Source organism: Anoplophora glabripennis, unplaced genomic scaffold (assembly GCF_000390285.2).
Source record: "Anoplophora glabripennis isolate ALB-LARVAE unplaced genomic scaffold, Agla_2.0 scaffold87, whole genome shotgun sequence".
Lineage (NCBI taxonomy): Eukaryota > Metazoa > Arthropoda > Insecta > Coleoptera > Cerambycidae > Anoplophora > Anoplophora glabripennis.
In genome coordinates this window covers 695,608-767,696 of record NW_019416928.1, presented here as the reverse complement: position 1 = coordinate 767,696, position 72,089 = coordinate 695,608, and the positions used below count along the sequence as shown (strand labels likewise).

At 34.5% G+C, this 72,089-nt stretch overlaps 3 protein-coding genes across 3 annotated transcripts in view; 2 read left to right on the top strand and 1 right to left on the bottom strand.

Annotated features, from left to right (window-relative positions):
* Window positions 1-12,265: 12,265 nt before the first annotated feature.
* LOC108907199 lies at window positions 12,266-53,166 on the top strand. Its single transcript, XM_018710767.1, has 13 exons — window positions 12,266-13,494; window positions 22,919-23,127; window positions 37,849-37,925; window positions 41,717-42,083; window positions 42,437-43,118; window positions 43,529-43,752; window positions 47,105-47,429; window positions 47,484-47,612; window positions 49,686-49,746; window positions 49,799-49,975; window positions 50,029-50,182; window positions 50,238-51,158; window positions 52,280-53,166. Exons 1-13 carry the CDS (start codon window positions 12,845-12,847, stop codon window positions 53,146-53,148), a joined length of 4,845 nt encoding a protein of 1,614 aa, XP_018566283.1. The 5' UTR covers window positions 12,266-12,844; the 3' UTR covers window positions 53,149-53,166.
* A 10,540-nt stretch (window positions 53,167-63,706) lies between these two features.
* On the top strand, window positions 63,707-64,511 carry LOC108907188. The gene is made up of 2 exons (XM_018710746.2): window positions 63,707-64,036; window positions 64,095-64,511. The coding sequence occupies exons 1-2, from the start codon at window positions 63,813-63,815 to the stop codon at window positions 64,342-64,344; spliced, it is 474 nt and encodes a 157-aa protein (XP_018566262.1). The 5' UTR covers window positions 63,707-63,812; the 3' UTR covers window positions 64,345-64,511.
* Window positions 64,512-68,887: 4,376 nt separating this feature from the next.
* The window catches only part of LOC108907170 (general transcription factor IIF subunit 1), a 6,513-nt gene continuing 3,311 nt past the window's right edge, over window positions 68,888-72,089 (bottom strand). Inside the window, exon 10 of the mRNA XM_018710715.1 lies at window positions 68,888-69,250. Within this exon, the coding sequence (XP_018566231.1) occupies window positions 69,046-69,250 (205 nt within the window). The 3' untranslated portion in view covers window positions 68,888-69,045. The remainder of the gene's footprint in view (window positions 69,251-72,089) is intronic.

Below are 72,089 nucleotides of genomic sequence, written 5' to 3'. Positions count from 1 at the left end.
TGTCAAAGACAGAAATATGTTTCTTTCAAACTTACTGTAAGTTTGAAATAATAAAACATTACGTATATGGTTGTAAATAAACGTATATATTTCAATAAAATAACTTAATTTTATTGATTAATCATAGCATTATTTGACTAAATGTTCAAAAACACCACCATTGACCTTTAAACTTATTGCTTCGTCTAAGAAAGGCCACTGTATCTCTCCTGATTTCTGCATGTCTTTCTTCAATAAGGCTGCAGTATTGATGATACGTCGAATTAGTAGCCTCTCGTGTGTTCAGTCTAACTTTGTACACTTCATTTTTGAACCAGCCTCATAAACAGTAATCTAGTGCAGTGAGGTCTTTTTACGAGATGCACAATATTTTCTTGTTCCTCTAAACCTTGTCGATGAGCTCGTTCAGATGTTATATACTAGCGCTGGGAAGCTTTTTGGTTTCCGACAGTTTGTTGAAAACTCTGACATTTACATCTGTGCTGTTGAAATCGTTGATGCTATTCTTTAACAACAGGATTAGCATTTCCATTACAAAAACCACAAACAAACATCATATTTGCATACTCTAAAATAAGTTCTTGGCATTTTGTGATTGTAACACTTTAATTGTACAAACGTGTAACAAAATGTTAAAGTATTGCAACAAAAAATGACAATGATAAATATACTTCTTTTAAACTTGGATTCCTGGAGTTTGGTGCGATTCTCCTCACTCTGTATAGTGAAAAACATAACTCGATAGTATGAGCCTACTGTGCAGATACAAAAAATTTAAATAAAATTTGGAATACATGGTGTTAAATGGGATGAGGCAAGCTCCATTTTCAATCGAACGTATTATCTTTGGGATTTGACAGAAACAACTAATGGCGTCATCAATTATATTTTTTCCGGAAACAAACCCTAATTTTTTTCCTGTTAAAAATAAACAGTATAAACAACGTAGAGTGCAAGTCACTAATAAATTCGGTATATCAAATATAAAATTGTTAAAAAATTGCGCATTCGTGTCGATTAATATTATAAGATTTTCTTTTATCAAGAAAGTAGCTTAATATTTATAAAATGAAATAAAAATACAAAAGTTAAGATTATACTAAAAAAAAACTAACAATAATGTCTGCAATAGTTTTGTTTCAACACACCAAAAAATTAATTTGTTGCGAAAGCACCCTGTAGACGTATTTTTAAATCAGAGTAATATTTTATTCAATATAAATTTTAAAATAAAATCCAGCATTTTGAAATAAGATCATCTTTTTAAGTAGAACAACGTGCCATACATTGTACCATTTCCTTAAATAAAAATCGAATATCATCATAACGCTCTATTTTTAAAAAAACTGCACACACGTGCTGCCCTGCAGTTCTTTTACGACCGTCACATGCATGGAACGTTTCGAATTTCAAACATTTTAGTCACCGATATGTATACGTACAAAGTTATAAAAGAAACAATGTCTTGTAAAAACTTGTTTCATAACCTTTAGTTAAATATTTTTGTTCTATTTCTATTTTTAACATTCGTCCAGGAATAGCGCGAGCGTTTCTTTATAAGATTTTAGGCTATATCAGGTTTTGCGAGATTGTATTCTGTTTCGGAATGAAAATTTGGGCAAATATACAGTATTTGCCTTTGCCGTATATATAATTTACACATTTTCTTTACATTACTCATTCTCTTTTTGCATAGAACTGAGAATTGAATAGACTGAGAATGTACGAAATTATGAATTTAAAATGATTCATCTCCAGCAAATATTAATTCAATGTTATTTTAATTCCATAAATTAAAAAATGTTGTAAATAGTGCGCAGAAGGAAGTTATCAATTCCGGATTCTCTAATCGATTTCAGGATTTGTTTTTCCAGGTGCTGCCATTGCGGTATATTTTCTGCACGATCTGAAAGGAAAGCCAATGATCGAATAAAAGGAAGACAAATAAATCATATAATTGATTTTAAATAAAACTGTTTTGTAATCAGTCTTGGATAATAAATTCCTACATCAAAGCAGCCAGTCGATTTTAAAAGTATTTTGTTCCTATTATCTATCGATTGGATTTTATTTTTGGAAAAGCGAGCGTTTTCACGATGAACATAAAAATGTGTTTGCGATATTAAAATCGAATTTTGTTTTTATCCCCATTTTATTGCCTTCGTAAGATAGCAAAAGTAGTGGTTCAATTATATAGCTTTGATCCGAAGCAGAGAGTTGTTCTAGTGTTTACAGCTATAACAATCTTTTATATTTAGTAAGGAGCAATACAAGGCAACAGTAGCGGATTTTATAGAGGGTAATTTTAGAATATATTTGTATTTTTACTGTAAAACACATACCTATATTTATTATACATGGCATTCGAGATAGACCGATCAACTCATTTAGAGGGGAAAAAAAAGAAAATTGTTACCTAGACTTTCATAAGTGGAAAGGTAAATGAGCTTATAATAAACGAAACAAAAATAAATGCGTGAGCAAAATCAAGAAGTTTCTGAGATATTCATGTTTTTCGGCCTGAAACACTTTTTTTTCAAAGAAAAATTCTACTTAAAAAAATCATCGTACAGATCACCCAAATATGGACCCTTTGAAACAGATACCGTCTGGACTAATACCTTAAAAAGCAGAAAAGATAGGTATAGGAAACCATTTTACAATTCGAAAGAGAACAAAATTATTCATCAGGTTGCGAAAAAATATACAGCGTGTTCCATTTGAAAAAAATTAATTAAGATGGTTTAAAGTTGACTAAATTCGCCATTAAATTTCTACCACCCTGTATGAAATTAAATAATTTGTAAATTATGGCAGGGAAGCTTAGAGTTTTAGTTATGTCCCCTATAAATTTTATCGCTCTAACTTTATTATCGTAAAATACACATCTTTTCGAATTAGGCAAAAAATTAAATATATCAAAAACGGCTAATATAATAATAGGAAACCTTTATGAAAGTTCACCTAAAAATTGACGTAGAATCCAAAATTGCAATAATATACAGGGTGTTCCATTTAAAATAACGAATATGACGTCAACTTCCGGTATAACCGGAAGCGTTAGGTGGACGCCATTATTTTAATTGAGAAGGGCATGTCCGAAAACACTATTGCCCAAATTTTCAAAATTAAAATCGAAGTCTCTGAAATATGTCTAATATCTCGTCACCGTCACAACTTTTCCAAAAAAATTTGCGGTGTGAGAAATGCAGTCAATATCGTACAAAAAAATTTTATAAAATCCTTATAGTTTCCGAGAAAAAAATTATTGAAGTTGTGGTACATTCAACCATTACATAGATGAACGACTATAGTCTCCAGCCTCATTTGCAATACGCAAGGAGAGCCACGTGGCCTCAGCGAGTCCGAATACTGAAATCCGATTTTACAATCGTCGTCGTTGCGATAGTGTTTACTGTGGTGGTGTTTACAATAGTTTTTTAGTAGTTAGTGTCAAAAATGGTAACTTGGAGTTGATGGATATCGTTTTAATTTATGGTGAAACAAGACAACATTTTTGTATTATGGTGAAGCATTTGTGTTATGGTGAAGCAAGACATCATTTGTGTTTACACGTCGGTGGATAAAATTTTGAACAGTTGTTGTAACATCAGGTATGTCAAATTATTTTATTATTTAAAACTAAAAATTAATTTTATTAATTAATAATAACAATAACGGCAAAAGCAGTTGAATTTGCTGATATAAAATATGTAGGTGCTATAAAATTTTTTATTTCTTTCCTTGCGAAAGTTTTTGTCCGTTTTTATCACACTTTGCCGCCATGCTGGTCGCATTGTGCGAGATCAGGTTTTACAGTGTACCAGTGCCGTGCAGAAGTATATTTTTGAAACATTTTCAAACTGCCCTTTTTGATTTTTTCTTTACAAAATTGTATTTGTAAGAGTTCCCTGTACGTCCAATTTTTTTTTTTTGATAAGTTCTGAATCACCCTGTATAGTAGCCATACGGGACAACTTCTAAATTGTCCCCGAACAGACAGAGATGTGCACAAAGCATGGAAATGAAAAAAAGAAAAGAAAACATACAAACTGGCACAATACATTATTTTTACTCTTTTCTAATTCAGCCGCTTCATCAGCCTAACACCTAAAAAAGACCAAGAAACATTTTTCATTCATTTAACCAATACCCGCAGTGGCGTATTTTTTTCTTGGGAAAATAGGACGGCATCTTCAGTAGCACGACACTGGTTACAGCCACTAGGTTGATAGGTATTACATTCAATAAAAGATGAATACGTTGTAGTAAATATCATTCAATTCCATCTGCGTTTATGTATTTAAAGTGCAATCAACCTGTATAAATCATTAGAGTTTAAAATTGACCTTCTTATTTTTAGATTCACGATCTGCCACTGCCGTGCACTCTTATTTAATTAAATATTTAAGCACTTATTGAAGTATTTTGAAGATGTGGAGCGGAAACGATAAATTTCGGGATAAAACACCAAGCAACGTTTCTCAAAAAATGCAGTACCTAGTTCCAATACGCTCCAATAAATCAAAATCCAGCTTTCTATCACGCTTAAATTTAGAAACCATAATGTGGAGCGATGACAAGTGTTGTAAAATACACAGCACTATTTTTGAAATGGTTATATGAAAAATTCTGTAATAAATCTACTAATTTATTTTTACCCAAAATCAATAATGAAGTACAATTTTCGATATATTTTCACGTAGTAACAAATTTCAACTAAGAAAAGAAAATAAACAATTTTGTGGAAATGCGTAGAACACATGGCTGTTGTGTAACAGTCGTCCAAGGAAAATACGATTTATGATTGAAGCGTGGATATGAATTTTCGAATTATACGGCAAAATGGAAGACAAATAATCGATAAATTACGTTCTCTTTTTCGTGTATCATCAAGATAAACAACGATGGAAGGAAATTTCGTAATCCTTAATGTCGTTACACGAGAAAATAATGGTATTAAAAATGTACAGAATTTGGTACTGTTGCTTGTAACATAACCCTTTGAAGCACACATTTTCCACGATAACGTAGTGACATTTCCGCCACCGATCCCTATGTTTTCGGGGTCGCTGATTACGAATGTGAGGTCAAAAATACAATTTAACAAATGACAGCTGCCAAAGCGGTGTTATATTTACGGAGCGACTCGAGATCTTGGACTATGTTGCTGAATTGGTTTTTCAGGAAAGTCATTTCCGAGGATTTTTGGGAGTGGGAATTTCTTTGACATTGAAAATACCTCTTAACAGCCGACTGTCAGAATAAAAAGAAATCAATATCGTTAAAATAATAATATCCAAAGCGTTTTAAGTTGCTGATCTCGAATTTGATTCAATAGCCTTGAAACTCATTCTTGGTGTTATTCAATGCAATTTAATCTGTCATTTTGAGAACATCATGAGAGTTGAACAGAGGCATTTCTGATGCCGAATTAAAATTCTGCAATGCCAAAGCAATATTTTCTAAGATCTTGAGTCACTTCGTCAATATGATACCTTTTTGGCAGCTGTCAGTTCAGTAGCGGCACGTGACATTGAGAATAGGTGAAGCATATTCACTGATTGACTAAAAAGAAAAAAAAGCGCCTCAGGCGATAATTTTCAAGGTCAAACGGCTTTAAATGAATCTGGACATTTTTTGTAATATTATCGAAAAACTGATGTTAAACACGGCATACATAAAACTTTTTTAAATAAACACTTCCACACAACCACTTATACTCCGAATACCAAAAAAAACGGGGTTCAAACGTTAAATTGAGAATAAATAGCTAAAAATTGAAGAAGTTGAGGTGGTAACTTTATCACTGTACAGGGTGATTCAGAACTTATCCAAAAAAAAAAAAAAATTGGATGTACAGGGGAGTCTTACAAATACAATTTTGTAAAGAAAAAATCAAAAAGGGCAGTTCGAAAATTATTTAAAAATACACTTCTGCACGACACTGGAAACTGGTCCATTGTAAAGCCTGACTAAGCACAATGCGAACGGTATGGCGGTAAAGTGTGATAAAAACGGACAAAAACTTGAAGGAACTTTGCAACTAAAGAAATGAATAGAATTGTATAGTATCTATTCCCAAATATTTTTGGATAATTTGTGGATCACCCTGTATGCCTGTATCGCATAAGTTCCTGTTATGGTTTCAAAATGTTTATATGTATTATTCAATAGTTTTAGGATACTGAAAAAAATATGTACCACAGATTATTATACAAAAAACATTTCTTTAAACAATTATTCAATTAGTTAAAGTTATAAAAGCAATACACGTACATGTAGGAAGAAAATACAGTACAGTACAATATTGAAGTAAAACGCAAACATTGTTAAAGTGTAGTATTTGAAAAACACTGTTAAAGGTGACCACAACATCCTATGGCCAACAAATTGCAGTTATCAAGAGCTATTAAATAAAACATTTTGGTACCGTATTGATATCTTACAGTTTTTCAAACAAACCAATTGTAATTTGTTTTGTGGAATTATTCACAATAATGTAACAAAATTAACGCTAATATAATAAGAGCCTAAAGGCCACATACAAATACAAAATAAAAATAGAGAACCAATAGTAAAAATCTATTTTTTAAACAATATGTCGACATTTGATTTTGACTTTAAACCAATTCTTTTGCGCATCAAACAGAATCTTATCTTCTTTTTCAATATCTAACAATTTTAAGAAAAAACTTCTGTACGCCATTGAACATAATTGATAGGGGAGGTCAGGATGTCTTGTACACGGATTTTTCGAAGGCTTTCGACCGTCTTGACCACGGTTTATTATTGTCGAAACTAGATTCCGGGGGGTTGGGTTCTTCATTGTTGGAGCTCATGGCCTCTTACTTATCTGACAGAACTCAGTTTGTCCAGATTATGGGAGAAAGGTCAGTGGAATTTGCTCAATCCTCAGGGGTTCCACAAGGTTCTGTCCTGGGGCCCTTGTTGTTTGCGATTTTTATTAATGATATAGCATTGGATCTGGATGTGCGTTTCCTATTATATGCGGATGATATGAAGATATTTTGTCCCATAGCCAATGAACGTGATGCACGTAATCTGCAGAGAAATTTGGATTTGGTAAACTCCTGGTGCGCTGACAATAGATTACCTCTTAATGTGGCAAAATGTAACGGCATGTCCTTCAGTCGGCAGTTGAGGCAAATTTCGTATGACTACCGATTACACGGGTCCAGTCTAGTTCGGCCAAATATTATTAAAGACCTAGGAGTCTATTTCGATCCAAAACTTTCTTTCAGGCAGCATATGGATTTTATAGTTAAATCTGCCTACAAGAACCTGGGTTTTGTCGTGCGGAATGTGGCGGGTTTTCGGAATCCCAACACTTTTAAACTGCTATACGGTGCACTGGTCAGATCTAGACTGTAGTATGCGTCTTTGGTTTGGACTCCTATTTATTCTATTCATGTGTCATGCTTAGAAAGAGTTCAACGTCGGTTTTTTAAACTAGCGGTGTTCGCGCTTGATGGTCACTACACGCCGAGGGGCTTTCCGCAGGAGGCATTTTTCGAACGCTTCAACATGTGCGGTCTCGCAGAACGCCGAAAAATGTATTCTGTTATATTTTTGATTAAATTGCTCAATAATTTAATAAAATGTGAGAATTTGTTGAGGCTAGTAGATTTTCATGTTCCTCGAGTGAATGCTAGAAATAGGCATCTTTTGGAATTAAAAAAAGGTCGAACCAATTTGTACAAAGCAGTGCCTGTTCATCAGATGTGTGCGAGCTACCTAGAAGTTGAATCACGGTTAGATTTATTCTGTTCTACCATCAGTTGTATTAAGCAGGTTTATAATGTACGCAACTGATTTTTATTTTGTGACTTTTATTGTACTTTAGTTTTGTCTATTGTCTGTTTTTAATTAGTGACTGTTATTTTTTTTCTTTTTTAATGTTTTTTAACTTTTATGTATGTATCTTTGACACTCTTCTTTGTTGTTTCTTTTGTTTTACATCATTTTGATGACTGACTTCTTGCTTCTTCTCCTTATCCTGTAACTGGGCTTTATCGCTCGTTGGATATTGTATTGATAAATAAAGATAAAATAAATAAATAAATAAATAAATAAATAAATAATTAAACATAATTTCTATTGCTTATATTGATTCTTATATATCATTAAAAATTTATCTCAAAAGTAAAACTTCCATAAAAAACATTTTTGGGTCGAAGTAAATTGATTAAAATTCAATTACTTTTCCTCGGTAATCTTTAGACGTTGTATGATCACGGTTTCCTGACACACCCTGTGGAATGGATTCACATCTTTCCAAATAATTATTAACCAACCAAAAAATCCATGCTTCAAAAATGTCACGAAAAACAATTTACAGTGCTGTAGTGGCTAGTACTTCGAAATTTTTATGCACCATAAACACGTTTAACAGCATTTTTTGCATTCCCGAAACCGTTTTTGACTAAGGAGGTTACGCCAGAAGAATTAACGTTCCAACTCCGTAGTACTTAAATCTAAAAATAACCGCACTTCGGCACGAATTAGAAATCTTAACAATAACATAAAAACAGAAAATTATCGACCGCTTGTAAATTGTCACCTTGTATTCGTTTCAACGACACATGTAAATAAATAGTTCAGAGTTAGAATAGAAAACGGATGTGTGTATGAGCAAAGGATACTTCACCATAGTCTTCCGCCTCATATCATTAACTCAATGTAACTTGTTAAGAGGGACATTCGAAATATTTATAAATGTAGACCTATTTTCAAGAATAGTTTTCATAAACATATTTTTTCAACATCACAATATGGTTTTCGGAAGAATTGTTCCACTATCAAAGCTTTATTGGCAGTTATAGATTTTATAGTTGATGGATTTGATGAGGGCTCCACAACTAATGCTGTTATATTGATTGAGCATTTGATTGCGTTAATGTGGAAATATTAATGGTAAAATTGGAACATTATGGAATTCGTGCGTGGTACTGCTTTAGGATTATTTAAATCATATTTAACAAATAGGACGCAATATGTTTATCTCAATAGTGTCACTTCGGATTCGCTGCCTATCTCATCTGGTGTTCTGCGGGGATCTGTTCTAGGTCCACTATTGTTTCTTCTGTATATTAATGACCTTCCATCGTCATTGGTAGAAGCGAGATGTGTCCTATTTGCTGACGATACCACTTTACTTACCAGAAGAAACGTGTTTTTGTGTGATGAGGCACTTAATAGATCTAAAGCAGTTTATTAGCAATAACTTAAAGTTAAATGAATGTAAGACCCATAAGTTATTATTCTCTACTGATAGGCGGATTGGGAAAATGGAGCCGGTAAAATTACTCGGCGTCACTCTTGATGCTAGTTTGTGTTGGTTACCTCATATTCAAAGAATTTGTTCCAAGTTGTCATCACAAATAAGGCCATATTTAGATAACACTGCCATGAGAATGGTATACTTTGCTTTGATTCATAATATTTTATTTTATGCTATTGTTTTATGGGGAAATTCACCATTTTTGACTGACGACCACTCTTAAATCGTGAAAACCATTCGTAACATTCTGTACGACCCAGAGAGTGTTCTTCGTAAGCTTGTTTCAAAAATTGAAACGTTTGCATGAAAGTTTTTCCCAGATTCACGCAAAATTTTGCTTTCCATCCTCACTAACATTTAAACAAGTTGCACTCAAATAACAATTGAATAGAGTACAAGAACATGTCGTTATAGAGGCGGTTATGTTTAATGCAATCCCGCCCATCGCATATCACAAATTATCTCCATTAGCGCGTAATTTAAAAAGTTTGACTATTTTCTGAACAGACCTCGTACAAAATTTCATCAACTTTGGATAGTAATTAGTTATAACCTTTATGATATTTCATATTTACGGAAACTAACTGTTTTATAGTACGTTCATAAAATCTATATAAAATTTATTGAAAATGAATAACCTCATTATAACTACATAGATAAATCTGCGCGTAAACAGATTTCAGCGAGGCGTAGGCAAAATTTTTCGGAACAATTACGCCAATACTACAGAAAAGAAAACGATAAGGCATACCTACGTATTCATACAAAAGTAAAGTTATCCGCTGTTTTGTGGATTATCTTTAAATACAATTGTACTGCAGCAGGTACTATCAGAGCTATAATTGCAATTGCAGTACTAAGGGGTAATATATGTACACTGTACCGAACATCAACAATTGGTACGGAATACACTAATGACATACGATGGCTTCACAAGTACAAGTCTTGTGGATTCAGTTCCGGAAACCTTGCAGACTAAGTATGGAGTCTACCACGTCCTATCAATCGTGACCAAAATAATTATTTAAGCCATTTTTTGCATGTAAAACTAAATGAATTGGGGCATCATCATATACGAAGTATATAATTTGTTGCTGATTCACAAGTTGAAGAAATAGGGAAAATATGGACATTGTTAGTGTAATATTCACGTTTGGGTAAAATAAATGTTAATATATCTCCTTAAATCTTGGACCACACCATCATGGTATGAGGATTCTCATCTGACCACTGATGTGTTTTATGATATAATTTTTTGTAAAGCCTGCTTCATCAGTTAATAAAAGAAACCTGGAGCTTCAACTAATTTGTCCAAAAACGATCTACAAATTTTACTCGTGCAGTAAAATCTGCTGAACCAAAAACCTGAACAGGGTAGCGATACAACAACTTGTGTATGAAGCGTGAGCCACAATATTTGAGTAATGATATGTTCCATCAAGGCTAATCTTCGTACTGATGTTTCTGAATTGTCCACCTTATAGATTCTTCAACGGCAAGAGTTTGAACCGCATGATGACGACAGGGGGTTTCATCACGACACATTTTCTGGCTGAACCAATCTTACTGGTAGGTATTTTTATTATAATTATATCGCTTCGAACATCCACATCACTCGTCAACATATTGCAAAGTTACAAATACAGGCGCCTGCAATCCCAATGACAAGAATTACCTATAGAGTATGAAATTAGTGAGTTTTTAGAAGTTTACTAAAAAAATTACCTTTGCTGTCAGAAAGGCGGCATCAGGTGCTTCAGTGAGAAATCTAATAATATCCTCTTCTGAAAATACAGGCGATTTCTTGGGTCTGTAAGAGGTGTTCTTTCGCTTTAGGTATGCAATTAATTTATAGTATCTTCCAACGTCAATATTTTCTTTTAATTTTAGGGTTGCCTTTAACATTGAAAAAGTAGACTGGATGCCTTTTTATTATCCTCGTACTCTTTAAACTATGCTAGTAGGACATTTTCTGAGGCATTGATGACGTTTTTTGTAAGACACCAATCTTTAAAAACTGTGTATGCTTTTACGTAAAGATGTTTGGACTTTTCTGGCAGGAGTTGGTTATCAACATTATCTGCCATTTTCCTCACTTCAGGGGGTGTGCAGCCCATTTCACTTTCACTTTCCATGATTTATAGCTTTAAATTAAATGAATTGCAAATTTCTTTGTGCGAAATGTCAAATTAATTGCAAATTTATTTGTGTGAAATGTCGCAAAGTTTGATTTCAAACAAAAGAGTACCCACTTGATTCTTGTACATGATATCAGCAAATTTCGTTAAACTAACCTCGATTTAAGGTGTAGTAGCTAGTATTGGAAAAAATACTATATAAATCACGGTAGAGAATAGTGCCATTATAGCTTCGGCACCTAAAAATCCCTCGCCTGCGGCTCGGTATTTTAATCTTGGTGCTTCAGCTATAATGACATACTTCTCTACATTGGTGTATGGTCTATTTATGAAAGTCAACTCCTTACCTTTAAAAAAACTACACTTTTTGAACGTGTATGTATTCTTGAATTTTACCATCGGCTTCGCCATACAAACAGAAAAACAAATTTGGAAAAAACTGGTCTACCACAGTTCCGAAAAGTAATTAAAACAAATATTTCCACCGTTCTAATCCGCTACATTATTTTTTGACACTCTATACAGAACGAAGTTAGGCTATGAAGGGTCGAGTATTCTTTCAGTGATAATTAAATATGACAAGTGTGACGAGGCGAATAAATTGCAATAATAACAGTTAAATTCCGTTTACAGTAGTTGAAGTTTTTGATATAATTCCAAACATAGAAATATCGCGTTAGAAATCGACAAAAATATGATATATTTTTGTAGTTATCCATATTATGGAAAAAAAGACGCCGTGGCGCGCCACTGACAGGTTTCAGGCCAGTCTAAGTATATCCAGATACAAGTACGCTTAGCGTCGCTCTGAGCGTCGGTCCCGGTCAGTCTCATCGCGGTCCAGACGTCCTCGGCGTCACGGTGCCTTAAATTTCTCGGAAAAACCCAAACAATCATGTAAAACTGCAAGAAGTAAGTGGCAACGAGAGTGTAAAAATAGTGCCCGAAAGAAATGGTCGTTTTTAGTCCAGAGAAGTTCACGAAATGCGGCCCGCGACACATTCTGTCTAGTAGAGGATATTTTTAAGATACGTAATAAAAATAAGTGTCTGAAATATCGCCGCGCTCGATTTGTTTTTTATAATGTATATCGCGGCGGTATCCTAATTTCATTGTGTTCCTACCGCCTCCAATTACTCTCCCAACCCGTATAAATATTTTGATAGCGCGGAGAACGTATATTCTACTTCCTACCGACACTTTTCTCTAAGTTTACGCTTATAAATTTTCCAATAGACGGTGTGTAAAAAATTGCGCGTTTGCGTTGACCTACATTCGCAACGGCTAAATATACTGGAAATTCACTTTCAATCTCGAGCAACCCGAGTTTTCCAAACCGTCTCGCTATTAGGGTTTTCGTAACAGCGGTTCTCTAGCCAAGCATTTAAAAAATGTGAAAAAAATGAGCGACAACATTCCAACGGACGCCAACAGTGCAACGCCTCCCAAAAAACAAACGAAGAAACTAAAATATGACAAGACTAAACTGCCAACTCCGCCGCCGGACCCCACCAGGTCTAAGGACAAGGAAAGGGACGTTTTCGAGTACCTGGAAACGCTCATCCCCAATTACACCAGGAGCACGTCCACTTTTGCACCTGTTGTTGCCACGGAAGAAGCTTTCGACCAATTGGAGAAGCTGTACAAGCTCATGGAACAGATGCTGGAATTACGCGAGCAAAATGCCAAGTTGCATCGAAGAATACGCGACCTGGAGCATTTGAATAACCTGGAAAAAATGCAGAAGCAGTTGGAATTGTCTGGGGCGGAAAAGGATTGTCCAGAATTGGACAGAGATACGGCTTTTGCAGAGACGATTCTGGAGTCTATTCTAGCGGATTCGTCCAGGAAAGATAATAAACAAAAACTAGCGACGCCGACTAGACTCAGACCGTCTATACTCAGGAAGCAACGAAATCGAAGTGGTTCTGGATCCACAGACAAACAAGTGACATTAGACGCTAGTACAACCGTTCAAGAAGACGAAAGCAGTGGTGATCATGATAAAAGTGCCAAGGTTTCGAAATGGACTAAAGTTAAAGCAGCTTTTAGGTAAATATAATACTCGCAGTTATTTTTTTCTACAAATCGTGTCTACAGAGTGTCTGGTAAATATCTACTGATCTATGTACGTTCCTCCTCGGCGATATCGCAAACACCTAGAGATTTACATGTTAGGTTCTGATTTTGTATATTTTGATAAAATGTTGGTGTAGTATATTTACTGATAAAACTCACATGCTGTTTCAAAATTTTGGCAGATGTCGTGCCATCAAACTGCAAATTTAATTTGTAGATACTCTCAAGATTTTTCTTTAAAAAATGTGCTCCATATACAGGATGTTCTGAAAGTTCGTCAGGAAACTGCGGATGGTGATTCTACGGATTAAAATAATAGCAGTATGTAACGAAAATTTTTTTCGAATTGTCAATTGTTTGTAAGTTACAGCTAGGCTTGCCAGATCTCCGGTTTTTGATGGTACATATTCGGGCTCCAGGTTAACATGTCATTTCTCCGGGTTTTGTTTGTTGCGGGAAAAACCCTACCCCCCAAATCCATTTGTTTTAGACATTCGATTTGCCCGATTGCAATTGCAGAACCTTTGAGCACGTCCTTTTTTTCGAAAGCAATTTGACTCCCAGATTTTCTAAGACCTTTTTTTTAGGCATCAATTTCTCCGGGTCTGTCATGAAATAGATCTGGTAACCCTAGTTACAGCTTGTCAAAGTTAATTTTTTTTCTTTTTCTTTTTAAATAACTTATTTAATTCAAGTTCGATTAGTCCGTCATTTGGCACACCCACTAGGTAAATGAAGCTCTATTGGACCAGTCAGAGAAAAGTTTCATTATGCACCGCTAGAGGGTACTTTACCTAGAACTCAAAATTTGTTTTATTCATAACTTTTTTCTCTTGTACATAAATGTAAACATTATTGAAAAGAGTTGTTTCTCTTTCCAGGCAGAAAAAAATATGCATAAAGCAGGTATGTTTGATTTTTCACCATAATAAATTTTTCTTCGGCTGTGTAATAACGTTGTGGAAAAATAAGCTGAGGATAATGAATTTACTAATAATATTTTATTTACTAACGAAGCTGGTTTTGCAAGAAATGGTATTACACCTTGGCAACTGGATTAATTGCAGTAAGAATTATCAAAAATTTGATGTTTAATAACACTTTAATAGCGATTAATAGCGATTTCCTGTTAAACGGTTACATTAATCGACTTGAATTAAGAGTACACATTTTTTTTCTGATATTATTTCTCTTTTCAATAATGTTTAAATTTCTGTGATATCTTGCAGGAGAAAAAAGTTATGAACAAAACAAATTTTGAGTTCTAGGTAAAGTCCCCTCTACCAGCGCATAATGAAACTTTTATCTAACTGTTCCAATAGAGCTAAATCTACTTAGTGGGTGTGCCAAATGAGAGACTAATTCAATTTGAATTAAATAAGTTATTTAGGAAGAAAAATAAAAAAAAATAAATTTGACAAGCTATAACTTGCAAACAATTGACAATTCGAAAAAAATTTCATTACATACTGTTACTATTTTAATCCGTAGAATCACCTCCCGGAGTTTCCTGACGGACTTTCAGAACACCCTGTATATTTCGACAAAATAAACAGTTTTCAAGAGAAATCAACTTTTGAAATGCCCAGCAATAACTAGAGTTTATTTTTTTACAAATTGTATTTAGTTTATATAACTTTGTCAAGTCCAAAACCCTTTGAAAGGGCTGGTCATAGCCAAAGAGAAACAATTTAAAAATTAAAAATTACATAATAAAAATGAGAAAAAATATCACGTCGACAAGCATTTAAAATTAGCTCCCCCTGCGTTATTATCAGCAAGTTGAGTACTCAAATAGTATCAGAAACATTAGATGGGAAATGTCAAGTAGACACAATTCACACAAATTTTTCAACAGGGTTTGATCATGTAGACTAGCATCTTAATAAAAAAATTAGATGACGTAGGCTTTAGTAATTTGTTAGCAGAATACAGTACATTCAATATAATGGTCATAAATCTAAAGAGTTTCATGCAACCTCAAGAGTACCTCAGGGATCAAATTTGGGACCACTGTTATTTACTATATTTATAAATGATCTCTGTGTCTCGCTTATTTGTTTTACGTAGATGATCCTAAATTATTCACTGAAATAGCATGTTTAAGTAACTGTTAAATATTACAAAGTCAATTGGACAAACTCATGAACTCATGAACTGCTGTTTTGTCAATAATTTGCTAATTGCAAAACCTTTTTTAGTATTTACGGACACTGACTAAATTACTTCATTCAGTGGCAGCACAGAAAATTCTTGTGGATTTATGTCAGGCAACCTAGGTGTCCATAAAACAGATCCATCTCGACCTACGAATTGATGGCGTTTGGAAAATATTGACGCACTATGTTGAAGATGAGGTGGTACACAATCGTGCACATACCTTATTTTGAACACGTGCCTAATAAAGGTTTATATTTAGTCTTTAACATATTTCTTTTAAGCTAAAGGTTTCTAAAGGTTTTTGATCTTGGCAAAATAAACTAAATTCGAAGTACAAATCCGAAAATATCATAGTTGTTATCGTAAAGCAGTGATGTACTATTTTATTTAGAAAAATATGGCACCTATACCCTGTATCTCCGCCACTGGAGAATGTAAATTTTAGGAAAAGCCCTCAGATTTTGTGCAATGTTTACATAATTACATGTGCCCAATTTTAAATTATTTCACTTACTAGTTTTTAAATTATTTTAAAAAATTAAAAAACATTTTTAAGTTTACTGTGTCTTTTTAATGAGCGCCCTAGATAAAAACTTTATAGGAAAGACTCCCCTTAAAATTCACCAAAAATACGAGATTTCATTTTTGGTCCCCATTTGTGAATCACCCTGCATATCTTGGAATAAATCTTTTTCCAGATACCTTGTAATAGTACAGTCATTGAAGCTTTTTACCTCCGAATTCTTTGAAACTGAACCGATTGACTTGAAATTTGGCAGATAGTTAGAGAAAAGGTCAATGAACATTAGTGACATAGCTTCCACCCTGTTGGGGATTGACACCCCTCGGGGGTGGAATTTTTTTTCAAAATGGAAATCGATAGAGAATCAAATTTTGAGTAAAAAATATTCGAAGAATTTTTTCGAGAAGTCAATAGTTTTTTAGTTATTCACGATTGAAAACTTGGAATTTTGAGAGAAAAAAAAAACACTTTTTCAAAGTATTTTTCGCGAATAACTCAAAAACTACGCATTTTATTAAAAAAAGTGTAATGAACAAAAATGCAGCTTATAAATAAAGAATTTTTTTAAGTGTTCTATAGAAAGCGAAATATGGTTAGTGGAAGGGAACTTGTTTTGGGGGGAATACTCGAATCGATGTATTCAACGTCAAATAACGGAAAAATGATTAATTTTACGTGTATAACGCTCCTGGAGTTTTTTGTAGTACTCAAAAAGACCTTAAAAATGAGCACTTATAAAATTTAATTAGAGCAAAATTGAAGGAGTTATCGTCAAAAACAGATGTGTTGCTCATATTTTTTAAGGAAAAATGAGCAGTAAACGCTGTACCACTTCCATCCATTCCATTCCATTTGTTTTAGTGTTTTTCATACGATCCTGAAGTTAGACCGGTTTAGAATGCGTATTTTTTAATAATGTACGGTAAAAGTTGAAAACGTATTTTTTATTATTCAAAAAAAAATTGCCTTATTTATGTAATAACTCTGAAACTATGAAAGATTCGTAAAAAATTATAAATAACATAAATGTGGCTTTTTTTCAACAAATATTTTACTATAGGTTCAAAAGTAACCGAGTTATGGTAAAAAAACCAATGACATTTTTTCGGAGCAAAATAAGCTTTCTCATTTTTATATAATGTATATTATATTATATAAATAAAATAAGTAAAACAATTTAGTGTGATTATTTATATGCAGCGTAGCAATTTTTTATCTTTTTATGATTGATTATATTTAAAAATCGATTATAATAAAAATATTTTACATTAATATTGGTAAAAGGGTAGTTTATAAGAGTTGAAAATGGCAAAAGTAAAATATTCTTTCATAAACAATATAAGGGAATTTTTATTTTAAATTATTGCACAATTATAGCATTCCAAGATTTAAAACGTAATTTTTTATCATTTATAAGGGTTGAAATTGTTGAAAAGTATTATGAGATACAAATTCTTTCATAAGCAATGAGGGTATTTTTATTTTAAATAATTGCACCGTTAAAGCATTCCAAACTTTTAAAAAGGATTTTTTTATCATTTTTGTCAATACAGGGGTGGTTTTTAGGGGTTGAAAGGGAAAAATTCATTTATTGGCTATAAGGTAACTTTTATTTTAAGTAATTGCACAATTTAATCATTCCAAAGCTTTAAAAAGTAATTTTTTATCATTATTTATGTTTGCATCATTTTTAAGAGTTAAATAAAGGGTCAAAAAGATCAAATATATCATAAAACATGTTCGAGAACATGGAACATTATTTAATATTTGTGCCTGAACAAGATTTTTATCGATAAACCGCTTAAAACTTAATTTTTTAAATTTTTTCACTTAGGTGTAGTTTTTACCCCTAAAAAACAAAAAGCGTTAATCGGGCTTATGTCACTTTTGAACTTGAGCCCAAGATAAGCCTTATCCTAAATTTTCATGCAAATCCATGCAGTTTCAAAGAATTCGGAGGTTACAGCTGATTTTCAGCTTCAATGACTGTACTATAATATTAAATGACCTATTAAAACAACAAATTATCTGTAGTAAACTATGTTCAAATTTTGTCAAAATATACAAGTTAAAACCAAAAACTTGAATCTTAATAGGAAAAAATATATGTATAGAGGCTAGCAGTGTTATTTTGACCTCCCATATACACTCTCGAGAGATTAGTATATATTTACCGAATGCCCTGTATTTACACTCCTTGAAAGATCCAGATGAACCCAATGACCTGATATCGAGTAATAACAGGATGTATACACTATTCGTTGATCGCGATCCCGTACTGTTAAGTAGGTACAGTTGTAAGATCCATTCATAATCCGATATTCTCGAGAGCAAAGCTGACGGTATCATGTGTGGTGTTGAGGATCGTATGTATATTTTTAGAGTCATAAATAGGAAAATTCGACACAAATTATTTATTCTCAGAGACATCGCACCTAAATATAATAAGAAATAAACCCGGTTATATTTAGAACATTGTGTAAAAACAGAATATCTACACGATATTGTCTGGAATAGCATATCCACTTTGAACTTGATAGTTTACATATTAAAATAGATACTTGGTGAAAACATGGGCTTCAAAAAAGTGTAGGCAACACAAAACCATGTGACAACATTCTATTGGAAATATGTAGGATGGCGCTGTAGTTAACTTAGTTTGGAAAACAATCAAGTGCTGATAATGCCAAAAACTGTAAGAACATGTTGAAGACGTATTCTTTATTTAGGTTTGTTGTTACATAATTTCTTTATGTTTCTCTGGTACGCGAAAGTAAAGCAAAATAAAATTCAGTGCACAGGCATCAAAAGAATCTCTTCCTTTTATGTAATATCACAAATTTATTTTTCACAAGGCTTCAAGGATGTGTACTATGAAACAAACATGTAACAAGAGCATATTACGGATTTTTAAAAAATATTTATAGTTGAACTAGCTGCCAATGTGGGTGTGGTGGGTTTGTTTTTATAAAGCTTGTTATTTTTATAGAAATTTGGGTACAATCAACAATTCAAACTAACAGAGGGAAATATTTCGACGTAATTTGACCAGACAATCAATATTTATTCAATGAAATAGAATAACGGGCCTAAATAGGCCACCAAAGTTAGTCTTAGCGCCGATTTCCTTCACAGTTTTAAAGTTACAAAAAACTACGACTCACTTTTGGCTCGTATTTGTCCAACTGACGCATCCATTATTATGAATGTTATTATTACATCTGAATTTCTGAGATAATATCCAAATCGAAATATGTAAACAATTTTCAAAACACCCTTACACTGAGAAAAAATGTATTAATGGTAGGTGAAAATTTACCTCAGCAAAAAGTTTGTAGACATTAGTGTACATATACAGGGTGTTAATGAACTTATGTCAAATATCTTTACCACATGTCCCTTATGTCAAAGTGAGGTAAATACACTCAACATTGCAAGGACCAACCTTTTGAAAACTGCTGATTTTCATAGAATATGTTCGATGTATTCACCATTTGCTTGCACACAAGCTTCAGCGCGACGTATCCAATTCGTTCGCACGCGTTGCAACATCGCCACGTCCTCTCGAATCGTATTACAAGCTTCAACAAAACGATGTCGCAGTTGGTCGATGTCACAAACTTCCGTGGAATACACAACACTTTTCACATATCCCTACAAACAGAAGTCTAAAGGGGATGAGGTCTCGGGAAAAGTAATGTCTAGAAAGTCGCGCACTTTCTGAAAAAAGTGAGGGGGGGCTCCGCCATGCAGTAACCACACCATTTTTGCCGAACATTTAAGGGCACGTATTCCAATAACTCCAGCAAGCGATTTTGCAAAAAATTTAGATACGAAGCATCGTCTAAGCGTCTAGGCAATTCAAAAGGTCCTATTAAACTGTCATTAACGATACCGGGCCACATGTTCATTGAAAACTGTTGCTGAAAGGCACCACGACGTATTTCGTGTGGATATTCGATTGTCCAGTGGTGAGTGTTGTGGACACTATTTCGACTGAAACATGCTTTATCTGTAACAAGTATTTGCGCTGTAAATTGAGGATTTCTTGCATGTTCCTGAAACAACCATTCGCAAAAACTTCAACCTAGTGGAAAATCCTCAGGAGTAAGCGCTTGAACACGTTGAATATGAAATAGATACAAATGAGCTTTTCGTAATGTCCACCACATAACAGAATGCCAAATATTTACTTGCTGTGCCATATTTCTGGTGCTACGATGCGGATCCTCTTCGACGAGATCTAAAATCATCTCCTCGACATTTAAGATTTTCTGTGGTCGCCCTGGGTCATCGTCGCGACATCGACGCGGTTGTACTTCACTGGTGTCCAAAACTCTTTACGCTACAGCAAAAAATGTTCGCGGTGCGAGGGCAAGCCGTTCAGGATATCTTGCACGTACACTTGACAAGCTCTGTGGACGTTTTCGTTTGCTTCGCCATAAATTATGAACCTATCATAATATTCGCGATTGCTAAATAAATGCGACATTTTCAAAAGAAAACTTGGAAATACGGCTATTAAATGTACCCTCGAAAAATAGCACAGCAATCACTACAATGTTTTACAAACTGACTTTCGAATACAGTCCGGCTTTATAAGAAACTTACAATCTCGTAAAAAGTGTTACAGAATTTTTTGTAAGTGCTAGCCACGATGAAATACATGTATTTTAGCAGTTCCAAAACAGTTTTAAACATATTTTTAATTAGCTTTTTTCTCTATGACCTTAAACTTCCGATACAAGTTTGTGACATCAGTTTACTCAGTTTATGCTCCTTTTTCACTCCTTTAAATTTTATACATAAATTCATTAACACCCTGTATAATTTAACCATGATAACACATCCAACTTATTATTCTTTTAAAAATTGAAGAAACACACTTTTTGGCACCATATGAAGTGAGATACCTGTGCAAAAACTTACATTGAAGAAATAGTCTTTACATGATTGTCATTTAATATAACTTTTTGCATATTTTCCTTTCCTTTGCTTTAAAAAATTAAAAAGAGGGCCTAATTGCAAAAATGATATGTTGTTTAATGCGCAACGGTTTCTTTTATAATAAATAGTATAAAACAACATTCTATACGCTGAATGTAAAGGTTCTTAGATTTTTATAACTAAATGAAAAATCATGTAATATCAAATTAATTCTTGTCAAAAACAGATGGCGCAACGAGATGTCATAATATTTGTATCCTCGTAAAGAACACATCTCATTAGCACTGTATTTCATAATAATCAAAACTACACATCAAAAAGTACCTCGAAGTGATTTATGACTCCTACTTACAATTATGCTTGCGATGTACAGCATCGAAACATTTCGCCTTTTTTCGTATATCGGCTTATGTGTTTCGTGTATTGGCGGGGTAAAAGGAGAGAGTTCACTTAGTATAGCAACATGTTTAGTTGTGGTAGCTATGTATAGTTGTGACAATAATATAGAATTTAATGATCTTATTTACCAACCACGATTATGTGCATAAAACGCTAAAAATTCTAAATAATGTAATCATTTATCAGAAGAATACATGGTAGGAACTAATATAATTTTAATTATTGTTAATATTCAAGATATCCGCGACAGATAAAAAAAATATTTATGGTAATTTATTTTTTTAGCAACAGTTTAATTGGAGGGTTATTTTGTGTACCATATTCTTGGAGATACTAAATCACATATAACTAGGGTTTCTGGTCGAGACTTCTCGAAGCGCGAATTCCCGGGAAATCTGGCCTTACTCGAGACAAGAAAAGTGTCGCGAAATCGAGAAATTTAAAAATCACGCGCGTCTTAAGTTCTTGACTAGAGTTCGTTCGTTCATGTGTTCAATTCGTTTCTCGACAAATAACTGAGCGGTTAAAGTGGGTTCTTGACATGCTCATGATTTATTTATTTTAAGTTTTCAAGGCTTTAGTTTACTTTGATTCTTATTTTTTTAATGTACCTTGTTATAAGTCTGTGTAGAAATTTTATTATAAGCAGATACCTAATGTTGTTTCTGAAAATATTTAGTTCCTTGTCCTTTATTTAGTTGATTATTTTATTTTTGTTTTGTTAATGTGATTGTGATTATAAGTGATAAATTAATAGGAAGAACGCTTCTGTATCTTTAAATTAAAGCTTGTTTTTTTTTTAAGATTTCTTGGGTTAAATTCCTTATCTACTGTTTGTTTAATTAAAAGACTGCATGATTAGTGATTATTAATAATTATTGGAAGAAAGCTACGATTCAAAAACATTGAAAAAAACATAAGTAGGTATATTGAAAGTGTTTAATAAAAAAACAAGTTAAATGCTTTCAAGAAGAATATATTCAAAGTTTAATTTAGTTTTGTTAGTTGAAGTAGAAATATAAGTAATTAATAAAAATACTGAATAAATAAAAAATGTTAATGATGATTGTTAAGTAAATAGCATGTTTATATTTCGCATTGCAATACCAAAATTATGACTTTTTAAGTTTTAGAAATTTCTCGAGAATTCAAGAATTCCCGGGAATTCCTAGTCGAGAATTATCGAGTCCCGGGAAAAAAGTAGTAGAGATATCTGAAACCTTACATACAACTCATGTTATAATTTGTATGTAATCTTCACATATTCACATACTGGACTTTTGTCAAATTTTTACGTAAAATTTAACATTACAATAAATCTTTTTAAAACAAAATTTCGTTTATAAAAGTTTTGAATATTATTTTTAGGTGGGAAAAGGCTTCGACTACAGTAGGAGACAACAAGTCCCAGGATAGTGGTATTCATGTACCTGTAAACGTAGAAATAGCGAGGTACTTGAGAGTACCTTCTACTAGCGACGACACTGGGCATAGCCCCGCGGATTCGGGCGCCGCGGGTATTTCTACCCCAGGATCCCTATCAACGACGTCGTCTACAGAGGATTTCCACCGTGCAGGTAGTTTAATTAATTACCGATAAAATTTGTAACTGATATTTCATTATTCAATACTAGAACTCAAAATTAGAAATTTTATTCTGAAACTTCAATAACTTTCTACAGGGTATCTCGAATTTTAATCACGAAAACTGCTTTGGTATACAGGGTGGTCCGAATTTTATGCAGGTAACTTCGAGGGCAGATAGAGCTCTTTAAAATAATATGTCTGGAACGGCTCCGTTTTAGAGATACAGGTTGTTGAAGCTGTTAAAAAATAGATTTTTTGTTTGTATCTCAGGAATCGATTAATTGATCTCAATAAAATTTGATACAGATAATGTATAATAAGTAGGCCTTACATTCCCTAAAATATGACCTTTAAAGGTTCAACCAGTGGTGTACAACTGGGCAGGGGTCACCCTTTTTTTACAAAAAACCTACGCCACTGCATTTTTACAAGTGTTTGTAACTGATTTATATTTTATTGCACGAAAAACGTGACTAATTTTTTCCCTAAAATTCTCCGTTCTCAAGTTATTCATACCAATAAAATCTCCTTGTGGCAGACACTTCTAATCATAATATTACAAGAATATTTATGTTTATGGTTAAAAGTAAGTGCAATTTGTAAGCACATCAACAAAATTATTTACACTCGTTTCTACACCACCTGTTAGGTAGTGTTCCTGGCGTGTTTTAGTTTTTCCTGGAGGTCTAATACCCTTTACAAATAAAAACAATTTAAATCAAAATAGTAATAATAAAAATATATTTACCAAGCAACAGCAACTAAATAAGAAACAAAATTAACGTTAAGTACTTACAACAATTCTTCAAAATGCAAACCACCCACTTCGATACATTTCTGACATTTTCTAATAATGAAATTAATTGAAGCTAATATCATGTGGTGGTTTTCTTTTAATTCATTACACCCGTCTTCTATTCGTTGCAGTAGTTGTGGTCTTGTATCTATTGGAGTAGAATCACATACTTCTATCCTATACTGATCATTTTGCAATTGAATTGAAGCCGAAAAGTGGGACGACATACCAGCGTATTCATACGCATGCGTTTACTTTACGGGTTTTGATTGGTTGAAAGGAACCATGAAAGGTGTGAACGGTGAGCACCGAGCGGTAAAAAGTCAAACCAAACTAACCTCAAAAATATTCTCATTTTGTTTTGTGTTATGCTTGTGCTTTGGTGAAACTGTTATGGTATAGTGTATATTTTAATAAATAAATAAATAAATGTATCTCTTGAGTTTTATTTCATAATCTGTTTAAAACTGCACTAATTCTTCTATTAATTTATCTTGTGTTGATATTTAGTAAAAATGTTTCAAAATTATGCTCGATAAGAGGCCTTCCTTAATCGTGGACATTATTATCGGATTGGTCCCTTACAGATATTTTATAGCATATTTTTTTATATTATCAAATAAACTGCAGAAACCACTATAATAAATAATTATATAATAAACTTTTTTTTATAAAAAAAAATTATTGTCAGTTGTGCCCGGCTAGAGCGAATAGTGGCGATTTTTTGAAGTACTAAGTCTTGTTTAATAAATACACCAACGTCATTTAAAAAAATGTCCAAAATTACGAACATGCCTATGTATAGTTTTAAAAGCATATAAATTTGTATGCTGTTTTATTTTATTTGAGCCTGCAACATATTAAATAGGTTATGCAGATACTTACGTTATTTATTGAAATTAATAAATAGTAAAATAATGTGTTAGATCGATTTAGCCTATCGATAGAGGACTCAGAAGAAAATTGTAAAAAAGTAAACATTTAGAAATTGAAGTGAACTCGGTGAAAATAGATTTAATATCTTATATGTATATAATCGACTATAGTACAGAGTAAACCGTGACAATATTTTAAATTTGAATGCAACCGCGCATAATTATGGAACATGCGCAAAACACACGGAGTACGTTTCGCCCCCACTTTTTGGAAACAAGGTCATCCATTGAAACTATAGGTAATGATCAGTATAGGATAGAAGTATGTGAGTAGAATAAACTTTACTTTTCAGATAACCCCAAACATAGAAGTCCAGAGGGTTTAGATATGGCAATCTGGCTGGCCAAGACACTGGACCCTCTGCACCATTATGGTCTTCTTCCTATCCATCGCCCCATATAATTTTCATTAAGCCTTTCTTATATTATTCTCCCAGAGTGCGCAGGAGCACCATCCATTGTATCCAGCAATTTTGTCGTATATTTAATGGAACATCCTGTAATAATTCAAATAGATGGTTTTCTATAAAGTTTAGAAATGACTGGGAATTTAGACGGGGTGGCAAAAAGAAAGGTCCATAAACTTTATTGCTAATTATTCCAAGCCACATGTTAACAGAAAATTCGTGTTGAAAAGATCTTGTCCGAATTTCATGAGGACTTTCTTGTCACCAAATATGCAGATTCTGAAAATTCACTACCCCTCGCCTTTGGTAAATGTACATTTATTATTATTATTATTATGATTTAAGTTGTTCTTGTTTGTAAAGATAGGGAGTTATGCTTCCAGGGAAAACTATAACGCGTAAAGAACTCTACCTCACAGGTAGTGTGGAAACGAGTGTAAAAAATTTTGTTGATGTGCTTACAAATTCCATTTACTTTTGGGCATAAACAAAAATATTCTTGTAATATTATGGTTAGAAATGTCTGCACAAGGGGATCGTATTGGTATGAATAATTTGAAAACGGCAAATCTTGGGGAAAAAAATTCAAGTTTCGTTTTTTATGTATTTTGTGCATTAGAATATAAATCCGTTACAACAACTTGTAAAAAAATGCAGTGGCATAGGATTTTTTATAAAAAAACGAGATGACCCCTGCCCAGTTGTACATCACTGGTTGTACCTTTAGAGCTCATGTTTTAGGGAATGCAAGGCCTACTATCATAGATTATCTGTACCAAATTTTATTGAGATCGATTAATATATTCCTGAGATATAAACAAAAAATATTTTGTAATAACTTCAACACAGGCAAAAACATTATTATCTGCCTTCGAAGTTTCCTGCATAAAATTAGGACCACCCTGTATAAAATTGTATTTGAAGCTGTTTTTTGAAACACAGAATAATCAAGTTGTCAAAAACAAAAACAATGTTACACAGGGTCTTTTTGGAACACAGAATATTCAAGTTGTCAAAAACAAAAAAATGTTATACATGGTCTTATTGGAAAAGTTTACCGTAAATTCAGGGGCTGATAGAACAGAAAAATTAGACGATTTTTCTTATAGACTAAGAACTGATCGTCTTCTGTTTTTTAGATACAGGGCATCAAATATGGTTCTTTAAAATCTAATTTTTGTCATATATTTTTCAAAAAATAATGAAATTTAGTCTAGTTTAGTTTAGTTTAGTGTGTACCTGTCTGTGTACGGTTTTGAGGCTGCTGGTAACTTCGCTGTTGATATGGCCCATTTGGTTCGGGACACCCTGTATATTAAAGAATAGATGCTGCTCAGTTAGTTGCGTTTTCTCAAAATACGAAGTTTTACATTATAACATACGGTATATAGGTACTGTAAAGAGAAACCTCAAGAAAAATAATTGTCTTGAACTGCCGTAGGGGTAGGGTCGTAGCTGGCGATCTCTAGTAGATTAGTCAAAAACTAACACACGAACGCATGTATTATCCTTGAAAATTTAGCCATCTCAAATTTCAATGCATTGTGCTATTTTTTTGAAAATTTGATTTTAAAAATTCTTTGACGCGCTGTGTCTCACAACAAAAAACATAACGAAAAATCTAATTTGATTTAATTCAGTAGGTCATTAAATTTGTGGTACTTTTTCCAAAACACCCTGCAAATCTAAATCTCTTCTGAACAAATACAAGGCGATTTAGTCATAATGTAATTCATTTCAACCAAGTAATATTCGGAAGGCCTAATAAAGGGAAAAAAGCGAAAACAATTCTACTTAACCTTTTAAAAGATAAGCAAATTGCCCCTTAACTCCGGCTAATTCGGCTCCCTACTTTGCATCACATTTTCTTACCGGAAACACACCGGCGGACCACAGAACGTTCGATTGTTGAAGCGAAACAGCAAATTTCCCCAGTCATCTTGAATTTTGCAATGGGTTTCAAAATCAAAGTGCAGCAGATCCCAACTTACTAACAAAGTGCTATTGACGGATGAGTGTTGTTTTAGCCGTACTGGCATTTTAAATAGTACTCTTTGCAAAGCAATAAGTCACTTCAAACTGAATAATCAATTGAACATAATACAAAAACTCATTCAATTATAAAACATGGTGAGAACGTTATCAGTATTAAAAATATTAAATTGTAATAATCAACCATTCGAAAAAAAGGTATTATCGTTATACCATTGTTTTTATTAACAGATAAATAATAATACTTATTAATATCTAAAATGTAAAATAATATCTTATTCATTCACGTGTCTAGGTAAAAAGATCTGTTTGTTCCTTGTCGCTCAATAAGCATTAAAAACGCAGTAAAGACTAGGTTAATGACCGAATAATACTGTGGGTCAAGATTCACTCTCGATAAAACTTTTTGGATCAGCGGTCGGGAGCAGTTCGAAAAAGGGTTTGAATAATGATTTAAACAATTTTTTTCAGTGTAAATATACATTTTAAAAATTTTTAAATCGCGTACCTATTCGTATTCTACTCATTTTTCCTTATTTTCCCTTAAAAAAAAGTAAGTTTTTACTCAGACCAGTGGTATAGATATAAAGTACCACACAAGTAGCACAAATAAGTTTATAATAGCTTTAAGAATACCTATATAACCACTCTCCCGCAGATAAAAGCTTTATTAAAAGATGTTGAGAACAGTTATTCAGCATTAAATAATCATTTATAAATCCAAAATAGGCGCACCTTATAAAACCATTTTATAAAAGCTGTGCATATAATATTTATTCCACTAATTAGTGTTCTGTCGTTGCAACAAATTTGCTAATATAATTGTCTCCAAAAAAAGGTTTATACATGTTTTATAAAAGCTATTTTTCCCAACTTGAACGCGATGAATGTGTTGTATTAATGTTTCCAGTATACAATACAACAAAACTTTTTAGCATTATAATTATGCGTTTCTATACTAAATAGTTTTATTAATAATAAAACTAAGAGCTTTGGGCTATTGCTGATTGTCGGCCATATAAGATAGGTACTCAAGAGTTAATGTTTACCGATATACAAAACAAAATTAAATATGTATCTAGAAAATAAAAAACCACTTGCAAGGAAAATTTTATTGATGAAACATATCATGATACCTTTAAAAAAAATTAAGCACCTTTAAAATTAAGCAGATTTAGCAATCGTCTGTAATAATTTTTGAAAAATGATGTCACAATTTTCGATTCAATAAAAAAATAAGGAATATGTACATAACAAGTTATTAAATACAATTCAATAGACATGCATTAAACTAATTATTTCATGATACATATATTATAAAATTGAATTTCTTTTTGACGTAATTCTAGTGTACAATATGGCTGACATCTTGTCCTAAGCATGTTTGAAAAATATGGCTACTGGCAGGAAGCTTGTACCACAGTAACTATAAATCTGTTATAAAATAATTAAGATTTTAAATATTTTATATAGTATTTTGAAGAGTATTTTGATGTGTACTGTTAGTTTAAAAATTCTGCGTAAAGATGGGTAGGTGGTATGGCTAGTAAGTGCTTACTTGTATTTTAAAATGTTCTGAAAGAAGCTCTGAAGATTTTGAATGATAAAACACTTTTAACTAATAGCACTGCTAGTGGAGTTTAGAAGAGACAAATATACGCAGTACTGTCACAAAGGCACAAATTTGATAATCATATGGGCAAATCAGCCGCTTATTGGTCACAAACAACGAATACATTCTAGAATAGACGTGAATGGATGTCTAAAGATGAAATCATTATCAGTTAATGTTAATTGTAATTAATAATTAATGAAATTATAATCAGTAAACAGTATTACAGTACTTTTTGTGTTGTTGTTTGCAGCATAAAATAATTTTGCAGTTAGTGTAAAAGCAACGCATCTTATAAACGAACTCTCATCGATTTTGCTACTACTTAAACTATTCTGCTTACAGCTGTAATAAAACCCTTTTATAGAATCTTTTTTAAAGCTTGTTGTGATATTATTTAACTTAAAAAGCTAAAATTATTTATAATTTAGTCATATAGTCTATTTAAATGATAATGTTATACAACATTAATAGTGCAATCAATATACTGCATTAAAGCTTTAAAAATTGACCGGACATTATAAAAAACAAGGAAGCAGCTATTACACTTTAAACTTTTATAGAAGTTCCATTTACCAGGTTTATTAGACTCTAAGAAAGCCTTTATGAAATTGTTGTATAATTTTACTATTAGAATATTCTAACAATTTTTTTTATATACCAAAATTGCTATAGGAGCAAATTAACACCTTATTAAGGCATTAAAAATCTAAAAAGATACAATCGTTGCTATTAAAAAAACAGTTATATAACATTAAGCGATGTAATAATAGCATTTGTGTTAGTTGGGCTACTAAAATGCAAAGGTCAACAAAATTGGATAGCTCAGTCAATTTTTAAAAGATTGAAATATGTATCTATATAAAAAATATTCAATACCTAATGTATCTTAATATGTCGTACAAAGTAGCCTCATTTCAGGTTAACATCAATTAGATAGAGTAATATTTCTCGAACTAGATTAATCGAAAGTGCACAAACAATAATTTACTAAAGTCCCATTATCCAAATAAACGTTTTAACACTTTCGCTTCTGTAAATAGTAATTTTGAAGAGACTTTTCTATAAATCAAGCTGATTCACTGGAAAGGCACTCAAAAACATCTTTAAATTTTAAGTTGTACGAAATTTATTTTATATATTTACCAGCCGACAGCGGATCCTTTGAAAAGCATTTGGAACCGTTTATAAGCATATTCACCATCAAAGTAAAATTAAAGTACGTAGATAAATAACGCCCGAATTGCCTTGACACGAATTTATATCAGAATAAACTTTTCTGGTTGTTAAAATCTGTCAACAATTTTTCCTATCAAAATTCTTGTATGGAAAATTGTAACAATGGTGCATTTTAGTAACTTTAGCGTGTAAAAGTTTTCTGTGCTTAAACGAGGTGATACGTTTTTAATATATAAACATATTTTTAGCATCCGTGCAATCGTTCACTGACTCAAGAAATGCAAGATCGACGAAAAACTAAATACATTTGTACGGCTGCCAGAGGCGGTTCTATAAATAGCACCTACAACATGTATTGTACTAACCTATTTATATCCATAAATTTGAAAACAATCTAAGTTCCTGATTTCCGACAAAAATATCATAATCCTTGAAAGTCGTAATTCTCGCAGTCTTAAATAAATCCGTGAAATAATTACTTAGCAACATCACCGAACATTGCGTGCAATACTCAAGCATGAATGAAATTTTAGTTATCATTTAACTATGTTACCTACTTTAACTTTAATTACCCTTTAAGAGCATTACTCGTATTTAAATACTACGTAAAACAAATTTGAAATATAAAGTTAAATTCCCTAAAGCTACCTGCTAAGATAGTGTTGTTTATTTATGTTTTTTATCTTTAAAAAGTTTTGTTGATTTTAAGTTTTCAAAATGTAACGTGAAAAATGAGACACTTAGTATAATTTTTTTCAGGTAATTTTGATAGCGCAAGGTAATGCATCTTATGTTCTTTGGGTATTCCGAAAAGCAAGTGAAAGTTCCCAGAACGAAGAAAGATGTAAGGAATTTTCGAAACGCTTGCATCTGTCAAATTTTTTGTAAAATGACGATTATCTCGAAAACGGTTAGATTTAGGTACAGGGAAGCTTTAACATTTTTGACTTTTTATCTTGTCGATAGTTCAATAATACATAGGGTGTTCCATTTAAAATAACGAAGTTGACAGCTAGTTCCGGTATAACCAGAAGTGCTACGTTGATGGCATTATTTTCATTGAAGAGAACATATCTGATAACCCCCGTAAACAAAATTTCAGAGTTATATTGTTTTTGGTTCTTCTGAAACGTTTAATATGCCACTTACCGTGAAGAACATTGTATAAAAATCTAAAGGATTTGGACCTGTGGAACGCGGTGGCCATACTATTGAACATTGTTGGCTTATCCGTTTATTCGGGAAATGATCATTTAACCAAGCAGTTACTGACCTCCCTCTATGCGGTGTGCACCATCGTGCTGATACCACATATTTTTGTCAATATTAAGCCCTACGTCATCAGTGAAATAAAAAAGGTTGTTTTCCAAGAAAGTTCTATACAGATTTGCATTTAAACAATCATTTGAAACATGTACAAGCAGTAAATTATTCTTGAAAATGCTACCCCAAACCAACGTTTTCAGTGTCAACACACTGAAACGTTTGGGGAAATCGTCTTGATCTAATTGCATGCGGATTTTGTAACGCCCAGATATGTCCATTCTTATTATTTTCTTATGCCGTTCCTAGTAAAACAAGTTTCATCAAACCACAGGACATGCGAAATGAATCTATCACTTTGTGCATGTTGTTGAAATAACCAGCGACAAAATTGTAATCTCTGAGCATGCAACCAGCATGTAACGCTTGTATATTTTGGAGATGAAACGGATGCAACAATTCTCTGTGCAATACACGCCATACAAAATTCGGTAATAAATGAAGATTACTTGGTATACGCCTAAATTTCATAGGTAGGAAAGAGGTTATGATGGTACCAACATGTACTTTTCTTTCTTTTCGCATAGATAGAGTTATCTCTGATGATAACTTATTATTATATTATTTCCCCCATCCTTAAAATAACGTCATGTTAACGTCAAAATTTTGCCCTCTTAAATGTTTTCGAATTATTTTTTAACATCAAACTGAATATAAATAAACAGTTTCAACTGAATTGTGCTTATAATGTACTTCAGTAAAGATTATGTTTAAATAATACGCTGAACGAAAAAGCATGGATATAGTTTCAATTTATACCGTTTTGCAAAGCAAGAAAAAATAACCTACATATTTGAAACAACTACGTCAGAAGAGCTAGCAGTCATAATTTTAACTGATCGAGCTTACGATATGAGGAAAATGAATGGAGAAATACATAAAGAAGGCATTACAAAAACTATTTGGAATATTACAGCTAAAATAATATTGTACTGGAATTAGTACAGTAAGATAATAAACCCTTTTACATATTCTACTTATGTGATTTATAATTAATTAAAATTAGTCGTACAAATACCTACGTATTGTTAAATGAAGAGAAATTCAGTTTGCATTAATACAAAGATGTTGACAAAATTATCAATAAATATACGTATTTACAAAGACAATATTTGCATACTCTTCTTACATTATTTATTTAGCACTTTAATGCTATGTCACAGCAAATAAAACAACCAGCAATAACACATCCTCTTTTTTCACATCTGCGCACGTTCTCGCGCATGACATTTCTTGGTAGGAAATCCGTCACAATGCTGTCAGTAGCGTCGTAGCGTCTATAACCGAGTTTAGTTTATTTCACTTTGCTGTTGCAGTAAAGTCATAGGCGTGCATTTGTTGAATAGTGTAGTTGTTTATAATTTGGTGTAGTACTGACATAGTGTGAGACTTAACGTTATTTGTTATTTAAGTATAACAATGTATAAGACAATGAGTCATGGTGTTTGTACAGTGAGAAGTTATAGAAATCCGAGATATTCTTCAAAGAAAAGTTTCTTTAGATTTCCTGCTGATACAACAAGGTATGTGTAGTGCTAAAATGTGGAAAGATTATAATTTTTACACCAATTATTAAATTGACATTATAACCTACATATAACATCCTTATCTAAAATGGTTGGAATATATTTTGAAAAAATTATTTTAGAATCTGACATATGTACAAACTTTTTGACCATTTGTAATATGATTAATTATGACCATCCCTGTGTAGATTTTCCAAAAACATATGTAATATTGTTATATATTAGGCTAAGATTGTATTAGGTATACTCTTAAGGATATAAACAAAAATTTTCAAAATATAAATAAAAACAAATTAATTATATGGCGTCATTTGTGATCATTAAGTATTCATAAATGTACATACTTAATTTATTTAAGTTATGATTTAGTCTTAAGTTCTTTTAAAATGTAATAAAATTTAAGACTTATTAAAATAAATGTTTTTTTTTAATTTCCCTTTACAAAATAGTAGTTCCAATATATTTATTTATTTATTATTAAAAATCATCAAATAACTTTTCAGCCACACATTACACACATTATCTTTAAATTTCTTGCAATATTTTAAGTGCAATATTTTTTTGTACTTACCTATACTACTATAATTATATATATTGTACGAAAGACACTAGTTGATTTAGTCAAAATATATAAAGTAACAAGTAAATATACGGGTATAATGAGTATATATATTTAACAATCCATTAATATTATAAATTTTATATTACAACCCTGTTGAAGGAAATTCATAACCTATAAATATTTCAAATACAGCCCTGACTTTTCCTACCCAACTGACATTAGCAAGGTCAAATTTAATTTTGCGCGGGAAAGATATAGTGATATTGCTGGTTGTTTTATTTGCCGTGGCTATGTGTCAAATGAATAAACAAAATGACACAAATAATAATTATTGTTATAGCAACCATAATTTTTATGTATCAGGCTACTTTGACTGAAATATGAAATAACATTTTTTAAAATGCTTGCAACTTCTTAACAAAAACGAATGTTCATATAAGAAAAAATGTTTGAAATTAAACAAGGTACCGTCTGTCAAAATTTGTCATAGAGCTTGTAGAACACCCTATATAAATCTTGAGTTGTTCCTTCAAAAATATACATGTTAACAAACAGTGGACCGAGATTAGAATCTTGTGGTTCAGTGAAATAATATATAGATAAAGAATTTTTTTTAACTATTGTATAAAAGTCGAATTATTAGTCTTACCAGAACGAAAAGCAGAATGGCCGATATAACTCAAGTAATGTTAGCGAAGATCGTGGGGTAATATTTCCTTGATTAAATATAAATATTTATAATTTTTTACAAGATATGTAATACCAGCATAGTAATTAGCTTATTGGAATGGTGGAATATTTAGATTGAACGTAAGAGTAAAATACGTGAAATATTACAGTTACAGGAAAAATTGTTCTTACAAAATATGTTTCAAACTGGAAGTTCATAATTCCGTAATGCCTGATAGTTTCGTTGCTTAAAAAACTAAATATTTATTTCTATTGTAAACTGACACACATGGAAATAATATGTTTATTGCAGTTTGATCGAAACTATACTCTGTACAGCCGATGAGTGTTAGGAAATGACCTTTAGACACTAATCAAAAAAATGTATTTCTATCTCCCTCTTGAAGGAAGTTATAACTCTATTAATTTGAATTGAAGTAGCGTACAACGTGCAAAAATTTTTTAGGAGTTTCTTGTCAAAAAGTAAAGAAATCCTGTATATAAATTTATTTCCAAAAATGTCTCCTATCGGAGTTACACTATCTTTAAAGGAGTAGTTAAAATTATATTTAAATCTTGAAATGTGAGTTATGCACTTCGTTTATAGCAGGGATGCACATACTTAAAGGGAACAGGGACCACTCGGGAAAAATATAAGCCAAGGACGGGCCACTACAAACAATATTTATTAACACAAAATTTTTTATTTTTAAATAGTATGAAATACAATGATAAAAATAAAATAACCTTCAAAAATGTTTGTTGTAATAATTATGTAATCATTACAATGTAATATTTCATGTTTTATTATTTTCATGCATGACATTGCATTTTATATTTGGCTCCACATTACTTGTAGCCACACGTATAATTGCTTCCAAATTTTCATTTGCCAGACGGTTTCGGTTTTTCGTTTTGTTAAGTTTCATCACTGAAAACGTTTGTTCACAAATATACGTCGATCCAAATAAGCTTGCGCATTTCAATGCATTTATTCGCAACTCTTTATAAGCGTTTTTATCAACGCAACGGTAGAAGTTGAGTAAATTACCTTCATTAAATTTGTTTCTTAAATTATCATCATTTTGCATGTCTATTAATTCCAGCTGCATTAATTCCGGCGCATTTTAGGGTGAAATGTTGAAAGGATTGCTGAAAATGTCCAATAGCGATTTAACTTTTTTGAAGTCTACAAAACGATTTTCAAAAGCTTGTATCAAAATATCAATTTTTTCAATATGAGCGAAACTGACGTCAGTTTTATTGAACTTCTCCATAATTTTTTTGTAGTTCGGAAAATGGCCGTAATTGGCTGAATTGATTCGTGTCCTGAAAAGACTCAATTTGCATTGAAAGGACGAAACACGAGAGTATAGCTGCGAAATCAATTGATCTTTGCCTTGGAGTCGCGTATTTAAGACATTCAAGTAATTTGTGATGTCTACAAGAAACGCTAAGTCACACAGCCAATCAGAGTTGTCGAGTTCGGGGACGTCGTTTTTCTTTTCCGCCAGAAATAGTTGGATTTCTTCAATCAAGTTAAGAAATCGCTGTAGTGTCAACCCACGACTTAGCCACCTTACTTCAGTGTAAAACAGGAGATCACCATATTCGCTTTCAATATCCTCGAGAAATTGTTTGAATTGTCGGTGATTGAGACCTCGTGATTTTATAAAGTTTACGGTAGATACTACTACTTTCATAACATTTTCAAATCCCAATAATTATGAACAGAGGGCCTCTTGATGTATAATACAATGAAGCTGCATTAATTCCTTGGTATTTATGTTTTTAGTTTGTAAATATGTTTTTAACAGAGTTACTATCCCAGATGTACCATTGAAGGTGCTCCGTCAGTTGTAATTCCAGATATTTTCGTTAAATCCAAATCCATTATAGAACATTTTTCTAGAAGAGCTTTGAGCATGTCACTTCCCCTGGTTTGACTTGTCAAAGAACTCATACCAATCAGTTCTTCACTCACTTCAAAATTTTGCGTTACACCTCGTAAAAATATTAATAGTTGAGCAGTTGAACTTATATCTGTAGATTCGTCGAGCGCTATAGAAAAATACTCAAAACTTCTCGATTTCGTAGCTAATTGCTCTTCTATATTATCTGCTAATGCGGTAATTCTTCTTTGAACAGTCATCCGATTTAACTGAATTTTTTTCAAACTTCCTTACATTTTCCGGACAAATTTTTTTTGCGGCGATATCCAAACATTGCTTAACAAACTCACCATCTTTAAAAGGCCGACAAGTTTTCGCTATTATTCGAGATATTTCAAAGCTAACTTCAGTGGCTGTTTCAGCATCTTGAACTGGTTTTGTAAACATAGATTGCTGGCCTATTAGTTCCCGTTGTAAAGTGGAAATTCTTTGCGTTCGATTTTCGCCAGTTAATTTGGTAAAAGTTGGATGCTGGGTTTCATAGTGCCTTTTCACATTATATTCCTTCGGAATAGAAACACTACTCTTGCATATTAAACAGACAATTTTGTTATGCGATGAAATAAGAAAGTATTTTTCGGTCCATCATGAAACTGTCGATTTTCATCTTCAACCTTACGACTACGTTTGTGGGTGGAAATTTTCGAAAACATTTTAATTGGCTCATTCCGAGTAGATTGACTGGAGATATTTGTTCCAGATTTTTTGAAGAGTCGCTTACGAGATTTAAAGAAGCCCCTGTTTTGTTAAGTAAACAAATATTGTTTAAGCACAACCCAGTTTGGTTGCTCAGCAGTATTAGGGCTGAATATCTAAATCTTTGGATAGGTACAATCTCGGCCTCTATGATTCATAAATTCAAATCATCTCGATTTCTTTTTCGAGGGACAATTTAAACAATTGGTTTATACGACAAACTCCAAGCCATTTTTGAACGTGTTCGCCAATTAATGTGTCGCAGGAAAAGTTTAATTTATTTATTTTTACCAAAGAATTGAGCGCTGAGTGAAAAAATGTATATTTTTAACTCTGTAAAAAAGACACATCGAAAAGAACCGGTAAGGACTGCAAATTTTCACCCATTGCAAAATCGCAGATGATCAAAAGTTGGATAAAGTAATATCTTAATAAAAAAAAAAATGAATTTTAACCTACGCCTTTAAAGAGGTGTAATTTCGAAAACAGACTTTTTGAAAATAAGTTTATATAGAACTCCTTGCCTCACTTTTCGGCAAGGAGTCGCCCCTTGAAGTTTTTGCAATACTAAACATCCTCTATTAAAAAATTTTTATCTATCATCACTGTTACACAAAAATAATCGCCAAAAGTTATCATATAACTTAAAATATGCTTAACATAAACTCTTGAAAGTGTGTACGTTGCCACTGGAAAACCCTATGCCTAAGAAATTAAAAATAAAGCCAAAAACATAAATATTTTGCTTATGGAATATATATTTGGTAATTCCTCACATGTAGATGAGCTGTGTACATTATACTTGACTCAATAATCTTATATGCATTGCTTCGGCAGCGCCGATAATGATTATTTTTATCTTATTGCGGCGATAATATAAAAATAATCCCAGGAAGAGTTTAACGGAAAATATCGATTTCATTTGATGTTGAGTAAAATATGAGTCTACATAAACAGGAGCATCAAATCGTGTAAACATTTCAAATCTAATTTTACCCTGAACATTAAACGAAATATTTTGTTCAAATACACCATTTTTCATTTTTATATTTCTATTTTTAGAGCTGCGGACTCCCTGCGAAGACCTCAGAAGTTCCGAGGATGAACATTCTCAACACAGTTACATTCCACATTCCAAGGTAAGAAACATCGACCACCATCGATGGATACGTCTAGAAAATAGTACAGACGGACGTCATCTTAGGAATTGAGATGTTTTTGCTCATAACTTACAAACGGTTGAACTGAGGGGAGAACACTTTGGCCAAAAAGTGTACAGTCCGTACAATATTTATTGAGATAGAATTATGTTATCCGAACTATTGTAACAATTTACTGCGGTTAATTCCAAAAAAGGGACGCAAGGGTCTTTTTGGAATTCTTCCTCAACAAATATCGTACGGACTGTACACCTGCGGACTTTTTTAAAAATAAATCCCTTTAATTCCTTCTTTAATTTGTTGGATATCCTTATAGCCCGGTCAAAATAGACATTTCAAATAACGAAAATTCCGACAGAGCTAAATTTTGGTGGAGACCTTGGGTAATCCATTAGAAATACAGTGTTAAAAGTCCCCATGTGTGCTAAAAAAGTTATTCGGGGTCAAAGGTCAAAATTTGAGGTTTTTGGATTTTTCTCGAAAACGATAAGTTTTATCAAAAAAGTAGCCCAGACAAAAATTATATATCTTAAAATTATTTACAAAAATGGTATTTATACTTTTTTTTTCTAAGAACCACCATTCCTGAGATATCGCGATTCTAAAAGTTGAAGGATTCACATTCTACATGATATGCACATATTTCCACACCGCCCGTGAGGTAGTGTACTTTGACGCGTTTTTTTTAACGTGGTTTCCCCGGTAGGTCTACTCCACGAACTGTTATGACAGAATTTTCAGGGACAATATTATTTTAACTGTATGATGATTATTGATATTGGTTATTGACTTTAACCGTAGTTCTGATTTCTTTTGATATTTTAATCTGATTCATACTCTTCTAAGTCGACTTCAATAGTCATGTCTTCTTCGATTTCTTCTTCTTCCTCTTCTTCTTGCTGGATGTTCATAAATTGTTCAAATGAAGATGAATCAGCTGTCTCTTCATCGAAATCACATGAATCTTTGTCTGTTGTATTCAATTGGGCATTTGAGCAAGACTGGCTTTGGCAATTAGTACACGCTGGAGAACACAGTAACCCTACTCTTCTACAGCCTCATTTAGCACTACAACCTTTTTGCAATTGCAATAAATAGTGTTTAGGAGTTTTTCCAGAGCAGGTGGAAGTAAAGTTTGAATCGGTTCCAAGAATTATCTGTTAATTTTCAACCCGTCTTCTGGGTTCAGTTGATTGCCTAACCATGTTTGAACCTGATAGTATACTCGATACAAGTGTTGATTAGCAGAAGCAGCCGATGTTGGAGGAAGACAAGATAGTTGTACTAGTTTTGCTTCGTGTATTTTTTACAAATGTTAAATATCTATATTTATCTATACAATCAATTTTTTTGGAGCTCCTTAACAGCAAGGGGAAAGCGAATTGCTTTTATGAGTATTGTTTGAGGTGAAGAATCAATTCCTGCAATCAATCAAATCTTTTTTTCCAAATAATTTTAATACTGATGTTTTACCCCTTCTGAACATAGCTGATGTAGCATCACAGCCGGTTATTAAAAATAAGATATGGTTTTGGCATTTTGGATAAGCAGATAAACTTTTTGAAGAATATATTTCTGTTCGCTGTTAAGCCTTTCCAGGTTTTAAAAAGTATATAATTTTATCAATTGGAGTCCTAGCAGTGAGTAGTATTAATAAGTCAACATCTTCACCACCTACAATAGTTGTATTTGTTGCATTAAATTGTTCTATTGCTGTTTCAATTATAAGGACATCTGCCTCATTTTGACTAAGGGACTGAGTTTCTTTTGAGTGTATATTCTCAGAATAGTATAGTATACATACAAGAGACACAAATAGGCATTTTTACTTGCATTAAGTGCCTGACTATGTATATGACTATGTATATGTGGCATATATGCCACATATTCATATCATATAGAACGTGACTCCTTCAACTTTTAAAATTGCGATATCCCAGGAATGGTGCTTCTTAGAAAAAAGTATAAGAACCATTTTTGTAGATAATTTTCAGATCTATAATTTTTGTCTAAACTACTTTTTTGATAAAACTTACCGTTTTCGAAAAAAATCCAAATAACCTCAAATTTTGACTTTTGATCCCGAATAACTTTTTTAGCACACATGGGATCGGTGGGGACTTTTGACACTTTATTTCTAATGGTGTACCTAAGGTCTCCATCAAAATTTAATTCTGTCGGAATTTTTGTTATTTGACCACTGTTTTTATGACTAATTTGACCGGACTATTAGGAAATTCTACTATATTCATCTAAATCACTGTACATCCTAGTAATTTCTTATGAAATACTTCTACATCGCAGTAATAACATAAAAAATAAAGTATGTTTTGCAGTTGTAACAAATATTATGAACTGAACTGATGGGGATTAGTATGAGGAGTCGGTAAATAAAATGTCCCATTTGCTCTAAAACTAAATATAGGGATAGAAATTGACAATTTAGACATATAAATTCCTGGCAGTCCGTCAAATAATATAAAATCTTAAAAGAAAAATATGTAAACAATATTTCCGGCTAGTTCCAAAACTAACAAAGCAATGTCCATCAGATTTAAAATTTAAAAATCGCTGGATCGATTCCAGTTTACCAATTTGAACACCACTGTCCGGAGACAATACAGGAGCTCCATATACAAGTTTCGATCTAACGTAACTAAAGTAAAGAGATTTTGTGATATCTGAGCTTGTAAAATCATGGTAGTTGCGAATTATAAATCCGTATATAGACCAGGAAAGGGTATCCATGCATAATTCTTCGGTAAGGCTGATTTTTTGTGAGCAGTAAAAATAGAGTAGAATAATATGTACCGTATCCGCACGCTGAAAAAGGCGTTGTTTAAAAGTTGATCAAACTTAAGAAATTCGCGTTTTTCGACTGTAACTTTTCTGATGGTTCTACAGAAAAATAGATCTACAAAACGACCTCTCCGGTCAAAAGTTACTTGCAAAAAACCGCCAATTATGCCATTTTAAATAAACAATAATAAATCGCGATGTTATCACAGAGGCTTCTTCAGATAACACTCGATAACTCCTCACTGCAGACAAATAATTTATGCGAAAGCCGGAATCCGTAAGTGGATTATTTCGCGAGATATGGCCTTATAAACAAATTAACTAATTAACGATCTGTACAAATCTGAGCGGTACCCGAAGTCGCGCCAATTTTTTTTATTGGTAGATTTAACAAAAAGCTATCGAGTTCCATCGTTTCACCAACTCGACACGGATTCTTAACGGGTAAATCTACTCGAAGTAACTTATTAGTGTTCACTCATTATCTGTCAAATATTTTGGACTCTCATGGGTAGGGTTACATGTAATCTATACCAATATATCAAAGGCTTTTGACTGTATAGACCACTGCGTTCTTTTGCAAAAGCTGGAAGGTTTTGGATGCAGCCCCCATTAATGAACCTTTTTTCTACATTAAGGATAGAACCTACTTTGCTACATTTAATGGATATAAATCGCAGTGCCATACTGCAAGTTCGGGTGTTCCCCAGGGATCCAATTTGGGTAGATTGCTGTTTCTAATGTTTATTAACGATATATGTGCTGTCAACGTTGTCAATGTTGTAATTAAACATAATACGGTTAGATTTGTTGAAGAATGATCTAACAGTACTACCAAAGAGTACTATAAGTAAAATTGCAAGATCGCGAGGAGACCTCGTCGCAAATTCACAACTACCGAGACGTATCTACGCTTTGTAAATCCTTGTTGAGTTACCGGACATAACCCATTCCGATTTTTCTTATTTCAGGAAGATCACAGTTCCGCCAAAACCCACCTCAGGATCCACAGGACGCCCTGGGAAAAAGTAAAAGGGATTATACCGGGCAGAAATAGTTTTAAAAAGAAACATCGACTTAGTGCGGCTAGTGACGACATACAAATAGATGTAGAGCCTTGTAGCGACGAGGAAGTGTTCGAGGATGACCCAAAAAGTAAATTTATCCAGTTCTTACCTCGCAGCGAGAGCTCGAAAGAAGTTCCACAGGAGGTGATTGAGAGGTACCAAAGCGCGCTGGCCGAGAACCTTGATAAGGACATTTCGAGATGGGCGATGGTGAAGAAGGCCTTCCTGATAAGCGAACACCGACATATGTCTTGCCCGGCATCACCAAAAGGTTAATTCAGTATTGTATACCAACATGCGTGGAAATAATCAGTAAAGTAGCCTGCTCTCAAACTTTGTAGAAATCGATTCCACCATTTTATTCTGCAAATATTACATATCCTGTAAAAAAATCAATATTTCAAGAAAATATTACTTCTTGGCCCTCTCTAATATTACTCTATTATTATAGTCTATTTTGTTTTTTCGTTCTGGTAACTACTTGGTTTAGTCGAAACCACACACTGCCAGTTAATGTACAAACGCTGCCTTTAAATAATAATTTTGTATCTTTCTTAATAAGGAAATTATAGTTCTATGTTCATTTGAAGCGGAACACGCTGTATATTTAAACAACTATTTCAGAATCAACCCTCGAAGACGAAATCCAGCGCGACTACAGGAAACTCCAAAAGAAACTGAGCCTGGAGTTCCAGGAAAAACTCTCCGAATGGGAGCGCCTCAAACAGAGCTCTCCAGCAGGATCCAACCCGTCCTCGTCGTGCGGCTTTGTGGAGGAAAACAAGGACCCAAACTTCCTGAAAAAGATGGAAGAATGGCAGAAAATGAAGAGCCACCAGACCTCCACCAAGACCCAAATGCCGAGCGAATTCGACCTGCCCCCAGAGTTCAAGAAGAAGTTGCAGGAATGGGAGAAGATAAAAAAATCGTCAGGGAAAGAAGCTTCGGGTGTTAAGAAGAAGCTTGGAGAAGTAGGGCGGTGGAAGTCGCTCAGCGGGCACCGATCCGAAACCTCAACAGCCTTCGAGTACCCGCCACTGTCGGAGGATTTCCGGAAGAAGTTGGACGAGTGGAAGCAAATTAAAGCAGCCGGCGGAGCTTCCAACTTGTTGCAGGCCTCGACGAAGCAAAAAGAAAAAAGTCCTAGTCCTAAACTCATAAGAAAGGACTCGTCTCCCAAGCACAGCAAGAAGCAAAAGGAACAAGATAAGGATATCTATTGGGTTGAGAAAGAGCTGAATAAAATTGAGAAGGAGAAGCAGAGATTGGAAAGGGAGCGGCAGAAGTTCTTGGAACGAGAGGAAAGGTGAATTTAATTTAAGATTTGGACTTCTATTAATGAAATCCTAAATTTCATATGCATGATTCTTTTACTGTAATTTTTTTTTTCTATTTTACTTGAAATTGTTGAAGGGTTACACAGCAATTCCTATACGACGAGGCTACGCCGATGTTGGCAAGGAAAGGGCCAATAGAGAAAAGGGCATGATACTTACCCTATGTATATTAATCAGTATATATTTACATCATGAATGAGCATCGGCAAATGTATTTAAACAGAAAAATAGTAATTTATTAGTAGCTAAGAACTATAAAAGTTACATATGAAATTGAGTATTTCCTTTAATTTGTATTCTTTACTTGTAAGTAATTACTTTTTATGCGTATATTACACACAACATTGGTATTCTTTTAATGGCTCTCATATGCTTACAGATTATCCAAACTGCGCAAGTCAGTCATAGGGGGTAACAAAAAAGAAGTTTTAATCCACACACCGTCAGGTTTCTACAGATTTGAAGGTATCTCGAGGAAATTCACGCAGAAATTATACGAATGGGAAAAAGCAAAAGGAATCGCTCCGGAAGCATCCACATTTGCCCTCCTGTCGTCTTCATACACCCCAGAAAATAAACCGGTGACAAAAAGGCACAGCACCTGTAAGTGATTGTTCTATTTAATATCTATGTTAATGAACTTATGTCAAACATTTTTGCCACATGTCCGTTATGTCAAAATGAAGTAAATATACGGATTTGCGTTGAGTACGTAATTTGTATGTAATTTTAAAATCTGGTGGGGAGGGTGGTGGTGCACATCTAACTAGGCAGCCGCGACCTATCCAGCGATCGTGAAAAGTAATGTTTAGAAACATTTAATGGTACGTCTTTCAATAACTCCGGCAAGCGATTTTGCAAAAAATCTAGATATGAATGGGTACAACGGAGCTTCTCTCCACACAACTGGATGCGAAATGTTTACTTGATGTGCGATATTTCTGGTGCTACGATGGGGATCTTCTTCGACGAGATCTAAAATCATCTCCTCGACATTTAAGATTCTTAGTGGTCGCCCTAGGCCACCGTCGCGACGTCAACGCGGTTGTTTTTCACCGGTGTTCAACTCTTTGCGCTACATCAACAAATGTTCGCGGTGCGGGGGCACGTCGTTCAGGATATCTTGCACGGTACACTTGACAAGCTCTGTGGGCATTTTCATTTGCTTCGCCATAAATTATTATGATCATATCATAATATTCGCGATTGCTAAATAAATGCGCTATTTTCAAAAGAAAACTTGGAAATAGGTCCGGCTATTAAATGTACTCTCGAAAAACAGCACAGTAATCACTACAACAATGAATTACAAACTGACTTTTGAATACAGTCCGGCTTCATATGAATCCTACAAACTCGTAAAAAGTGATGCAGAATTTTTTGTAAGTACTCGCCGCGTTCAAATGCATGTATTTCAGCAGTTCCAAAACAGTTTTAACCACAATTTTTAATTAGCTTCTTTGTCTATGACCTTAAACTTCCGATACGAGTTTGTGGCATCAATTAACTAAATTTTTGACATAAGTTCATTAACACTCTGTATACAGGGTGTCCCCGTTAGTATATTATCTCCAGTGGACGTATAGGAGGGGTCAAAATAACACTATTATCTTTAAAAACAGTTTGTACATTTGGATAAAATTTTATCGTAGTTTATTACAAATAAGTATGTATGGTTTGATGTTAAAACCGGTCTTTTGCTATTACAAGTGTCCAAAAACTCATGCATTTATTTTATTTAATTTTACCGAGTCCAAGAACCTTTGAAATAGCTAAGTGAAGCAAGATGAAGACAACAAATAAACATTTATTGAGCAAGTGTTCAAAACGAGCCCCGTGCACGATTATGCACATCCTCATTTTAAACATTTTGTGCGTTAATATTTATTAAACGATTTTAGTCATCCATGGGTAAATCGAGGCTGACCTGTTTTATGAACACCTAGGTCACCCGACCTAAATCTATTAGATTTTTTTCTGTCAGGACATCCAAAAGATCTCATTTATTTAACAGCTCTAAATGCTAAAATATAACTTTACCTGAGAATAACAGAACTGTGATCATATTCGTAACAGTCTTGGAACATTATTTGATGTGCACCGAAAAACATTCGTAGAATAAAAAAAACTTTGAGTACCTACTGAACTGATATTTACCTTTTTCTCATTTTTATTATTCTTAAATGTTTATTTTTGATTTTTAACTTGTTTCTCTTAAGATATAACCATAACCCTTTCAAGAATTTGGACCTGCCAACTTTGAATAAGCTAAGTACTGAAAAAAATTATAAAAAAATAAGTCCTAGTTATTATTTTATGAAAGTAAGTACTTTTTTACAGAAAAATCTTCAAAATATCTAAAATAAATATTTTCAGTGCGATAATATGCTTCAATTTTATGTATAAAATACAGGGTGGGCCATTAGTGTAAGAAAGTAAAATAACTCCCTTGTTACTCATAATACAGAAAAAAAGTTTATATAAAAGTTATACAGAATCAAGAAACCTAAACTACAAAATTAATTTGATACATGCAGGGTGATGAGTAAAAACGGGACACGCCAAATATTACATTTTTTAAATGGATCACCCTGTATATTTTTAAACATATGGATTTCCGAGAAAATTCTATATATGACAATATAAACAGTTTATTATTTTAGTGCGGGGTTGCCAAGTTATGTAGAAAATTCTTCGAATTTTGGAAAAAACATAATCTCGAAGAAGTTGTATTAACTTTCAGTTACTAACACTTGGAACAAAATAATTAGACAGAGTTATAGGCAAATGTTAGGAATAGATGCCTATATAAGCTAATATCGATATTTTATACAGGGCATTTCTAAAATTTTTCAAATGGAACACCCTGTATTTTATTGTTCTATTTTATTCACATATCGGTCCACTTCAACTTTTATTAAGCATGTTTTATATCTAAAATTGTTAGTTTTTAAGATATAGCAACATTTCTGAAAAAAACTTAATGCTTATTATTTTACAGAATGCCACAAATAAATATTAACTAATAAAACTAACTCAAAATGGAATGATCAATTATGAACTGACAAGTTGACACAATGTGACAGATGTTTTCCAAAGCCATTTTGTGCGACCGAAAATAATAACAATTAGGGTTTTCCAGAAATGTTGCTATATCTTAAAAATTAACAATTTTAGTTATAGAACATGCTTAATAAAAGTTGAAGTGGACCGACATGTGAATAAAATAGAACAATAAAATACAGGGTGTTCCATTTGAAAAATTTTAGAAAATCAAGTTTGAGCTTTCTTAAAACTATCGTATTAATGCCCTGTATAAAATATCGATATCAGCTAATATAGGCATCTATTCCTAACATTTGCATATAACTCTGTCAAATATTTTTGCTCCAAGTGTTAGTAGTTGAAAGATAATACAACTTTTTCGAGGTCATGTTTTTTTCCAAAATTTGAAGAATTTTCTACATAACGTGGCAACTCCGCATTAACATATTAAACTGTTGATATTGTCATACACAGAATTTTCTCAGAAATCCATATATTTCAAAATATACAGGGTGTTCCATTTACAAAAAGGTAATATTTGGCGTGTCCCGTTTTAACTCATCGCCCTGTGTGTTTCAAATTAATTTTGTTCTTTAGGTTTTTTGATTCCGCACAACTTTTATGTAAACCTTTTTTCTGTATTATGAATATCAAGGGATTTATTTTACTTTCTCACACTAATGGCCCACCTTATATGTGTTGCGACTAGTCCCTTTCTGGATACCTTGTAATACTAAAAGAACAATTTTAACATAAAATTATGGACACATTTGTAATACACTACGCCAAATATTTTATTTAAATATGCAAGAGGCTTTAAAGTTAGAACCCAGGTAGATATTTACTTGACACCCTTACATATGAACTTGTTGGTAATAAAACATTCTCATATTTCAACATTTGATTGTAGCTAACACCCCTCCCATCACCCGTTCAATGTCGGCGGACAGCATAGCGATCTCAGCTTTAAACCTAACGTGTCCCCTGATGACCCACCAACCCTCCAGTTTGTCCCTAAACGACGTAGAAGAATTGGAAAAGGAGTGTCTAGCTAATTCCAAAAGTTCTTCGATGCAATATCTAATCGGGTCCGAAGAGGCTTTAGATATGGACGAACCTGAAGCTGTCTTAGTGGAAGTGGAAGATTACGAAGAAGAAACAGCTGCACCGCTTCATACTTACGTCGAGAAGCATCAGCTTCCAATTTACCAAAGACAGGAGGGCAAGGCGTTGTGGTAAAATAAATTAATATTACGTTAAATGTGACTACTTGTGTAATTTTATTACAGCGAAGGTGAGACGATAGCAGCACCAAAGATAAGGAAATCTGAGTCTACAAGGGCACAAGTGAACTACAATTTAATAGAAGATATTATAAACGTACTGAAGCAGTTAGCAGAAAACGAAGTAGAAGTCAAGTAAGTGAAGTGAATAGCTTTGTTTCTAGTTCAAACAGTTTCAAAACGATGGATTTTGAACCTTATATAAGCATCATCGGAATGCTCATACGTTTGGAACTGTTTGGGATTGTTCTAGGAACAAAGCTAATATCGTTGGTTGTGATACAAAATCGAGTAACACCGAAAAATTCATTTTAAAAGATTGAAGAACTTGTTCTAAATTTTAAGCCACATTTGTTTGCAAAGCCATATATGTATATGCCATAATCAAATAGTTTTAATGTTATAGCCAGAGCAGTATGATAAAATAAAAAATAATCAGATTGTAGCCGTTGTCAACAAATAGAGCGCCAGTGGCGTTCACTGCATTAAGTAGACATATACAGGGTGTAAGAAGTTTGACTGCCATTTCTTCAGCATGAGATAGAGTAATCATAAATGAACAAAAAGTTGTATATTGCAGGCGCGTAACAGTTTTCAAAATACAGCGAATATTATTCTTGGGGAGTTTCATCACAACGTGACAACAGCGCTTAACCTGCTGATGCACATCACGTATGCACGTGGCAGACTTGTCTTACGGAAAAAATGTAAACAACTATTATTGTGAAACATTTAGTAAATTTCAAGACAATTGTTTTTCAGTTTTTAAATAAATAAAATAAAATGTATCGATTTTGTAGTACGAAGATAGTGTAGTGCTTAAATTCTAGCTCGAATTTTAGTAATTATGAATCTCTTAAAACAGGAACTTAACTTTTAATCAAATTATGTATTTGAAAAAAATGTAATTAAAGTACCCAAAAATTTACGTCGTCCAAATAATCATATGTAGTAAAAATAATTTAGGTAATTACCAAAAAGCAAAATTCAGTAATTTTTAAACGCACAGACTATGCTCGAAATGTCCACCACCATATTCTATGCACGCATGACAGTTTAGAAACCAATTTTCGCGCATTCGCTGGAAAACACCTCAAGAAAAGGAAATAGTGGTACGCAAAAAACACTCCGACACGGTCGAATCCAGATACCAACTGAAGTGAGTATTGGTGGTTGCTGGACACGTTAGTACCTCGTGTTAATAAACCTCTGCATTGTTGTTATATTGCTTGATATGAATTTTATCGAATTTTAAATTTATTACAACACAAATTATTTTTTAGAATTAAGCATAAAGAAGTTCAAAAAAGTGATAAACATTGTATTTTATGGTATTCTATACACGCAGTTGTCAGTATTCCTTAATTAAACGAACTTTTGTACATCAAATTTTAATAATTTTTTTCTCGGAAATGATTACGTTTAGGACTCATGTCATATAAGCTTTTTTGTTTATTTTAATGTATTCTATCATCTGTTAAAATTAAGGCAGTCAAACTTCTAACACCCTGTATAAAAATAAAAAATATCTGTAAAACCATTAATGGATATAAAAAGTGTGTGTTCCGTGATCTAAGTATAACAAAAAAATAAAGACCTGTTAGTTTGATGTCCCAAAAATTCGTTTCGATGTACCTAATTCATTGGTTTATGGATATAAGGACTACTAGATCGAAAGAGTCAAGAAATAATTATACAGGGTGAGTGGGTGTTATGGGAAAAATTAGAGTATTTTTAATTCAATATAAAATTTATTAATTTGCCTTCCTACTAGTTTCGGCTATTATGCCATCTTCGGGGTAGAAGAAAAATGACAATCATCGGAAAAATAAATTGCTTCATAAACTATTAATAAATAACATAATAATTTGACCAAACGTAAAAGATGTTAGTGTATTATAAAAAACCTTTTTAAGTCACCGTAACAGATTAAGGACAAACAACAATAATTTTTATTTCATGAGTTTTAAGGAATAAGGTTTTCACCCAACCCCATAAAAAAAATCACAAAGGTTAAGATCTGGTGACCTGGCCGGCCACGCAGTTGGCCCTCCACGACCTGCCCACTTATTACGGAATGTAATAATCTAAGAACTGGTAGTTCACATCTAAAAATAAAGTTTATGTTGAAATGAATTTATGCATTTACTTAAAAATATTCAGATAGTCGACGATATCAGCAACAAATCTATTTCAATGCTTTTTTAGGAATTTGAGCCAAGGTGGTGCGAAATATCAACAAACCTCGGAAATTGTACCTAAATTAGAGGTAAGTAAATATTTACCCTTATATTCCCCAAAACTATGCAGTAATTTTTTAGATGATATACGAAGACCAAAAGCAACTGTCAGTAAACTTAACGAAAAAATTGCAAAGCCTCCAAGAAGCGAACACATCGGTAATTTTAGCAATTCTGAGGGAAGAAGAAAACTGTCAGATGAACATAACAGAAACACTGGAAGCAGTTCAAGATGTATCAAACGAAATTATTCAAATGGTAATGGTGAATTGTGAAATTAGCGACTAAGGTAACACTTTTCTAAATTTTAGGCAGAGCAAATGGATCAACACTTCAATACAAGGTCTCCTCAAAATTTTAGTTCGACGTATAAAAACTATCTCTTGGTATTTGAAAATATCCGCGATATTAGAACGAAAATTCTCGATTTAAGACGACACTTAAGCTATGTGTGTGCCGCAACAGGTAAATTCTATTAGCAGTGCAGGATTGATTAAAGTCATAAAACATTATGTTCCAGATTCAACAGCACCCAGAAAATTGAGTGGCAAAAAGAAAACTCTAGTACAAAAAACAATTTCGAACGAATCGAAATCTTCCCGATGCGACACGAGCGACAACTCAAGAAGAGGAAGTCAGAAGGACGAAAAGCGTTACATAAAATCGGAAAATACCAGTTCCAGCAACAGTCACAGCCAAGGTGCTGTAAAGAAGAGAATAAAATACCGACAGAAGGTGATGCAGAACAGAAGCTTGCCAGACACTGACGATGAAGAAGAAGACGAAGCTGCAGAGCAGAGGAAAAATAACCGGCAACATAAAAAACTGACACGAGCTAGGACGATATCTGAAGTGTATCCAGGTGTAGAGCCAGAGACTCCTGGATTCTTACCACAGAAAATTATCGTTCCCACCGAGACTAACTACGTTGTAGTTCAAGAGGAACCTAAGCTGCCTCCGGAATCCCCTTTGACCGTATTCGTGAAAACAACAAGGAAACTGTTCACTCCCATAGCCGAAACAAACCTAGCTGATACCGGAAAATCGTCAACAAACGAATCTCCCAGCATCGTTATAGAAACCACCATACCGTTTACGAAGGACGCAGAATCCAAGAAGAGTCAGGAAGAAAGTCCTAACTCGGAAGATAAGAATGCAAACACGACTCCGGAAGAAAACGTGTCTGTGAAATCACTACCACCCTTACCGGCATCTCCAGTTCCACAGAAGAAGGTCTTGAAAGACATTTCGCCCAGTATAAGATTGATGCTGGCTAAGTACAACCAGAAGATAACCGAGCAGGAAAGTCCGAGTGCAAAATCTGGCAATAGCAGTGGGTCCAACTCGCCTATAGCTTGGCGATCCCCTGCCGCAGAGCGAAGGGTCAAAGCGCAAACAGAGAAATATCAGGAGGAGCTAATAAGAATGTCTCCACTTTTAGGTAAAGGAAAAATAAGTACTCCAAAGCGATAATTTTACCAACTTGGCATATTTTTTATTATTTTTTCGCTTTTCTTACGAATAATCACAGCTTTCTGTCAGATTATATCTTCTAGACGTGTAGGATTATACAAAAGTCATCTTCAACGGCCACCAAAAGCAAGTGGTACATTTTTTGTTTTGTAATTTGTGCCACCATTTCGAAATTTGTAGATTGTGCTGTTTCCTAGAAAAATTATGGCTTCTAAATTATGAAACCAGAATTGTTTCGCTATGATTTCTAGTTTCGGAGCAATTCGATGGTCTCCTCGCGTAACATTATGTGTGTTTCTATGGCTATTGTTACGGCATTGTGGGTAGAAAGCAGAACAACGATTTTCTATCAAAAATGCTGCCACTGCCGATTCTTTTTGAGTTATAGTGTGTCAAAATTTAAATATCTTCTGCGCAATTTTGAAAATTTTCATTTAAAATGAAACTTTGCATTTCAGAAACTGCAAAAAAACTTTCCTACAATGATGTGCCATAATTTTGGACGAAAATGGTTTGATATGAGACTTATTTTTCTGTTAATTTCCATTTTTATTCATTTACTGTCAATATTTAAATTATTCATGCGTTCATAACGTGTATAGAGAACTTTAACACTCAGTGTGTAAGAAAATAACAGCTAAAAGTATGTCATATCTTAAATAATAAGGTCGAAACTGATCTAGATTTGGGATTTTACTCAAGAACAGTTTTTGTTGTTTACTCGATATTGTAGGTGTCGTTCAATACGGGGTCTGTAGCACGCAGAACAGTTGCTTCCTACAGTACTTTTAGTTAAAAACTTTATTGAAATTGAATTAAAATTAGAAAGCCTAACCTCAAGAAAGTTATGCCTAGCAGATGAACGAAACACTAAAAACATACCCTAAATTTTATTGCAATACCTTATTTTTTGAAAAAGACATGGCCAAAAGTTTCCTTAGGAAAAATATTCCTACTTTTTGATGTTCTATGAGCCCCCGAGTTTATAGTATTTGTAGGAACAGTTTAAATAACAAAAAGGCTATTCCAAAAATCTTCTCAGCTTTCTTTTGTTTCGCAAACGTTAAATTAACAATTTCTTTCCACCAGGTGAGCGCAGAGAAGTTCAAAAATCGGCCAGCGTAAGCTACCTGAGCTCTGGCACCAAACAAGTCACCGTCCCCTTAAGAAGAGAGTCAGTCCAAGAAAATTTACTGTGCAACCCTTCAACGACTTGTACTAGCGGAATAACGGAAGAGGAAACTCCTGGACAGCCCCCAAGACGCCCGGACAGGAAGACTTTAACCTTGGACATAACACCGAACCTACCAGACATATCCAACAGACATTCTCCCGAAATAAGGCTGAAGAAGCTTCAAAAAGCTAAAGAGGAGTTTCTCAGATCCACACCTGTATCTGCTCCTGCGCATATCAACGAGGAAATCATCAAGTTTCCCACGAGAAATCGTCTGAGTCAGATCAGCGTGGACAGCGAGTCCAGCTACGATAGTACCCTACCTGGAGCTTTGATAAAATCGGCAAGTGTGGGGATGATAAACGTAGACCCAGACACTTACAGACAGATAGACCCCGAGTTACATGGGGGTGGGTACGTTTCTCTACCACGCAGCACCTCGAACCACAAAGGGAACAAGTTCGGTTTCGCCAGCATTGCCTCCAAATTTAGGAAAGTCAAGATGAGGAAAGGCAAAGAGCGAGGTGACAGGAACAAAGAAGGCATGAACGCGGTCTCAGCGTTGTGCAGGCATAGTTTGGTGGTGGATATAACCAAAACTAACCTGGAAGACGGACATGCTGTGGAAGGTGAAGGTTCTGGTTTGCCTCCAGCGCCGTCGGCTCATAATTCTGCGACTAGCAACAACAACCAACATTCTAGAAGGGGAGGATCGCCTTCTTCCTCTACGAATACGACGAAAAGTAGTACTAGTTGGTTGAAGAAATCGTTATTTAAAAAATAATGATATGAGATACTAACAAGGTTTATACATATGTAGAATAATAAAATGTTTATTAATTTTAGAATAGATTTTCGTTTTATTTCAATTATTGCTAGATTATTTTTCTTTGTTCTTTTTTTTATTTAACAAACTGTTATTTACAATACTCCTATATGTACTTATACCACATTCCACCAAAAACAATTTATCTCTTATTGTTTGTTTGACAAAGTACCGCAATCAACTGCCATTTTGGATGAAAATCCCAAATGCCATCCTTGAAATACAAATTCCAGTTTTTAATCCATTACATTTTTAGACAATTAAATAATGTTCATATATTTTGAATAATTCATTATGCAATACTGGCATGCCTAATCCCTATTATCAACTTTGAATTATAAGATTCTTTTCGCATTTTATCGCAATACGCATGCGTCAGTCTATTGAAAACTGCTTTGCATTGCTCTATAGCAGGGATGCACATACCGCGGCCCGCGGGTCACATGCAGCCCGCTGTCGATGTTTATGCGGCCCGCCAACGAATTTTAAAAGTATTCTACTCGCCGCGCTCCGGTCCAAGCATATTATTACGAGACTAGAAATCTGTCGCATCAACTAGATTATAGATTCGTGAAAGAAGATCCCCGAACAAAGTGAATGGTTCTCGATGTTTGGGAACTCGTATAAATACGACGCATCGCCGGCTACCGGGGCAGTTAAGTTTTGACTACGGATAAGCGAACGTTATACTGTTTGAGAACTGTAGTCTGTGACGAGTAAATATTTCGGCGTTCGAACTTGGCTTTTACCGACTGTAACATATAATATTAATTTTGATATTGATAAACCAGGTCCCAGTAAGAAACGTAGTCGTAAGGTTGAAGATGAAAATCGACAGTTTCATGATATTTGGACCGAAAAATACTTTTTTATTTCATCGCATAACAAAATTGTCTGTTTAATATGCAAGAGTAGTGTTTCTATTCCGAAGGAATATAATGTGAAAAGGCACTAAGAAACCCAGTATCCAACTTTTACCAAATTAACTGGCGAAAATCGAACGCAAAGAATTTCCACTTTACAACGGGAACTAATAGGCCAGCAATCTATGTTTACAAAACCAATTCAAGATGCTGAAACAGCCACTGAAGTTAGTTTTGAAATATCTCGAATAATAGCGAAAACTTGTAGGCCTTTTAAAGATGGTGAGTTTGTTAAGCAATGTTTGGATATCGCCGCAAAAAAAATTTGTCCGGAAAATGTAAGGAAGTTTGAAAAAATTCAGTTAAATCGGATGATTGTTCAAAGAAGAATTACCGCATTAGCAGATAATATAGAAGAGCAATTAGCTACGAAATCGAAAAGTTTTGAGTATTTTTCTATAGCACTCGACGAATCTACAGATATAAGTTCAACTGCTCAACTATTAATATTTTTACGAGGTGTAACGCAAAATTTTGAAGTGAGTGAAGAACCGATTGGTATGAGTTCTTTGACAAGTCAAACCAGGGGAAGTGACATGCTCAAAGCTCTTCTAGAAAAATGTTCTATAATGGATTTGGATTTAACGAAAATATCTGGAATTACAACTGACGGAGCACCTTCAATGGTTGGAAGTACATCTGGGATAGTAACTCTGTTAAAAACATATTTACAAACTAAAAACATAAATACCAAGGAATTAATGCAGTTTCATTGTATTATACATCAAGAGGCCCTCTGGTCAAAATTATTGGGATTTGAAAACGTTATGAAAGTTGTAGTACCTACCGCAAACTTTATAAAATCACGAGGTCTCAATCACCGACAATTCAAACAATTTCTCGAGGATATTGAAAGCGAATATGGTGATCTCCTGTTTTGTGATACTGAAGTAAGGTGGCTAAGTCGTGGGTTGACACTACAGCGATTTCTTAACTTGATTGAAGAAATCCAACTATTTCTGGCGGAAAAGAAAAACGACGTCCCCGAACTCAACAACCCTGATTGACTGTGTGACTTAGCGTTTCTTATAGACATCACAAATCACTTGAATGTCTTAAATACGCGACTCCAAGGCAAAGATCAATTGATTTCGCAGCTATACTCTCATGTTTCGTCCTTTCAATGCAAACCGAGTCTTTTCAGGACACAAATCAATTCAGCCAATTACGGCCATTTTCCAAACTACAAAAAAATTATGGAGAAGTTCAATAAAACTGACGTCAATTTCGCTCATGTTGAAAAAATTGATATTTTGATACAAGCTTTTGAAAATCGTTTTGTAGACTTCAAAAAAGTGAAACCGCTATTGGACATTTTCAGCAATCCTTTCAACATTTCACCCGAAAATGCGCCGGAATTAATGCAGCTGGAATTAATAGACATGCAAAATAATGATAATTTAAGAAACAAATTTAATGAAGGTAATTTACTCAACTTCTACCGTTGCGTTGATAAAAACGCTTATAAAGAGTTGCGAATAAATGCATTGAAATGCGCAAGCTTATTTGGATCGACGTATATTTGTGAACAAACGTTTTCAGTGATGAAACTTAACAAAACGAAAAACCGAAACCGTCTGGCAAATGAAAATTTGGAAGCAATTATACGTGTGGCTACAAGTAATGTGGAGCCAAATATAAGAAAACTTGTTAGTTCAATGCAATGTCATGCATCAAAATAATAAAACATGAAATATTACATTGTAATGATTACAAAATTATTACAACAAACATTTTTGAAGGTTACTATATTTTTATCATTGCATTTCATACTATTTAAAAATACAAAATTTTGTGTTAATAAATATTGTTTGTAGTGGCCCGTCCTTGGCTTATATTTTTCCTGAGTGGCCCCTGTTCCCTATAAGTCTCTATAGGAACAAAGCTATAAGATTTATAGTTGTTTTGATAACCGACAGATAACGTATAGTTGATTTTCATATATCTTTCGTTTAATTGGAAAATATAGAACCTTCAATAAAAAAATTTTTGATTAGTATGAATATGATGATTAGTATCATATATTTCTTCGAAATACCTATCTAAAATGAATTCGAATCAATAGTATCTCTGCCCTTGGTAATATAATTTATATGCAAATTCAGTGAATGTGTATCTGTAGTTACTATCAAGTTTTCAAGTATTGCTACAGCAATCGAGAATCGAGATGATTCAATACATACAAGAATTTTCACCCATTGTATTTCGAAAACTAGTCTGTTTCCGACGTTTCATATTTTTTTCTTTAAAATAGTTTAGAGAACCACTCTGTTTATAACCGATAATTAAGTACCATATTACAATGCTTCAAATCTATTAGCTTTTTACAAAAAAAAAATTATATTGCAAAATTCATCTCCATTCTTAATACTACCGAAAATTTGTTTGGATTTTATAGGTTTGTTCGTCGCAATTTTTTGTTTATAAAAAGACAAATTATTTTTTGTAATCTAAATACCGCTCTCTATCAATTACAGATATTACCAAAATACCTGAGACATATAATTTTAAAAATAAATTCTCTATATTTCTATAATTCCCGGAAACGGAAAGCGGATTGCTAAATCACCGTCCTTTTAAGATAACTTTGAAAACGTAAACATTAAAATCAATTAAAACTGCATTTTCGATAAAGCCGAAATAATACAATTGATGGACACCGGTCCCTCCTACACTGGAAATGATTGACGATTTTTCGATTCGAAATGAAGAGTCACTAGCCGCAGATGGACAAATAATTGACCGTCTCCACGGGACACCTACGGTGTGCTACCGAAGGTCTTTCGGCATTTCGTACCAATTCCATTGAAGGCAACACAGTTGCCTATTACCGTTTGCTGCTAAGGCTCGTGCCTATAGTAATTTTATATTTAGTTTTAAAAACGTATTAATGTAAAGGCAAGGGGTCATATTAACATTTTGTTGTTTTAACAATATACTTTTCATGTATTCCCTAGTTACGCTGCTTTTTGGTTCGAAAGAAATCCATTTTTTTAATATGAAAATGATGCTTAACAGGGTAAATATTAAAAAATAAGTAGAGAGGGATTAGAACAAACTTCTTTGTTTAAGTAAGTCTTCTTACTTATTTTTAAAAGAAATTTAAACTTCCAAATATTTTTCACGATGGAAGCTTAATTTACCATAGTGGAACCACCGAAACCATTCCATCACACTTTAATTTACTATCTATATTTTTTAAACTGTTTCACAGCTCATTTAAGAAATTGCAACGATGGTGATATAAACTACGCAGCTTTTTGTTCCAAATGCTCCCGACTCCTATTCCGATTGTCATTGTAAATTGCAATATGCTGCTCCAGAAGTAAAATTCAAAAGACTTTTTTTGATATCAGTATTAGTACTATTAGTACCTACCTATCCTTCTTAAACTTTCTTTTATCCTAAATACGATCATGCAACATAAAATAACAAAACATATACATGTATAGGTAACTCATCCTTTTTATGATAATATGCGATATAGTCCAATGAAATGTTACATTTTTTTGGGCTTAGCGTGCAAAAGTCAGAGCACGCAATTTTATTTTTTAGATTTCAAGAGGGGGTTAGTGTAAAGTTAAATCCATGTTTGTGGGGTCGCAACCCTTGTGCATCGGCCGCCATCTTGTAAGAAGGGCTGCGAATGGTTTTTATACTACTCCTTACTATATCGGGCAAATCGCACAGAAAATTTGTAAATGCGTTTTTTGTTGCAAATTAAATTCTCTACAAATTTGGTTCTGTAACTTTTAGTGGTAGACCCAAAAATAACAAAGTTATTAACGAAAATAGATAAAAATTTGGGAACAAATTTTCTTTTGGTCGTTATAACTTTTTTTCTGGTCATTTTACAAAAAAAATACATCAGAGCATTTTGATAGAGGGGTTTTCAAGGAATAATTTCCATTACAAACTTTTTCAAATTTTATATATTTATTAGGGTTTTACAGCGATGCGAAATTTACACTATTCTCCAGTACTAGTAAGTACCTATACATTAATATACATGATTAGGCATAGTTTTCTCTCATCTTTCCATTATTTTTATAACAAACATTTTAATGATTGACATTGCAATGTTGTTAATTAGTTATATATTGACTCTTTTCCCCACCCCCTACGACGTAGAGTCTGGTGGCGCGTTTTTTTTACGTCGTATCCCTAGTAGGCAGAATCCACGGACATTTTCTAGCTGACATAATAGTTAGTATAATTAAAAATATCGAAATATATTTCTCAATCTACTTGTATCATCAGTCTCTTTGATGGGCCAGGCTGCGACTCAGGATCTGGTTGAGCTTCCGATATTGAATTGTTGAGGAAGGATGGAGAATGAAGTGGCGTCATTGTTGGTAGTTCATCTTCAAAATCATTCTCCTCGATCAATTTTGATATCTCCATGTTGCTGCATGTCTCCCCAGAACAATTCAGGCACACTGCAGAACATTTGGGCCTGCCTTCCGATATCCACACATTGCTCCACAGTTTCCTTTGCATCGGCAGAATGTCAACTTTAGAAGCTCAGGGGGTGCTGGAGGTTTTGAACTTTGAATAGGCATCAATATTTGTCCATAATTTTTCCAGACCCAGTCTTGAGGGTCGTTGTAATTCCCGAGCCACGACTGGACCTGATGATAGACTCGGATACTGTGCAAGCGGGCTGTGTCTTGTGTTGGAGGAAGTGAAGACAATTGTAATTGTATTCTTTGTCACTGATTTGGCGAATCGTTTATATCTAAGACTGTCAAGAAAATCATCATCTTTATTGCCACCATATAAAGAGATGAAAAAACGTTCGCCAACGGCAGTGAGCAAAGTAAGGTCGACTCTCTCATTGAGAAATAATGCTGTTCCACTAGCTAACTCAGGACGTGTCTCCAGGGTTGTGAAAAATTTCATTTTACCGATGTCGTAAGCTGCTGAAGTCGTGTCACATCCTGAGAAGGCATGGAGAAACAACAGATTATCCACAATGACGTCTCCGTACATAAAACTTGACGAACAATATAATTGCTCGGCTGTACGTCCTTTGATGGTTAAAAAAAAATACATTTGAATGTGTTCTTCCAAATGCCGTGAACAAGACAAGAATGTCGATATCTTCGGCGACGATAATGACTGAGTCGCGCGCCATTATTCTATGGCTAGAAATTGGCCTCAATGATTTGGGATCGAGGGGGATTATCCCTCTTTATCCTGCCTCATCTCGTGTAGGCCTGGACAGCCTTCGTAGGTGGGCCCCATCCGTCGTCTACCCCGACCGCAAATGCGGCCGGTGTAGGCGCTTTGTGGGACCTCCTTTTGTCCTGGCTGGGCCCCGCCGGCTAGGGCCCTTTCTTCTGGCGCTCTTCTTGCTTCGCCGGCTCGTCTGTGTAAACCCCGGGGGTAGTGTCATGTTTATGTGTGGTACGGTTGGGTAGGGTAGTGCGGCTATGCAGCCTGGGATGCGCTTTGCTAAGGTGGCCCTTAGGCTAGCGCGGGTGGGGAGGGGTAAGGAGGGTATGGGGGGTGTGTATGTGTGTGTGTGTGTGTCGTTGTCTTCGTTTCTTGATCCTGGCTGTCTCTGAAACAGAAAAGGTTAGCGGGCAGGGGGGGGGGTCATTGGGGTGGTCACCCAGGGTCAAAAAGTTGGTGTCTAGGTCTTTTGTGTTTGTCGGTCACGTCGGGTACGTAGTCAACGGCTTGCCTGAGGAGGGGATTGTCATGTCTAGCGGCTACGTCAAATCGTTTCTCCGCGTTTTGTCTTATTGTCTGTGTAGCGTTTGTGTATTGTAAGTCTCGTAATATGTCAGTGTTTCTTACGTACCAGGGCGCGTCGGTGGCCGTGCGGAGGGCTATGTTTTCCACAGCCTGTAATGACTTTAAGTGGCTTTTTGCCGCGTGACCCCACGCCGTGGAGGCGTAGGTTAGCTGCGGTTGAAGTACCACCTTGATAAGCGTTCGCTTATTCCTTAAACTGAGGGTGTTTCCACCTTTGAGTAAGGGATAGAGCCTAGCCCTGGTGGTCTTCGCTCGCGCCACCGTCTCCACGATGTGCGGTTTCCACGTGAGACGCTGGTCCATCGTCACGCCCAGGTATCGTGTTTGTCGATTCCAGGAGATAGGTTCCTGGGATAGTGTCAGTCTGTCGAGGTTTTGTGGGATTTTTCGTTTGGTAAAAAGGATAGCCGAACTTTTGTTGGGATTAATTTTGACTTTCCACCTGTTGCACCAGGTTTCAAGTTGGTCTAAGGAGTTTTGGAGGAGGGAGACGGAATATCTAGGATCTACGGATTGGGATGTGATTGTCAGGTCGTCGGCGTATAAGTATATGTTGGTGTTGGGGGGATGTGGGATGTCGGAGTTGTAAATGGTGTATAGGTGTGGGGACAGGACGGTGCCCTGGGGGACACCGGCCTCCATGGGACGGGTGGTGGAAAGGGAATCTTGGATTTGGATGCGGAATTTTCGGTGGTGTAGGTAGGATTTTATGAGTTTGGTAAAGGATATGGGATATTGGTTGGTGAGCATTTTCATCAGTAGGCCTTCATGCCAAACCGTATCGAAGGCCTTTGCGACGTCCAGGAAGACAGCACCAGTGTACTGTCCCCTGTTGAAGGCCGCCGTGATGTGCTCGGTAAGGCGAAGGATTTGGAGTTCAGTGGAGTGATTGGGTCGGAAGGCGAACTGCTCGTCTGGAATGACTTGCAGTTCTTGGGAGTGGGTTCTTAGACGGGTTAGGATAATTTTTTCTACCACTTTGCTCATAGCCGGGAGCAGGCTAATGGGCCGGTAGTTGGATGGGATGGTGTGATCTTTGTTGGGTTTTGGGATAAGGATTATGTTTGCTGTTTTCCAGCGGGTAGGGAAGTGTCTTAGTCTGAGTGTCGCGTTTGTTATGTTTAGTAGGGCCATGAGGCCCTTGTGTGGTAGTCGTTTAAGTGTCGTGTTATGTATATTGTCGGGTCCGGGGGCTTTTCTGTTTTTAAGTCTGCGTATTGTCAGTCTTAGTTCGTCAGGTGTTGCGGGGGGGATTATGTCATTGTCTGGCTCTCTGTCGACGCGTCGGGCCGCGCGCTCAGCCACTATCTCGAATTCCTCGTCTTCGTCGGGCAGCTGAGGCAGTCTACACTGCAGTTCCAGGCTATCGGCGAAAGCCTCAGCCTTTTCCTGGTTCGTGTAAACCACCCCCACACTACCGTGGATTGGAGGAATTTTACGGCGAGCGGTCTGTCGCAGGGCCCTCTGCGTTTTCCAGAGGCTGTTGTCTTGTGGATCCAGCGACTCCAGGTGCCTAGCCCAGTTATCCTGGGCCAGTTCATCCAGAGCCGCCTTCACCCGTCTGTTAAGTACGTTTAAGTCATGTCTGTGTCGGGGGAGGCGGGTGAATGACTGAGTCGAACGATTGGGATGCAGCAAGAGCGGAGCGAACGATGAGGGTATCTGCATCTGATTCTGCTTGGTCGACACTGAAACCCACCTCTTGTCCACAAAATTCAAAATAGTGTCCACAAAACTCAAAATACTTTTCATAATTAAATACGTCACGCACGCACGTGGTAGCACAACTGGAAGAAAACTTTGAAGGACACCTCCTATGCCTAATCATTCATATTAATGTATACTTATTAGTAAGTATACATTAATATGAACAGAGAGAATGGAGAATAGTGTAAGTTTCGCGTCGCTGTAAAACCCTAATATATAAATAAAATTTGAAAAAGTTTGTAATGGAAATTATTCCTTGAAACCCCTCTATCAAAATGCTCACATGTAATTTTTTTTGTAAAATGACCAGAAAAAAAGTTATAACGACCAAAAGAAAATTCGTTCCCAAATTTTTATCTATTATCGTTAATAACTTTGTTATTTTTTATTCTACGACTAAAAGTTACAGAAACAAATTTGTAGAGAATTTAATTTTCAACAAAAAATATATTTACAAATTTTCTGTGCGACAAATAGTTTGCCCGATATAGTAAGTAGTAGTAAAAACCATTCGCAGCCCTTTTTAGATGGCGGCCGATGCACAAGGGTTGCGACCCCACAAACATGGATGGACTTTTCACTAATCCCTTCTTGACAACCAAAAAATAAAATTGCGTGCTCTGACTTTTGCAACCCCAAATGTAACTTTTCAATGGACTAATAGCCAATAATGAATAATGGTCATAATAAATTTATTAAAAAGTAGGTAGTTCTTAAATTATTTTCCTTGTTTCTGTTCCTTGAACAGCGCCATTATTCCACGGCTAGAAATTGGCCTCAATGATTTGGGATCGAGGGGGATTATCCCTCTTTATCCTGCTTCATCTCGTGTAGGCCCGGACAACCTTCGTAGGTGGGCCCCATCCGTCGTCTACCCCGATCGCAAATACGGCCGGTGTAGGCGCTTTGTGGGACCTCATTTTGTCCTGGCTGGGTCCCGCCGGCTAGGGCCCTTTCTTCTGGCGCTCTTCTTGCTTCGCCGGCCCGTCTGTGTAAACCCCGGGGGTGGTATCCTGTTTGTGTGTGGTATGGTTGGGTAGGGTAGTGCGACTATGCAGCCTGGGATGCGCTTTGCTAAGGTGGCCCTTAGGCTAGCGCGGGAGTGAACGGGTAAGGAGGGTATGAGGGGTGTGTATGTGTGTATGTGTGTGTGTCGTTGTCTTCGTTTCCTGATCCTGGCGGTTTCTGAAACGGAAAAGGTTAACGGTCAGGGGGTATTCCGAGTAAAGACTGTTTCTAAAGAACAGGCACTGCTCTGAAGTGGCGTCTTACTAGGTATTTCATGGTCAATAATCAGTGGGGATAACTCATTACTATTATTTTATTAGGTTTGTTTCTGCAGCTCTATCAAACTGTCTTCAAACTATCAGATATACTCGGCCACTTAAGTTGTCACATACTTTCAGCGGGTTTTAGGTCACGATCCAATTGGTCATACATCTCTGATAGTTTCAAATCGGTCCTCAACTGCTGCAGAAACGAAGCTATTATTAACCTTATCGATTTATTAGTAAATGATCCGCTCAATTGATCTTACGAAGATTTGGCATCGGTGAACTGGGCCAGCAAAATGAGCGCGCCATTATTCTATGGCTAGAAATTGGCCTCAATGATTTGGGATCGAGGGGGATTATCCCTCTTTATCCTGCCTCATCTCGTGTAGGCCTGGACAGCCTTCGTAGGTGGGCCCCATCCGTCGTCTACCCCGACCGCAAATGCGGCCGGTGTAGGCGCTTTGTGGGACCTCCTTTTGTCCTGGCTGGGCCCCGCCGGCTAGGGCCCTTTCTTCTGGCGCTCTTCTTGCTTCGCCGGCTCGTCTGTGTAAACCCCGGGGGTAGTGTCATGTTTATGTGTGGTATGGTTGGGTAGGGTAGTGCGGCTATGCAGCCTGGGATGCGCTTTGCTAAGGTGGCCCTTAGGCTAGCGCGGGAGGGGAGGGTATGGGGGGTGTGTATGTGTGTGTGTCGTTGTCTTCGTTTCTTGATCCTGGCTGTCTCGCAAAATGAGCAAGATTTCTCATCTCTAATATCCACAAAGTTATAAAGACTACCACGGACCACGGAACAAAACTCAAAACTTAACTCTTAACGGTTTTCTGGCTTGTATTTAAAAACGACGTAACCTACAAATGTAAACAAAATAAACAAAACTAAATAAAATAGACGTTTAGTTTAGACATTAACTAATTAATTACAAGTATTTACGATTAAAAAGGTTTATATAAAAAGTATGTCCCGAGATAATTTACTTAGAGTACGTAGGAGGTCGATATTTGACGACCACGAGAAAGAAAGCAAGAAGCCGAAAAATGAACACGAAAGTAAATTAAGTTTTCCAGAAAAGAAGACCGAGCTTCATTACCCTATACAATACGTTGAAAATGTGATGACTGAAATTGAAAAGTGGAAAATGCATGTAAGAGGAACTTTAGAAGAGATAAATAAGTTCAAATCGTAAGCTAACGAAATTTAATTAATTCACAATATAGATACATAATAAATTTTGTTTCAGTGAGAAGAAGAAATTGCAAAATATGACCGTCAATGAGCATATTCTATCTTCTCAACAGCTGGACTTACTTGCTTCCTTTGATTGTGAGGAATATGTGAGAAGAGTGCAAGACTTCAGTGACTGGGTTACGATTATTACACATAAAATTCAGAATAAATCAGAAAGTGAACTAGAGAAAAAGAATTTATTTATACAGAAAAAACTTGACAGACAAATTAAAGATGAACATTTTATTGAGGATACAGTTTGAGTTGAATTTAAATTACTACATGGTGTTAATAACTTTTGTCACTTTAACTTTAATGACATATTCTGACGATGAAATTAATCAACTATTGCCCTACAAAAATTTTTGATAGGACGCTGCCCTCTGGAGATACAGGGTGTTAAAAGTTTCAAATATTTATATGATTCTTCCTGTAACTTCACTGGCAAAAAATATTTAGTAATAAAATTTGGGGGATGACATTTTTTTAGCAGGGTGAAACTTTTAACACCCTGTATCTCCGTAGGGAAACGTCCTATCAAAAATTTTTATAAGGCAACTTGATTATTTTCATCGGTAGAATATGCCATTAAAGTTTGGCAAAACTTATCATTAACACCCTGTATATCCCAAAGATTGCACTTTATTCTTTAAAAATGTTTAATATACTTTAAATTAAATAAAATGATATTTACTAAGAAGTTTATTTCAAAATAAAATTTCTTTGTTTCTTATTGAAATGTCAGAACTTCTGCTCAGAATCAGAAGTTGAAAACATCTCTAATCGATCGGGCAAGGTCCTTTTACTATGAATATAATAAAATTTTACAAATATAATCATTGCTGTGTTCTTACCATGCAGCGTAAGGGCAAAAAATTCAACTTTCAGGGGATGTAGGACCAAAATAGGAGTCAGACTTTGTGCCCATTGAGACTTTTGATCCAGCGATCAGAATTATCACAACAAAGTTTCAAAAAAATTTGCCAAAAGCCATTTTCCAAAAGGATTGTGCTGGGTCTTTTTGTATACTTATGAGATATCAAGCTTTCCAATTGCAGTCATTATTGCTTAGAAGAAATTGTTCAGCAATTGCTTTTGTTTATAATTTAATAAACTATAGAATCGACTGCCCTGCTCTATTGGAAAAATTAAATTTATTTGTTCCAAGGATAGAAACTCGGCATAATGTTACCTTTTATGGTGATTTTGCAAATACTAATGTAATGAGAAAATCACATATTTTTAATGCATGCACTATTTTTAATTCTATATCATCTTTGTGTGACCTTCATTTTGATAGTTTAGTCCAAATAATTCGTGTGTACGATGAAAAATTTAATGTAAATTTATAGCTGTTTCGTAGATGTTGATTACATTTTACAAAGTAGTACCATATATTTATAATTTGTTTAGCTTTTCCTGTAATTGGTTGTAACCTGTAGGAAAAATAAAGTTATTATTATTATTATTAATATTATTATTATTATATCATGGAAGCTTCAATGATTCAGCGGCACTCTCAATAATATAAAATTGAAATGAAAATGATAATGGCTTCTTAGACTTGTAACTTTGAAAACCTGTCTAGCATATTTTTTGAAAAAATTCATGAGAAATTTAATTTTTTTTTCTAAAAGTAACTTGAAAACTCAAATAGAGTCAGTCTGTGAGAGCCATTAAGTTGATAGAATGTCTCAAGCTTTCCTCATTTAAACGTTTTTATTATATTTTCCAAGATCCCAATATATGTATAGTCGGACTGTCTAGTTTCTTTAACTCGGAATCGTGAGTGGCTCGACATGTCAAGGGTCCCATTCCGCAGATTCTCCACAAGAAAATGAAAAAAGTGGTTGAGTTTAGGACGTAACGAGTTCTTTATTGCCAATATGGAATAGAAATTATTTTAATAAATCAAATAAAATAAACATCTACGCTTTTAGAATATACATATTTTGAATCAGTTCAGGATAACAAAGAGCTTTGCTTTTAGAATCAGGATATTCAAAAACATAAGAGCAAGTGGCTCAGTGTCAATTGAATATATTCCTTTTTTCCTTTCTGAGCTCAGTTTTTTAGTTTATTTTTATAAAATTTAATTAGAACTCGTTTTATGTTTTCTTTTTTGTTATAGAGAATTGATATTTTGTTTCTTTTAGTTGTTTAGTAATAAAGAATTTGAAGAATTTTTGCTTTAAATATATGCATATTTGTGTCATAAATGTTCTTATTTTAAATTTAAGTAAATATTATACAGGCACACAAAAAAAAATGTCATAAACCATTCTTGGGTTTTTGGGATCGCTGAAACCGAATATGACCATAAAAAATGATTCCAATTGCCTGTTTTCCCACAAGCACCCACTGAAGGGGGGTTAAATTAAATTTTCGTACAAAATTAAGATGTATGCGTAATTCTATGTTTTTTGGGACGCTGAAACCGAAAATGACTACAAAAAAATGATACCCACTTACTCGATCACCCCATTCCACTCCTTTGCAATCATTTAAAAGAACCAGCAGAATCCATATGAAAGTTGGCTCTCGGTAAATTGCGCTAACGTTTTCGGAAAACAGAGGAGAACCAAAGTTTCATGGACTCGACACTCAAAATTCCAACGTTCCAAAGTCAGTTACCTGTTAATTAGACAAGTTTAAACGTACCTCCAGCCCCTATGTTGTGAACGTCAATACTTCACTGATCAGAGATATCAGTTCTCAGATGTATTTACGATTTGGTTCAACTCTTAGCGCAACCCAGGAACAACGTCGTGGAGGTGGTAGATTTCTGTTCCCTTTGGGGTGCTTGATTAACGTGAGTCCCCTTGCCTCTCACAATTCGGGGTGCTTGATTAACGTGATTCCCCTTGCCTCTCACGATTCAGGATGCTTGATTAACGCAAGTCCCCTTGCCTCTCACGATTCGGCATTTACCTCTTTCTATGATACCGAACTCTCTTGCTTTCAAACGATTTTCTAAGCCAGTTAAACTGTTATGCGCCATCACCATGTAGAGGTGTCTTAGTCGCAAAAGTAGATAGGGAATCGATTCCATTCCAGAGGCATAGAATTAGATTCATCTTTTAAACGTAAATAAGACTGGTCGGTGAAGAGTAAAAACATTAAAATCAAAGAGAAAACAAAATGCAAACGGAAAAAAAATTAAAATGTCTTGTCTAGAATAAGGTGTCAAGTTCAAAATATCAAAAGGTAAAATAAACACGGTTATGATTAGGACAGAAATCATAATTTGGTTTTAGCGTCCCAAAAAAAAAAAAAAATAAACACATCTTCATTTTGTATAGAAGTTTCAAATTCAATCCCCTTCAGGGGGCGGTAAAGGGGTGCTAGCGGATAAGAGAGGGGTTAAATTCATTTTTTGTAGTCATTTTCGGTTTCAGCGTCCCAAAAAGACAAATACGCATCTATCTTTATTTTGTACGAAAATTTTAAATTTAACCACCTTCAGCGAGTGCTAGCGGGAAAACGGGCAATTGAAAAATTTTTTTATGGTCATACACAGTGCTTCTGAGCGAATTTAAATGAAATTTTCGAGTCGCTCCAAAATACTAAGATATCCTGTTTCTACAAAACTTGAACATAATTTTAAGCCCTGAACCAAAATATTTGGTGTAGCGCTTTTTTTTCCGATGGCAAAATAAGAAATTTGATATTTTTCATGTAGGTAACTAAAAATTTTACTTCAAAAATCAAAAAGAGAGTTGTAAGTTATTTTAACAAAGCGAAAACTATTAAGCCAGTATATATATTAAATGTTTTATTCTTTTATATACACAAAACAAAAAGTAGATTTATTATAATGGTACAAACATAATTTATAGCAAAATTAATAATTCAATTGTATAGAATTACATTCAATTTTCAATCAATCAGTTGAATAAATGCAACGTTCAGAGCCAATGTACTTATGGAAGCCCAACATTTGCAGGAAATGCATTGCTTAAAAATATCGATATTTTGGCCAATTTCACGTGTTTAAATTGTGCTAAGTTTGTTAATTGTTTCATAAAGTTGTTAACAGCTGTTTTTGTAAGTCATATTGATGAATTCAGGAAAAATTATATGAACTTTGATGTAGCTGTAACCCCCAAAGTATATGCAATAACACCGCCAAATTACAACAAAATTGGATAAAGGGTATTTAAGATATTTACGAAATAGAAATTTTTTTACAAAAGTTTAACACCCTGCATCTTGAAAACGAAGCATTTGCGGACCAATCTTCATATGAACTTTTTGTCTTAAAATCACTCAAATAATCGACTGATGAATCTATTGTACACACTTAATTAATACCCTGTATAATTATAAAAACCGCTTAAATGATTTGTAAACCAACAATTTTCATAGTGATAATCCTTTTCTAATACTTAAGCTATGAACAAACTGGCTGAGACCATTAAACTACGAAAACCTGGTAGTTTGTCTCACACTCATTTTGTTTCTTTTTTTTCCAAGATTTAAACCTTTGGAAATATTAATTATAAGAATTGGATACATTTTTTTTGGTCCTTCGAGCCGGATATTCAGTTTTTAAAATATATTGCTATACTCAATTCATTTTCTTTTGGTTTTTTCTTTAAATTGAAAAAAATTCAAATTATTTGTTCCATATGAAAACAAGCTATGCAAATGTCACCAATATATTAAATATCGAATTAAAAATCGAAGTGATACTTACCTGAAAAATCTTCACTAATCTTAGGGTTCATCGGTTCTTTCAGTCTTCTGTTGTATTTTACCTCCCTGGGAAGGTTAATAGGTACAGTACACAAATAAATTCCAAAACAGGAGTAAATCAATTTTTATTTCGAGACTCATCTCTAATTTTAGGATTTAAGATTAAAGTGCACATAATACATATATAAACTGATTATTTCTTAAAAAAAATATTAATTATTTCAATCTATTGACCAGATACCATAATATCTATATACTACTATAATTTACGACTTTATGGATAAATACATCTTCCCCTTCAGTGTCTGTTTGACGGGGTTGATTTTCTTCAAAATTTGAGTCATGATATTGACGAGCTGCTCGCAAGACAGCCCTGTCTTCTTGGATTTGAATTTTTGCAACAACTCTGTGGTCGTCATCGGCTTCCTCATGAGATACTTTCGCACGGCGTCTTCCGTAATTCCAGATTCGCTAAAGAAAAAGATTGAATGCATATTTCTGACCTTATTTAACACGACGGACAATGATATTATTTTACAGTGTAACTAATATGTTTAAAATTAAAGATAAATTCTGTTCATAAAACAAAAACTCTAGGTTTTTGATAACATTCAAAAAACTTTTTTGCTAATATCATCCTTCTTATCACGTAGGGGCGTATAATCCAAGAAAAGGATATACACATACGCCATCTCCATTCGTAAAAATTATTGATAATGTGTCTTCATAAATGCCCAGGTCCCTCGTGACCAAATTTGTTCTGGCGTTCAGTAAATTTGATTTTCTTAAGTTGGTAATTCAGAAATAATCAGGAAAAAATCACCAACTAGGTCCCTAGATTAAATGTCAATCCAGAGCCGTAATTTTCCATGTTTTTACGCCCGTTTGTACAATTTAGTAGTGTTTACTAGTATTTCTGTGTTTAACTACAATCTTTGTCTATTGTAATGCAATCAATCTGTCATGGCCTTATGTTAAATATACAAAAAATACCTCCTGGAAACAAAAAATATGGTGATATAGGAAAAAAAATTCTAAGAAAGATAGTGTATTTTTCCTGTGGCACATAAACGGCGAAGTTAACCTAAAAAATTCATAAAAGTCAAAAAAACGGTTTTTTGCTAATAAAAAAAAACGAACTCCAATCGAAAAAAGTTACATGAGAAAGTTGTAGCTATTAAAAAAACCTATTGATTCAATTTTTAAATATATCAATTGCTATATTACTTTTTGAGATATATCGAAAAAAACTGTCAAAGATTGACTTTTTTTGTTTTTGATGTATTTCTTGCAAATTAAGGTTTTGAAACTTGTTACTTGCTGTAAATGTAGCGCTCGGCAAGCCAAAAAAGTCCCATTTTATATCGATTTTTCGAAAAAAATCGGCTCTTCTTGCTCTCCGAATAGTCATAGAAAAACTGATCAGGACTCATTTTTTTCCTTAAAAGTTGTACTTTCATGGTAAAAAATAGTGATAATGATTTTATTCATTTCAAGTGTCCAAAGATGATTTTGAAAAAAGTAGAAATTTTTTGATCACGTTTTTCTTGAATATCTTTTTCGATTTTCATTTCTCGATAATGTCTATTACAGGAATCGATTGCTGGCATTTTCTAATATTTATATTATGTATATAATTTTGTTTTATCTAGACGAGCTACCCCAAATTAAGTACTAAAAAATTTTTGTACGTGGTCCAGAAGTCGAGATAATGAAGATTTTGAAAATAAGAGTGCTTTTGAACGAGCGAATTCAGTTTTTGGAGCAGCCGGGTAGCATTACCCCCACTCCGCCGTCCGCTACAGTTAGCTCGCGCAGCGCTCGAATGCTTCAGTTTGACGCACAATTAAAAATGCAAAAGTGGCTAAATGAACCACAGTATTTTTTTATTGAAAATATAAGTCTGCCACTTCAATCTCTGTAAGAATGGACGTTATAGTACTTCATCTTCATCTTCATCTAGTGGTTGGTCCTTTAAAAGTCCCATAGCACTGCGGCCTAATTAGTCCTATTCAGCAAGTAGATTTGTCCTTTTTACAAAGTCCAAAAGCTTCCTTGCTGACACTTCTCTCAGTTCTTTGGGTTCCAAATAGGGTCTCCCAAGGAGTGCCATTCTGCTACGTGCAAATCCCGGGCACTCGCCCAGGATATGCAGAGAAGTTTCATCCGCCGATTCACATCCTCGGCAGATCGGACTGTCTACAAGCTTTAGTTTATGTAGATGTTTCCTAAAGTGACAGTGTCCCGTTATGAGTCCTGTCACTCTCCTGAGCCGGATTCTATTCAAGCTCAGTAGCTCATTCGCTCTTCCCTTCGAAGGATACTCCATAAGCTCCTTAGAATGGCTATGTCCTGGCCTTGAAGTCCAGTATTTCCTATGTTCTGTCTCTGTCCATTTGCCCAGAGCCCGCCTGACCACACTGGGAGATGTGCCACAGAAGGGCTCCGGGCCAATGAACACTGTCTCGGGTCCCTTCCTAGCAAGTTCATCCGCTTTCTCATTTCCACAAATGCCTTTGTGCCCTGGCACCCAACACAGTCTGACTGTATTGTTGGTGGCCAGTTCAGTCAGCATTTGTAAACAGTCCCACACCAGTTTTGAACTTACCTTGTGTGCGGCTAAAGCTTTAATTGCAGCTTGACTATCAGAGAATATATACATGAGTTTACGTCTATAACCTCTACGTACATTCTCTGCCAGACACGCCATTATCGCGAAGATTTCTGCTTGGAATACAGTAGGGAACTCCCCCAGACTGTAGCTTGCACTCCATCTGGGTCTGAGTCCATATATTCCTGCACCCGTCCCTCTGGTCATTTTGGAGCCATCTGTAAACCATACTAGGCTCCACCTTTCCAGGGTATTAAACCTTTCCTCCCACTTGCTTTGATCCTCTATTCGAGTCTCAAATGGCTTGTGGAAGTGAAACCTTGGAACCATCTTGTCGGATACCATCCCAAGAGTTGGTTCCGACATAGATGTGTCTATGATCCTGGAGTGGGAACCACCCCTCCAGTCATTGTTATTCCTGAGTCGATATGCTGCTAGCCGCGCTTCTCTTTCCACCACTATATGCAGCGGTGGCAGATTTAGCATGACTTCTAGTGCAGCTGTCGGGGTCGATGCCATCGCCCCCGTTATACCTAAACAGGCCAATCTCTGAATTCTATTCAGTTTTTCCCTCGCTGTGGTCTGTTGTGTTTTCTGCCACCATACCACAGCGCCGTAAAGAATCCTGGGTCTTACTATCGACGTATACAACCAGTGTGACATCTTTGGTTTCAGTTCCCAGGTTTTCCCAATAAGGCG

Coding starts and splice junctions, on each gene's coding strand:
- LOC108907199 (XM_018710767.1), top strand. CDS start 12,845: ATGAGCGACAACATTCCAACGGACGCCAACAGTGCAACGCCTCCCAAA. Junction 13,495..22,918: donor AAAGTTAAAGCAGCTTTTAG/GTAAATATAATA, acceptor TATTATTTTTAG/GTGGGAAAAGGCTTCGACTA. Junction 49,976..50,028: donor CAAACGAAATTATTCAAATG/GTAATGGTGAAT, acceptor TCTAAATTTTAG/GCAGAGCAAATGGATCAACA.
- LOC108907188 (XM_018710746.2), top strand. CDS start 63,813: ATGTCCCGAGATAATTTACTTAGAGTACGTAGGAGGTCGATATTTGAC. Junction 64,037..64,094: donor GAGATAAATAAGTTCAAATC/GTAAGCTAACGA, acceptor ATTTTGTTTCAG/TGAGAAGAAGAAATTGCAAA.